This window comes from Petaurus breviceps, unplaced genomic scaffold, assembly GCF_028583685.1.
Source record: "Petaurus breviceps papuanus isolate PSGF00001 unplaced genomic scaffold, PetGlider_PUasm1.0 90696, whole genome shotgun sequence".
NCBI classification, from domain to species: domain Eukaryota; kingdom Metazoa; phylum Chordata; class Mammalia; order Diprotodontia; family Petauridae; genus Petaurus; species Petaurus breviceps.
In genome coordinates, this window is record NW_027187314.1 from 650249 (window position 1) to 722337 (window position 72089).

The window sequence follows — 72089 nt, forward strand, 5'->3', positions numbered from 1 at the left end:
AAAGGTGGTACCCAAGGACCTAGAAGATCACATGTTGCCTTCAGGCCTTGGTTCCCTACCCATAAACTAGACCAATGGGGTTGATTCTATTTTGGAGGACTTCAAAATCATATCACAAAGGACATCTTTCATTCTGCCCAGACCCGCACTAGCCCACTCATATGACAACCCTGTAAAAAAATAATATAAGGTACTTTGTAAATCCTAAAGTTGTAAACCTAGACAATTGAGGGGCTCTTGAAAATTGAAGTATCCATTTTCACAAAGCGCTATGTAAAAGTCAGCCAACATTAATAGTTGGAAAAGCAGATGCCAGGTCACTGCAGACTTGATTATGGGACCAGGAGTACACAGAACTCTTGGATCCACTAGGAAAGAGTAAGGAAAACACTGGGACAGTTTTTTTTCAAAGGAATCTTTTCTATCACATTAGGTGTCTTCTATCGGTGCATGTAAAGTGATTTCTTTCCATGTATTTACGATTTTGTATTATTTGGCATTTGTACTTCTTTTAAAAGCTATCACTGGAAATGAAATATCTCCCTAAAACTAGTCCAAGAACACTGGTTCTTTTATCAGGGAACTGAGTTTGAATAGAGCAGGTAGGTGATATACTGGATAGACCTGGAGTAAGGAAGACCTTAGACACCTCCCAGCAATGTGAGTCACAACCCCTGTCTGACTCAGTTTCCTCATTTGTAAAATGAGGATAACAGCGCCTACCTCCCAGCGTCAAGAATCAAATGAAATGTTTGTAAAGCACTTGCAAACCTTATGGTGCTATAGACATGTCATTAGTAGTAGTATAAATTCCACCTGTCGGGCCTGAGGCTAGTCACTTAAATATCAGTCTGACGTCCTCCGTAAAATAAACAGGTTGGGCGGGATGGCCTCTGATGTGCCTGCCTGCTTTGGTTCTATGCTGTGAGTAAGAAAACAAAGACAAGAAGGATGGCAAAAGACCCGACGCAGTAGGAAGGGCAGAGGAAAAGCCACTGATACAGAGATCTTGTTTAGTACGGAATCGATTCATAGGTATTTATTTCAGCGCCTACTGTGTGCCACGCACTGCACACGTACAAAGGGAGCATGACTGCAGAGCCCTGAAGCTGTCAGTTAGTCACTAGTCAATAATCGATTAAGCGCCTGGTTACTAGTATGCACCAAGTTAGGCTCAGCGCCCCCGGCCAGAGCTTTCTACCTTCTCTGGTCCAGGCCCTAGGCGGCCACGATATGGAGATGTGAAGGGGAAGGAGGGGTTGGGAAGCGGCTCGGAACGCGCCTTCCAGGCTCTGACACGTCGCTCAGACGCGGTGGCCGTGCCGAGCTCCCCGCCCCTTTCCTTTATCCCTTCCCGGGCGGCCCGGCCAACTGCAGCATTCCGGACCAGGAGCCCAGGTCCTGTGCTTGCTTCCCCCAGCTCTCTCTGCACGAGGGCCCGCCTGGCTGCGCGCGCAGCCTGAGCGCGGCGAGCGGGAGGACGTGCGGAGTCGCTTCCCCAGCGAGGCCATGGAGGACTCGGGCCGGCCCCGTGAGCTGCGATGCCGCGGGCGGAGGGAAGCCTCGGGCGCGGCGGCGCTGCTGCTGATGCTGCTGCTGCAGGCCGCGCCAGGGCCGGGCCGGGCGGCCGAGGAGCCCCCAGAGCAGCAGCGGTCCCGGGCCCCCGACGGCGAGTGCCACTTCTACGCCGGAGGCCAAGTGTACCCGGGGGAGGCGGCTCGCGTGCCGGTGTCGGACCACTCCCTGCACCTCAGCAAGGCCAAGAGTAGGTGCTGCCGCGGCGAGGGGCGGGGGGAGGCGGGGGCGGGGGCGGGCGCGCTCCGCTCCCCTAGACCGCCGGCTCTGCATGGGCCCGGCCGCGCTGCAGGGAGGCGCCGAGGATGCTGTGTGCAGGGAAGCTCCGAGCCCCGGGACTTGATTGTCCCCAAATGCCCCATCGCGGGCTCAGACTGAGTCATACAGATGCCGACGTGTCACAGCGCACGGAACTAGGGAGTTTAAAGACTAAGCTGCTTTCTGCCACTTCGGACTTGGGTGGCATTGGTCAAGTCCCTTTGCCCCTTGGGCCTCAGTTTCTCCATCAGCAAAACAAAGTGATTGGATTAGAATCAGGGGTGGGGAACCCCTGGTAATAAAAGGATGTGTTCTCTGAATTTTGGATTCAGTTAAAGGGATGCACATGAGGACCTAGAGGGCCACATGTGGCCTCAAGGCCGCAGGTTCCCCACTCCTGGACTAGATGGCCTCTAAATTCCTCTCCATTTCTAAATCAGTGATGGTGGTAGTAATACAGCAGCAGCAGTAGCAGAAGTAGTAGTAGACTGCTGCTGCTACTGCTACTTCTACTACTACTACTACTGCTACTCTTATTCAGGGTGAAATGAAATGGCATGCTAAAAGCCAACCTCAATTTCCCCAGCGGCAGAATGAGGGGATTGGACTATGGCTTTTAAATTCTCTTCCAGCTCCAAATCTATGGCGCTGTTATTATCCACAATGCAATAAAATGATAATTCCTTTTTAGACCAATAACTTTAATGTCTTACTACTTTTTTTGTTTCCCAGGACTCTATAATACTCGATTGGGCCAGTGGAAAAGGAAATGGAATGAGGGAATTGGAATTAACAAATTTAAGTTCATAAACCTTTGTACTCAGCCAGTTTGAACTTATAACTATTTGCTTTTTCTAACCTACTTAGAGAAGGACACGTCAGTGAAATGGTACCAGATTCAAGCCTGAAAAAAGAGTGCCCATGTGAAGAGTTTAGAATTATAACACTGGGGGGGAGACTTAAGACAATTTTCATTGTTTTTTGATAAAATTAGTTTGACATCAAAGGTATATGTTTGTATCCCCAATACAGGACAATGCTGAAGAAACCTAACAAATGCTTGTGGATTAATTGAAAATCCTCATTAAATCTATTGAAGACTGTTGCTGAGACGCACCCTTTTAGTTTAGAAGAGTGATATGCTTTGTAATTGGAGACAAATGCTTGAGATAATTTGCAAACCTTAAAATCCAGTATAAAAGTGAGCTGTTATTGTTACCACCAAGTGGCTACATTCCCAAATCGTGGAATAAATGTAATGAGAGACAAATCTTCCACAACTGAAACAACTGCAAGAGTTTTAAGTTGATCATTCTATATTTTGCATGCTTCCAGTAAAATCATACTCGGAGTATCATGGTATGGAGGTGACCCTTGATTCTCAAGAGCTATGACTACAGCCTGGTAATTTTTCTAACTTCAGGGAAATTCATCACCAGTTTTGCTGAGTGATCCATTTTTTCAGCCACAGTAAATTTCAAAGATAATATATAATATTATTTAGAGAATGCTATCTGCATTGAAGGGAGTTCCCATATCAACAGAATTGAAGATCTCTGAATACATTTAAACTTTAATAGATTTTTTATAAGCGTGCTATAACAGATCTTAATGTCATTCAGTGAACAAAGTGAACATATAATTAGGGATCTCATATTGAAAAAATTACTCTGTCATTTCTGAAGTATTATAATTTCCAAATCTTAGGGATTTTCTCTAGCATAGCAAGGTACCTTGCAATGTTTATGGTAACTAGGCATTTATTTTAAAAAAATTACACCAACCCATGATTTCTCATGAAAACAAAAAGTTTCCTCTTTGCCTGAAAGCACATTTTTACTTTTACGTGTTTGCTTCATTTCTGTATGACCACTTAGCAAATTTATGCTTCAAAAAACTAGCTGGAATTCAGTTCTTATACTATCAATATGACTTCACCTCTGAATGCCTAGCTGTTTCCAAGTACTGTTATGTCAAGTAATGATAAAATCAGAACTCTGACTTTGCCTAAATCAAAACTTGCTGAACAAAAATTAACAATTTTTTTCTTTTATTACTTAGGTAATTCCCATTAATCATTCATGATCATCCCCATATTTTGATCCCTAATGATTTCTTATTTTGATAATTTACAACAATATTTCATCATTTATTATAATAATCCTTTTGATACTCAGAAATCTTTCTGGGCATAAAACATAAAATTCAATTCAAATCTGCTATTTGATTCTCCTTACCTATCCTTGAAACTGCCGCTTTTGGAAATTTTGTAAATAAATACTGCTTTGGAAAGAAAGAATGGGTTGAAAATTAGCTTTCTAACTAAGCTCACCTTCCTATGAATGGCACCTATTTATGGATATTTGCTGAATACCTGACATGATGGGTGCTGTATTGAAAACAATCTCTGCTTTCCAGAAATTTCAGGGAAGCATCCTTGTCTTATTGATCTTCATAAACCAAATAGCTGTCTAATTTACACTTCATTATCGATTTTAGTGAAATTTTAACTAAGTGGCATCAAGATAAAAAAACAGATTGTACTAGGTAGACAGAAATTTCTCTCCATCTTCCTGTAAAAACAAGCATTTGAAATCTGTCTGGAGGCTTCAGTAATTCTGTGGGCCTTGTTTTGTGTTAAATAGTTCATTAGCATGAAAGATGATTTCCCAAGAAACAGCCTGCTTCTGTTCCTCCAACAATCCAGCAACTTCCTCTATGGGACCTAACCAGTCAGATTAACAATGTGCAATCTCTCACTTTCTCTCTCTTTTTTTTTTTAAGTTTCTAAATCAGCACCTTATTGGGAAGGAACAGCTGTGATAAATGGAGAATTTAAGGAGCTTAAATTAACTGATTATCGAGGAAAATATTTGGTTTTCTTCTTCTATCCACTTGACTTGTAAGTAAGATTCTCCAGAATACTATACACTAAAACCTCAATCAATTAGTATCCAACAAAGAAGAAATCTCAGTTAAGCAGAGATTTTTCTCAGCAGATTCAGTTTCTGGAAATGATGCAAGCCCAAACAAGAAATTTTGTCCAAAAAAAACAGCTTTTAGAATATATGGGGGCGGCTAGGTAGCACAGTGAATAGAGCACCAGCCCTGGAGTCAGGAGGACCTGAGTTCAAATGCAGCCTCAGACACTTAACATACACACACACAAAAAACTAGCCATGTGACCTTGGGCAAGTCACTTAACCCCAATTGCCCTACCTTCCTCTCTCAAAAAAAAAGAGAAAGAGAATATATGCCAGAGTTGGTGCACAGTAATTCCAATCTCATATGCTTTTATTAACTACAGCAATTATATTCACAGTTACTAAAACACTTTGTAATATAGAGGAAAGAGTAAGGCTTAGAATCAGGTGGGAGGTTTGGTTTTGAATGTCCTTTGTGACAAGTCATGGGACCATGAGCAAATCACTTAACTGAGCTTTAATTTTATCCCTGGAATATGCTCAAATGTGACATTTTCAAACTACATGAAAATAAGAGTATGCAAAAATAATCCCAAATTTCCTATTTGAATATAGTAACTTTCTAATCCTCCATTAAAGCCCTTTTAAAGTGCTTCATCATTGCATGGAGATGACTCTAGGTTCTTGGAAGACCTTGCCAGGGTAACATAAACTCTGGCAGATGCCATTAAGTTGAAAACGGTTTGAGTTCAGACCTAGTAATACATTGCAAAGACTAAGCTGAGCTAACTTCTGATAGGATCATCAGCATGGAGGCTTAGGGATGTTGTGTTCTTCAGCCCCAGCAGTTTGAAAAACCATACTGTATCTTATCAACATCCATAGAGGAGGCACTACCCACATTGACAAAATTATAATTCATTGACATTTTTATGATGCCAAAAAAGGAAATAGGAAAATGTTTCCTGGCTTATCTGCCACAAATTAATGTTACTGTTTCATTAGAATTAGCTTGGAACATCTTTAGTATAGTTTAAGCTTACTGGGATACTATTTAAATCCATTTCCATCAGTTCCTTCTTAGATTTCTCTAAACTGAGATGATTTGGTATTTCTTTCCATGAATTATATCAAATCAACTTTATTGAGACAGAGCATGAGTATGTGTAATAATTAAGCTATTTAGCTTTAGATCTGTAAGAAAAATCTTTTTTAATCTTTCTAATATTTGAACAACTGCAATTTGTAACATGACAATCCCTAATAAAAGCCCAAGCTGAAACTACCTATATATAAGGATACATAATAGATATGAGTGTGCTGGTAATGTTTGTTTAGCAAACAGGCTAAACAAACATTAAAAGGCTAAAAAAAAAGATACTTTTGATCAAATGTAGTTTAATAATAGATGATTTCCAGTTGTATTGCAAACTTTTATATACTAGAACTTATCAAAGATCACCAATTGATCCGTTTCTTTCAGGAATCCCAGGATTCATTTTAATATTCTTTACTGTGTGCTGCCCCCCTCTCATTGGTCTATGAGCTAATGAGGACACTGGCCTCCTTACTGTTCTTTGAACAAGACATTCCATATCCTGAATGGGCATTTCCACCAGCTGTCCCCCATGCATGAAATGCTCTCCCTCCTCAACTTTGCTTCCTTCAAGTCCCAGCTAAAATCCCAACTTTGATGGGAAGCCTTTCTCAGTCCCTCTTAACGCCAATCCTTTTCTGTTCATTATTTCCCAGTTTATCTTGTAGGTTCTTCTGGTACTACACATAATTAAACATAATCTGCATTATTAACACTTTTTAAAGCAGCAAAGCAATAAATCAGGCCCTGAATTGTAGCAGTTGCCAGTTTTTGAGGTATAGATGCTCACCCTGAAAATTTAGCAATCAGGATCTTCTGTTAGAGGAAACTCCGGCACACCCTTGCCTATGGATAAAATACGATTGAACTTTTGGAATTCCCTTTAATGATAAAACTAGCCTGCTTTTACTGTAAGAGCAAAAAAAAATGTGGATTGGTAGAACAGATTTTTTAAAAGTAGTCTAATGCAATTGAAAATGTGTTCATGGGATAGCCCTGGAGTCAGGAGGACCTGAGTTCAAATTCGGCCTCAGACACTTAACACTTACTAGCCATGTGACCTTGGGCAAGTCACTTAACCCCAATTACCCTGCCTTCCCCCTCCAAAAAGAAAAAAAAGTGTTTGCAATTCTAATTTGTTTTAAAAAACAAACTCACTAGAAAACAATAAATAAAGAGCATTCTGCAAGTACAAAGAAGTGTTGTTCTCCTGTCCTGGGCACATTATCTAAATAAGATTCCTGAGATTCTGTCCCAACATGCCTTTAAACAAAAGGATGAAACATCAGGGCACCCAGCAATCCACCAGGAACAGAACTGATGTAGGCTTTTTTTTTCTGCTACTATTTTTATTTATCTCCCCTAAGTCAGTTTAGAAAATTTATCTGAGAAATCAAAAGTGTTGGAGAACCTAAATTGGGCAAAGGAAGCAACTACATCATTTCTCCGCTCTCTTCCTACCCCTTAATATACCCAGTATTTCTCTCAGGTTGGGAAGAAATCATTTTTGGGGAAGACACTGACTTGTAAAAACTCTTAATTACCTGGAAGTTGGATAAATTCCTTGCAATAGCTAGTCAATAAACATTAAGTTCTTAGCACCGTTCTAATTACTAGGGATGCGAAGAAAAGTAATAGACAGTTCCTTCTCTCAAGGAGCTCATAATCTAATAGTGGACATAGTTTGCAAATAACCATGCACAAACAAGCTATATACAAGATAAACTGGGAAATAGTGAACAGAAAAGGATTGGCATTAAGAGGGACTGAGAAAGGCTTCCTATCAAAGTTGGGATTTTAGCTGGGACTTGAAGGAAGCAAAGTTGAGGGAAAGCATTCCATGCATGGGGGACAGCTAGTGAAAATGCCCAGTCAGGATATGGAATGTAAAACAGTAAGGAGGTCAGTGTCTTCATTGGCTCATAGACCAATGGGGGGAGGGGGGGCGCACACAGTAAAAGATATTAAAATGAATCCAGGGAGTCTTGAAAGAAATGGATCAATTAGTGATCTTTGGTAAGTTCTAGTATATAACAGTTTGCAATACAACTGGGAATCATCTATTATTAAACTACATTTGATCAAATGTATATTCTAAATTGTTTACTGCTTCATAGTTTCATATATAAAACTGCTATTTTTATGTATATTACACCTACTAGAATCTAAAGAATGTTCTGGAGAAAATGGAAATTCTTTTGCTACTAAACAAATATGAATAACTTCTAAGAAAACTGAATTGCTTTTTCTTTCTTTTTTTCTAACTTTCAGCACTTTTGTGTGTCCTACTGAAATTATCGCTTTCAGTGACAGAATTGAAGAATTCAAAGCTATAAATACTGAAGTGGTTGCATGCTCTGTTGATTCACAGTTTACCCATTTAGCATGGTATGTGACTTATCTTTACGTGTTTTTTGCTACAAAAAAGTACATATTATAGCTTTTTACTTATGACAATAAAAATGTTCTTAAGGTTCTATATCAGAATATTCAATAATAGGTTTATAAAGTAGAAAATGAACTACTAGTCCAGTCAAATTAAAATATGGTGCTTAAGAAGACTGTTAACTTTTTAAATTGAGGCAAAGATGGATTAAATGCAAAAGCTATGAAAAGATGAAATATATTTTTTTGGATGTAGCCAGTGTGGGATGGATCAAACTCCTCCTAAGGGGAGGGGAAGGTCACTGATAAGAGAGCCATTGCCAAGGGAGAAAGCTTAGGAAACAGGAAAAGACAAAAAGCATGATACAAGTACAACAGAAATTAATTTTGTTTTGCTTGACTATGCATGTTTATTACATGTCTTTTTTTTAAGTAGAAGTGGGCACAGATGGTAGGTAAATAAAATTGTTCAATTAAGCTGAATTTTTTAAAAATGAAAAATGTGATATTGACAAGGGTAAAAACACTGAGTTTTTAAGTTGTGGCCTATATTTGATTTGTGACCTTGAGCTGAGAGAAAGTAAAATCCTTGAAATTTATCATTTTAAGGAGGCAGCTAGGTGGCGAAGTGAATAGAGCATGGGCCCTGGATTCAGGAGGACCTGAGTTCTAATCTCATTTCAGACACTTAACACTTACTGGCAGTGTGACCTTGAACAAGTCACTTAACCTCAATTGCCCTGCCTTCCTCCCTCCAAAAAGACAAAAACAAAACAAAAAAGAAATTTATTATTTTATTGGCAAATTTTTTTAGGGAGGCAGCATGGTATGGTTGAAAATGCTGAACTTGAGATCTCATAGAACTTGAGTACCCCAGTTCTTCCATTGTGAGCTTGGCAAATTACTTGACCTCTTGAGACCTCATTTCCCTCATTGCTGAAATGAAAGGGTTGGACTAGAAGACCTCCACATCCTTTTCACCTCTGGATAGAGGGCCCAATGATTATCTAGTAGAGGCAACATGGTGTTGGGCAAAAACATCTTGACCTTTAAAATATTTATTCTTGTTTAAGCCATCATGCTCCCTACTCCCACTTCAGTTTTATATAAAGAAGAGACTAGTGATCTCTTTAGCCCACCTAAACTAATGACTGAAGTGTGAGTGAGGAAGCTTGGACTTAATTGGGCAAGTCATTTCTCTTCTCTGGTCCTGCTCATCTTTAACTGAAAATGATAACTGTACTTGAGTTACCCACCCTACCAGCTGTTTGTTAGAAAAGTGCTTTTATAACTAAAGATGCCACACAAAGGAACTAGGTTTGCTTGAAGACATTAGATAGGACAAGGTACAGGTACACAGCAGTGCTTTTCAGTTAGAGGTAAGCAGAAAGCGTGTTACTCTGCTAAATCTTCAAGGGTCAGGCTTCCATTTTAACAGTAAAGACATAGGAAATTAGGGAGATCAAGTTGAATTAGTCTTTTATTTGTTGTTGCTTTCTACTTTGTTGTTTATAAAATGGAGATGATTCTAAACTCACAAATGCTGTGTAGGTTTAACTGTTTTTAGCTAATAAGAATCACACTCTCTAAGAAATACACACTTGATTTTTTTTTAAAGGATTAATACCCCTCGGAAGCAAGGAGGCCTTGGGCCAATGAAAATTCCACTTCTTTCAGATTTGACACACCAGATTTCAAAGGATTATGGAGTTTATCTGGAGGACTCAGGTCACACTCTTAGGTATCTCCTTCTCTACTTTCCTTAAAATGAATTTTATTTGCTTTAGTAGATAACAAAGTTTGTTCAAAAAATGATTTAGATCTGTAAGGCTGCTGTAAATGCTCTTGGAATGCTAGACGAATGTAATATTGATAAGTCTTTATCATTATAGGTTTATATATTATACCCATGTCAATAAAATATACTAAGAAATTAGCTACTTCAGTACATCATACATGTGTATGTGTACTATACACTGAAATATACTATATGTACACACACATGATATATTGAAAACCAACTCATCATTGGCATTGATGAAAATTCTTAAAAGAGATATTTCATTGAACAATTTTCACTGTAATGTTAAGAGGATTTTATAAAAATTTGGTTGAAACAGCATTAGATGGATAGTGATCTTCAAAAGAACTTAATTTGGATTTGTAGGTAGAACTTATTTTTGAGCTATGCTTTTCTGTTCCAATAATCCCTAGAAGTCAGTAAGTAACTTTGCTAGGAAGGGTTTTGCCAGTTTTAAGAATAGGTTTTCTTTCCAATTAATTTTGTTTAACTTTCTAATCAATTAGCCAGCTACCTGATATAAGCTGCTTTGAGCCAGTGTCCTGCATGTATAGGAAGATGATAATAATTCTATCACATTTTAATAGCATTAGTATTATTAATCATTTTTCCAATAAAACTGATAGATTGTCTTTAGTCTTCGTTGTACCAGTGTTTATCACATGACCTTGTCTTTATTAGTACTATCTTCTGTCCAAACAGTTATTAGCCTGTTATAGACAAAAATAAGGAAGAACGCTGAAGGAGGGAAATGCCAATTTTAATAGGTGTCAATTTAATAAGTCACATAACATGTTTCCATTTCCTCATCCTATTCCCAGAATGGGAATAATAATAGTACCTGCTTGCCAGGGTTGTTATAAGAACAAAATGAGATTGGTATTTGCAGAATTTTAAATGCTATTTAAATTCTAGCTATTATTATTATTATAACTAATGATTCATCTTCATTCCTGTTCTAATGCCTTACCCTGGTGTAGAAGGGACCCTGGGTTCTCCAAAACAGCAGCAGAGACAAGCTTTGGCAGGAAAGGCTTTGAATATAGGGCCCCTGATGGACTTGTGTCTGTTTGAGGATGACCCTAGCTAAGCCAGGCATGTAGTATTGAATATTTTAGCCACAGCAACTCCTAAAACACTCTCCTGAGTTACTGAGGAGTTGAAACTTTGCTTCATTGGAAGAAAAACATTTACTGATAAAATTTCACATCCTTAAAGAATCAAAATTCGTAGAAAACTCAATAGAAAGAAAAATATTAATCAGGCAGATTAAGAAAATGAAGTGATGCCCAGAACTCGTTCTTACTTCACCTGGTACCTTGTCCCACTGCAGTCTCCAAGCCTTTGCGTTGACTGTGTCCCATGGCTGGAATGCACTGCCTTCTTCATATCTCTGACTCCCTTCAAGACTCAGTTCAAATTGAGTCTTTTGCCCTAACTTCTACTCTGTATGTATCTTATATATTATTTAGATCCTATTTTTATGCTTGTTTTGTCCCCTGTTAGACAGCAGTGACTATTGTCTTAGCCTTTCTTTGTATTCCCAGTGCTTAGCACAGGGCCTGACTCATAGTAAGTACTTAATAAATGTTTTGCTGATTAATAATTGATTTGCATAGAGATGATAACTAAATATATGCAAGTTGCTGAGGCCACCGAGAGTGTGAAGAGAAAGGTTGCCCAGGACAAAAGTTTGGGGAACACCCAAAGTTAGACAAAGTGCTATCATTGATGAGCCAGCAAAGGAGATGGAGAGGGACCAGTCAAACAGGTAGGAAGAGAACTAAGAGAGAATATTGTCATAAAATCCTAGAAAGGATAGAGTATCCATGAAGAGAGAGAGCAGTCATCACTGCCCTGTGCTCCAGAAAGATCATGTTAGATGAGGACTAAGAAAAGACTGTATCAGATCTACACATTACAAGATCATTGTGAATTTTAGAGAGAGCAGTTTCAGTTGAGAAATGAAGTTGGAGGCAAGATTGCAAAGTTGATTGGTAAGTGAGGAAAGGAAGTTAGGGGCAATTTTCTAGGAGTTTGGCAGAGAAAAAGAGAGAAATGAGACCATAGCTTGAAGGAACAGGAATGGGAGGGTCTAGTGGAGGTTGGGAAAAATTTGTTTGAAGGGGGTAGAGAGAGACCCAGTAGATAAGGAAAGTTCCTGAAGAAGTAGGAAGAGAGGGAGAGAAGGGCCACCTTTGTCAGAGACTGAGAAGAGAGAGACTACCTGGAGATTATCTTGAGTCACTCCAGAGTAAGTATTGCTTTCAGATTCTTATTGATAAAATTAAGTAAAACAAGTGATAAAAAGTTCTTGGGTAACAGTGTTTATTATCATTTACTTTTATTCCCCCAGTGTATATTTATCTTGTTTATATTTATATAACTATTCCACCCCTCCTATATACATAAACTCCCTAAGGGCAGAAAATGTTTAATTTTTGTCCTTGTACTTGGCAGTGCCAAGCACATAATCAATGCATAACAAAAGCTTGTTGATTAATTGCTTAGCAGAGAGACTAAAAATTGGTAGGATATTTGTATACAGTTAAAGGAAAGTAGGTCCCAAGGGACTGTTTCAGATTTTATGTAAGGGTCATACATCCTGGACATTAGAAAGAATAGAATAACGTTACCCTCACTGGAAAGGAATTTCATTTCTCTTCATCATTCTTCAATTTTCAGAGGCCTTTTCATTATTGATGATAAAGGGATCCTACGACAGATTACAATGAATGACCTTCCTGTTGGTAGATCAGTTGATGAAACACTTCGTTTAGTCCAAGCATTCCAGTACACTGACAAACATGGAGAAGGTACCTTTTTTTTTTTTTTTTTTTGCTGCTTTGAATTACCCGCTATCACAGGCCTTTTGTCTTATTACTCTAAAAAGTAGCAATGCAGCTTCCTTATGTTGAAATAAATTTAGGTACAGGAACTCCAGTCTTCTGATTAAGCTGTAGCTCAAATTGAGAGCTAACTCATTTCTACTATTTGAAGGCAAATTGAATTTGTTTATAAAATTCATTTTAACACATTGTTACTAATATATTCTTATATACCATATCGGGGCAACAATAAACAAAATCAAAAAAAAATATTAGAAAAAGAGAAGAATCCAAGTACTTAAATCCCACATAATTTAAAATTGGATTATTCTCAAGATTTACAGAAAGTAGTCATATATTTGTGACAATGTATTTTTTTTTCAGATTAGGTTTCTGTAATTAAAGTTTGACAGATTCTTACTGTTTTAATGCAGCACTCATTTGTATTTGCCTTTTCCAGTTTTTAAGAATATAGCAATTTTATTGAGTCTCCTTGTTGTGACTTAGTGGATCCCTATTGTTAAGTCCTTTTTCTCTAGGGAGTTTCAATGGTGACCAAACTAAATTTAAATTTCAGGTTGTACAACTTCTGGTATTGATCATAATTTCCATAAAAGTACAACTTGGTGTCTGGGTCAATATGCACTTTGGTTAAAGGGGAAGTTCATATTTGTTTGTCTTTCAAATACTCTTTTTGATGGACTGGCAAGTGAACTATGCCATTGGGTACAAAGTGCTAACTTTTATGTGGTTTGATTTGGTAAGAATATGAATAGCTGATCTCAGGTCCCTTCAGATTTTTATTTAAACAAACTTTCTAACTAGTATTTGAGAAGCACTTAATTCAGTCTGTTTTTTTATTGTTAAATTTAACCAAACATAAATTGGCAATGGTGAAAGTAGGCCAGTTTTCTACTGGCCAATTCAGCATCTTAAATTCCTTGCTAAGGGAGAACAATCTCACATAAAAATAGAATCTCAGTACCCTAAGAAGAATTCTTTTGTAATTGTGTAGCAGTAGCATTTAGTTCTAGTAATTTAAAAAAAACCATTTTTTTTTAAACTTACATTTTTTTGTTTGTTCTTTCCCCCATCAGTCTGCCCTGCTGGTTGGAAACCTGGTAGTGAAACGGTAAGTTTAGCTGATGTGGCTTGGGACTGAAAGCAAGGTAGACTGGGAGGCAATAACCAGCTAAGCTTAGAATGTTGTTTCTCATCACCATCTTGATTTTGTTAATAAAGCAAATAAGCCTCCATTGACGGGCAGAAATGTCAGGGTAAAACTTCTGAGGCCTCTAGGGAGGGTAGTTGGAGCAGGAGGAAACAGAAAGCCAGTTTCAGTATGGTAAATTTGAAAGCCAAGCGTTAGAACAAATGTGCTTTTTAAAAGGGAAGAAAATTATGGAGATAATTGGGATAAGTTAGAGAATCTCTCAGGATTCAGATGTGGACCCTTAACTTCATAAATTTGAACACTTAGTGAAATTATCTTCTGTAGTCCAAAACAAGAAATAGGGATAACAGTTCCAAAAATGAAAAAAAGTGAGTAGAACTGACTTAGGTTACACCAAAGCTAAAGCTTTGTGGCTTTGTTCTTTAGTCAACTTTTAAGAAAGCAGTGAGTGGAACCAGAGGGAGGCCCTTTAGATTACAGCTATGTTGTAAATTTTAGGATTAAATCTTTGACCAAAAGAAAAGAAAAATGTTGAGAATCACTCCTTTGAGCCAGTTCCACCATTTTGTTGTTAAACTTTGACAATATCTTAAGGCCTTTTTACATCCAGTATCATTTCCCTAGAGTGGAATTCCTGCTTGTTTATTATAGAAAATGCCAATTTGCTGAGGTGGCACAGCTAGGTAGTAGCAGAGCTAGAACAGTGTCACCAGTCAAAATTCACATTTATACAATTCTTTACAATGCACAAAGTACTTCTTAACAGAACATAAGAGGCCGGTTTTCATTACACCAAATTCTTCCTTAAATAGTTAAGGCATATGAAGTCAGTAAAAATTCCCAGTGAAATGCAAAAAGCATATTTTAGTGTGTGCTTTAAGGTGCAAAGCTCATGACGTGGACTTGGATTTGACTAACTTAATTGTAGAGAGAGTTACATATACATTATACAATAAGAAAGGCGAAAAGATTTCTTAAATAACATTAGTATTAAGGGAGATTTTATGATGTGTGTGTGTTGCTATCTTTTTCATTACAAGATTTTTAATTTAATTTAATTATTCATTTTGCATGCTACTTGTCAGAAACTGCTATTGTGAGGTGTAACATTGTTTCAGGGGGCAGCTAGGTGGCGCAGTGAATAGAGCACCGGCCCTGGAGTCAGGAGGACCTGAGTTCAAATGTGGCCCCAGACACTTAACACACAAAAAACTAGCTGTGTGACCTTGGGCAAGTCACTTGACCCCAGTTGCCCTGCCTTCCCCCTCCAAAAAGCAAAAAAAAAAAAAATTGTTTCAGAAACCTTTGGGTTTCTAACTACCAAGCCAGGTATTAACGCACTCATAATACTTTCTTTTTCTTGAATATACTGCAACAAGTATTTATTTATAGGACAGCAACTGTGTCCAAGGTATTCTGCCAGGTTTTAGTTTGGGAATAGTTTCAGATTTTAAGAATCACTGACCCTGGGGCAGCTAGGTGGCACAGCAACTAGAGCATCAGCCCTGGACCTGAGTTCAAATCCAGCCTCAGACACTTAACACTGTGTGACCTTGGGCAAGTCACTTAATCCCAATGGCCCTGCCCTTCCCCCTCCAAAAAGCAAGAACAATCACTGACCCTTCTCACCCTCCAAAATTATAAACTAGAAGAATTCTAATGCTCCCATTAAAAATTGAGATAGCTTAGATCACTTAACCAGAAATTTTGTCTGGGAGGAAATTACTTTTAAAATATATTAACATCTGTAGACATGCTCTTTCAATGTGCTTGACTTAATTAGATCAAACCTGAAGAAGCTATGAAAGCCTGGTGGCCAAAAGAAGAGTTGTAAGTATATTGAGGGGATTTGTATGCAGATGTTAATTTATTAATTGAATTCTAAATTGGTCACTGGAACATTTCAAATGGATAGATATAAAGAAATTAGTTGTACTCATCCTATGCTAAATGTACCCATCTGCTGATAGTGTTTCATTAACATATGACAGTCTGTTTCTCAGATCCCTCCCAGCTCTAGGCCTATGAGCCTTTGATCATATATGAAAATATAGTTTAAGTAACAGGAATAAGCATCATTTTCTTCTTTTTTTTTTTTTTAAAGCAATCGGGGTTAAGTAACTTGCTCAAGGTTACACGGCCAGTTATTTCTGGGTGTGGTGCTGAGTATCTGAGCCCGGATTTGATCCCCAGGTTATCCTGACACTGGAGCCGGTGCCCTTACTCGCTGTGCTACCTGGCCGCCCCAGCATCATTTTCTACAGACAAGTAAAGGGCAACTGCTTAGTCAAGTGGTTTTTCAGATGTGAAGACATAAAGTACAGACAATTCTCACTTAACATACATTCACATCATGCAAAAAACCACCTATGTTGACTTTACTGTACTGTGCTCTCTCTCCCCTACCACCTGCCCCTCAGCTCCATACTCCACACCCTCCCCACATCCCACCACCACTCCAACCGAAAAAACAAAAAATCTTGCCAGTGAAAGCAGAAGAGCAGAGAGATTGCCACCACCACCCTCAGATCGGGGCTTGGCTTGAGACCTTGGCTCCACTCTGCCCACCTGCCCCCTTGTGTCTCTCTTCTGTCTACCCACATGTTTGTTATCCAGCCTCCACATATTTGACCCCCATGCATTCTTCCTCTGAGTTCTGGCTATGCCCCAGCATGTCTCTCTCCAGCCTCTCCATGTTTCTTCTTCTGTTCTCACTTCTCTGTCCCTAGCACCCACATGTCTATAAGCCTTGTGCCAGACCCCTCCCTCCGATGGCTCGAGGCCCCCCTTCCTGCCTCGCTCTCTCCTTTTGCCACATGCAAGCAAAATCAAATTATGTAAAAATTGCTTTACATAGGTGTCTGCAGAATGGTCTACTTAGGTAAAGCAAAAATGTGTGTACTTGGGATATAATAATGTACCTTCTGAATAAATTAATGACTTTCTTCTTTCTTATACAGATAATTCCAGATCCAGCTGGAAAACTGAAGTATTTCGATAAACAAAACTGAAATGTTTTCTCAGGTCATGTCTAGTTCAAAAGTTACAAATAAAATTTTAGAGGTTTTGATACTACTTTGTGTTTGTAGTGATTGGGATGCACTTTAGTAGGAGGAAAAAGAAGGGGACATGACATTATAATACTAAGAAACAATGTTCCCCATAGGTATTTGATGAATTATACATGGTACAATAAAAGCTCAATGTAGACAGTAACGTGTCTTGAAGGATTTACAACAAGGAAGGAAAACCTACTCTTCATCTTTCATTTAGAACAAGAAAGGGACAAATAACTCAAGTTTTCAGACCCTACTGAGAAGAGGCAGGCAAAGATACTCTGCTTTAAAAAAAAAATCTTTGTCATCATCAAAAGGCACTGTAATGCTGAAGCTGTGAAAATGTGGTACAGTTGTTTGACAGACAGGAATTCCTGTAGAGTCCATTTGGCATATGCAAATGAAATATTCAAATATGCAGTATAATTCTTTGTTATATCACATGCACATCAAAAAATTACTGACGCACATAATAGCCCTTAAATATTTAATTATCCATCATTTTTTACTATATGTCTATACCCTTAAATTATTTCAGTTCCTATATCTATTCTCAGGGTCACAAGTTATTAAATTTAGTGTCTATTGATCCCCCTTTTACTTGCCCTAAAACATTTATTCATACTTCAAGTATCATGAATCTATCAACAAATATTTATTAAATACTTAACTGTGCCATCCACTATGCTAGGGATACAAAAAATAAGACCAAAATAGTCTGCCTTCAAGGAGTTTGCATTCTAATGAAAAGAACACATACACCTGTATATAGAGAACATATACAAAGTGAATCCAAGGTGTTTAGAAAATGGAAAAGGAGATACAAAAGGCAACTGAATAATTCCTTAAAAATTAGAATTGGACAAGTGGAAGCCAATGACTTTATGAGACCATCAAGAATAAGTCAAACAAAATCAAAACAATGAAAAAATATAAAATAGCTCATTGGAAAAACAACTGACCTGGAAAATAGATTCAGGAAAGATAAATTAAGAATAAATTTGGTTACTTGAAAGCCATGATCAAAAAAAGCCCGGACAGTATCTTACAAGAAATTATTAAGGAAAACTGCCCTGATATCCTAGAACCAGAGAATAAAATAGTCATTGAAAAAGTCCACTGATCACCACTTGAAAGATCCCAAAATGAAAACTCCAAGAAATACTGTAGCAAAATTCCAGAATTATCAGGTCAGAAAGAAACAATGCAACAAAAGTTTAACAAGTGATAAAATGATAGGAGTGAACCTTTAATGTTGGTATGTACTACATGTACAGCAAAATAATGTGTCACAAGTGTTTAGAAAAATCAGCTTGTCCTTTGCTGGCAAAGAAGAAAATGGAAGTAATACAGTACTAAATTGGGTTACAAACAATTTAAATTATGAGTTTAATGTGTTTGTTTTTTATCAAAAATTCCCTTTCTGGCAGTTCTGACAGGTGTGATCATTCTCCATGAAGATGAGAATACTTTTTTAGCCCCCACAAATATTTTCCTACCCTCCTTAAATACCATATGCTCTTTCATCCTCAGTTTCCAAAAGATAGCATTTTTTTAGGGTGTCAATGGATAATAGCTGTTCCATTGGTTTTTTGATGCCTTACATCCATGAAATGTCGATGACCATCTAAATATAACATGGAATCTGAAATAAAAGAAAGATTGCTACTTGAGAAACTTACCACATCTCAGCAAATCAGGACATAAGTAGACAATGGAAACAAGTGAACCAATGACAGTGATATGCCACCAAAATCCTCTAAAAGGTTTCTCTGACAATCATTTGCTATGCAGAAGATCACCTGGGGTATCCCCTAGCTCCATCTGTCACCCGATTCATAAGTGAGAAAATGAAGGGGAAGGTAATCATAACACTAGCTAATAATATAAATATGTTCCATTCCCCTGATCAAATGTAAGCTCCTTGGTCATTTGTTAAATGGAAACTTAGGAGACTCTGAAAAGCAGCATAAGGAGATTCCCACTCTTGTGCTCACAGACTGGAGGTGCTGACTGCAGGGCAGGCTCTGGTTGCTACCACCAATCACTATCAGTAGGAAGGAGTGTCTCCTGTAAGCCACATCTGCTGCAGAGGCTATGCACAAGCAGTAGGCAATATACCTCCTGCCCTTTCTTCGCAGAAATGGGAGACTATATATAAAAGAATGAACAACTACATATACCACCAGACTTGCTTTCATGTGTTGGTTAATTTCAGAAACTACATGTATTTTACTTCTGTTGTTAGAAAAGATGACTCACTGGGAAATGGAGAGGAAAAGGAAAATGAAGATGATGTAAAAACAAAAGTGAAAAGCAATAGTAGGAAAGGGCATGCTAATGAGAATGGCCCACCTATCTTCTTTGGCAGGGGCTCTCAAGCCTAAGCTGGGAGCTGAGAAACAGGGATCCTAAGAATTTACTGTACAAAGTAGTGTGTCCAGGAATCAAAAGAGAGAGAGAGAGAGAGAGCTATGTGGGTGAGTGTATGTGTGTGTGTGTGTGTGTGTGTGTTTACTTAAATATAACAAGTAACACACAAAATTCTGACAATGTTTTCCCCTCCTTGAAAACATCAACCACTGTTGCTTACCTCCATAAGTTTTGGGAATCACCGATGGCACTTCTTTTTCAACAAAAAATGTGAAATGGAAGACATTGGTAGTCTTGTGCTCTTTAGTGCCAGGAAAAGATACTTCACTGTGTACTCTAACTTGAATGTGATTCTTTTCAGTAAAACAAACCTAAGAGTATTTTTAAAAAGAAAGAGAAACAGTCAACCACATTACTAAGAATGAGAAAAATATGGGGCAGCCAGGTAACACAGCAACCAAGAGCACCGGCTCCAGTGTTGAGAAGACCTGGGGATCGAATCCGGGCTCAGACACTTAGCACCCACCCAGAAACAACTGGCCGTGTAACCTTGAGCAAGTTACTTAACCCCAATTGCTTAGGGGCGGCCAGGTGGCTCAGCAAGTAAGAGCACCAGCTCCAGTGTCGGGATGACCTGGATCAAATCCAGGCTCAGATACTCAGTGCCACACCCAGAAATAACTGGCCGTGTAACCTTGAGCAAGTTACTCAACCCTGATTGCTTTAAAAAAAAAAAAAGAATGAGAAAAATAGGTTGTTATAAGAGAAAAAAAAAACCCTAAGATATAGAAACATATCTCCTCTTCCTTCCTTTACTGCAAAACAAAGGGAATACTTAATTTTTCATTTCACACCTACCTGGGAAGAAAAGAATAGCAGTGATCCAATTTCAACAGGCCTCTGAAACATGATGTCATCTACAGCGATTAGAAAAGGTCTGGAACCACTATTGATGGAAGAGAGAATTGTATTTCAAGGGTCTACAAAGAGTAAAGATTATTTCTATTTCTCTTTGGCCCTGGGACCCCACTGTCTTGATGGTGATCTTTCCAGAACCATTATTTCGGGAAAAACCCAATAATGCTTCACTCCATCCCTTAATGCCAAGTCATCTTCCTGACAGTCTCACCAACTAACTTGCATCCTAAAGAATACACCTTCCAACCCAGCCTTCTCTACTCTCCAGTTCTTCAATCGTGACCAAAATCAACTCTTCCATTGTTCTATTCCCATAAGGCCCCACTTACCATCCCCATAACTTTTACTACCAAAGTACCCTGCCTAAGGCCATAACTTTCCTATGTCTGTTGATTCGCCTACTAGAATGTAAGCTCTTTCAAGTCAAAAACTATCTTTGCTTTTGTATTTGTATTTCCAGAGCTTAGCACAATGCCTAGTACACAGTAGGCATTTAATAAAATACTTTTTCATTCATTCTTCCTTATGCCAGGTAGACTCAATATTAAAAATCAATTTTAAAAAGAAAGAAATTATGTTGGAAAGACAAGAGAGGCTGGTCTGACACCAGACCCATGTCAAAAAACACCCTACTCTCAGCAGTTCTAAAATATGAGAATTAAAAGAAATATTTTTCTTAAATGAAAATTCAACGCAAGCATGTAAACTGCTTCATTTTTAGGAAAAGCACATCTAGACCTAACCAAAATATTTGGAATTACTATCAATGTATATATCACAACTTACGCAAAATTACAAGCAGTAGCCCAACCAAGTTCAAATGCTTTTCTCATAAGGAAACCTCCGAAGATTCTATTGAAAATGTTCCGTTCCTGTGTTTAAAATACACAAACTTACATGTAACACATAAATCAAAGAAAGAACTATACTAAGGAAATGGGAGAAATCAAGCCTTAAGAAGGACTCTCAGAACAGTCACAGGTAGATGGGAATAACTCACCAGTAGGCATTCTGGTTGTTTACTATTTTTCTTCCTCTCTAATATACAACTACAGACTAAAACAATTACAATACCTCAGGATGGCACATCTGAAGACTCTTCAATTTTGTATCTTCCATCCACACTGAATCTGGAGGCAAAATTCGACTTTGAAAATTTATAGTCCTGTACAAATTAAGATTTGTTCAATTATTTCAGTATGAGAATTTTATTAATAAGATACAAACATCATCAAGACACTTCTGGCACAATCAAGGAATAAGAAAACTGCCATAATGTTCCAAGTACAGGTTGCATTGGACTTTTGTTTTGTTTCATTTCTTCATAAATTCTGCCTGTACGAAACCTATCTGTGGTGTGTAAAACATAAAATATATGCATTCCTTTTTGATATATGCCTTGACAAGTTTTTTTTTTCCTTTCAAAGAGAACTCACTTTACTGAAGCAGCCTTGGATTAATACAATAAGTCATTTAGTTTTAAGGTAGTTTAACAGGAAAACAGAACAACAACAAAAAACCCCAGGTAACATGTCAAGGGACGAGTGACAAGTGGGGGCCATGTGAGTGGAAAAGGAGTGACATAAACAGCAAATACTGCAGAGGGAAAATCAAAAAGACCAGAGAACCTTTGGATATGGTGGTGCTACGGAAAATGAAGACTGAATGGCCCTGTGAATGACAAGCATTTTATCAACAGGAAATAATAAAGTGACACAGACCATCACAGTATCGTGTACATTTATATGAAAAGCCTTATTTGTAAACATTTGGGCCCTAAATCACACTCACTGAATTTTAGGGCTGGAAGGAACTTCTGCAATCTTGTAGTCTCTTATTTTGTTAAAATAATTTGTTAAATTAAAAAACTGAAACCAGCAGCTAAGTGGCACACTGGCTAAAGCACCAGGCCTGGACTCAAGAAGATGTGAGTTCAAATTTGGCCTCAGACATTTACTAACTGTAAGACCCTGGTCAAGTCACTTAGCCCTGTTTGCCTCAGTTTCTTCATCTGTAAAACGAGCTGGAGAAGGAAATGGCAAACCACTCCAGTATCTTTGCCAAGAAAACCCCCAAAGAACTGGACAGAACTGAATGACTCAATAACAGCAAACAGAACAAAACAAAACAGCAAAAAGAACGACTTCCCCAAAGTCATATAGTTCAGCCACTAATAAGCCCAAAAGCAAGATTCCATCACATCCTGCTGGGTCTTTGTTTTTGCTGTTGTTGCTGCTGTTGTTTTTTGGTGCTACACAAAACACAAAATGTGCTCCCTTGTAATCAAACATATCTTATACTTTTTCATGTCCTCCTATGATTTCCTGCACAATCCTACCTCTTTGCTAGCAATGCAATTAATCTCTGTTGCTTCATTTTCCTCTTCCTCACTATTTACCTTCTCTGAAAAGTTAAGGTAAATTACTAAGTATATCGGCCCTACTGCAAGAATATGTAAGGATTATTACAAGATGTGCAGGTATAAATAGTGAAATATGATATGAAGACAAGGTTGAGTCAAGTCAGAAAAAGAGGGGAATTAGGGTCCTTGGTTGTTGTACGAGTTGGACATCTCTGGAAGTTGTTGGCATTAATCCCACCTTCTCTGCCAGGATTTCTCCCCTTCCTCTGCCTCACAGAATACTGGGCCTCCTTCAAAGTTCAGTTCGGGTACATCTGCTATATGAGGCCTACTAGATAGGAGAACCCAGCTATTTTCCATTAAACCAGACATTAAAGAGATTTGAAAAAAGTATGTAAAACAACACTACTTTTTTCACTAATTTTTTTGTTTTGTAAAAATAGTTATTAATTATAATGTATTATTAAATATGTATTTATGTAGCATGTATTTATTATCTACTAATTATTATTAAAAAGTTGTGTTAACATGTGATTGGCTTATTGTTATTTTTAAATGAATCAATATCTCAAAATGTTATTGGTTTTAATTTTTTTTTTTTTTTGCTTTTTTTGGAAGGGGAAGGCAAGGCAATTGGGGTTAAGTAACTTGTCCAAGGTCACACAGCTAGTAAGTATTAAGTGTCTGAGGCTGGATTTGAACTCAGGTCTTCCTGACTCCAGGGCCAGTGTTCTATTCACTGTGCCACCTAGCCACTCCATTGGTTTTAATTTTTAATGTGGCAAATACATACTAATAGATATAACCCACATAAATAAAAACTCTCTGCGGTCTTCAAAATTTCTTTTTTTTGTTTTTTTGGAGAGCAATTGGGATTAAGTAACTTGCCCAAGGTTACACAGCTAGTTTTTTGTGTGGGTGGTAAGTGTCTGAGGCCAGAACCGAAATCAGGTCCTCCTGGTCCCCCAGCGCTTTATTCACTGCACCATCTAACCACCCCCAAATTTTCTTAAGAGTGTAAAGGGATGGGGCGGCCAGGTGGCTCAGTGAGTAAGAGCACGGGCCCCAGTGTCAGGATGACCTAGGGATCAAATCCGGGCTCAGATACTTAGCACCACACCCAGAAATAACTGGCCGTGTAACCTTGAGCAAGTTACTTAACCCCAATTGCTTTAAAAAAAAATTTTTTTTTAAAGAGTGTAAAGGGCACTTGAGATAAAAAAGTTTTGGGAACCACTGCTTTAGGGCAAGGATTATTTTGGTTTTGTCCCTATATTCTCAGTGCCTAGCACAGTACTGGGCACAGAGCAGATATTTAATAAATATTTGCTGAATAACTATAGGCAGAGCTTCACAACTTGGAACAGCCAAGGAAATGTAGTGACCTCTAAGCCATCTGCTATAATACCCTCCCTACAATGTCCTTTGCTTTGCAGAATGGAAACTAAAGCAGCTACTAACATTAAAACTAATCTCAGATTTACTGAAGAACAATTAAGATCAGAGCTTATGAAATAAATGTGAAAAAAATCACACTCCTTTCCTGGAGGAAGAGAGATGAATTCTTCCAATGCATTAAAGGGTCTGCTTGAGATGACAGTGAGGTAAGGAAACATTATCTATGAACCTAATCTCAGGGTGCTCTTTGATCAAAGCAATTTGAACCAGGTCCAGGGTACCAAAAGAGGTATACACAAGCTGTGGACACATTTCTCACAAATGTATTTTTGCTACACAAAGTGGAAAAATATGTAACTTCCTAGACACTCCAATTCTTCAAGGACCTCAGATTTCATCAGTGAAGGTACCACTTCCAACTAATGCAGACCCAAACAGAAAGTTCCATGAGTAGTTATGGGAAAACTTCATCCCCTGGTAGTCAACCTTCTGATGATGGGATTCTTCAAACCCAGACACAGTGATTCTTGGATCACACATTTACTGACATCCCAATTCCTAGGAAGAAACTGTTCCTGCCAATGTTTGTGTTCCACTGACCTAGTCTAGGATCCCATGTCACCTCCACGACACCATAAGGCTTTAGATAATGACTCAAGGGAAGTAGTCATTTTAAAATTTAATTTAATTTTAAATTTATTTAAATAAAAATTAAAAGTCAATTTAAAATTTAAAAAAAAAGTCTTCCAATTTGAAATGCATTACACTTAGCTCATCAAAAAGTCCATATTCAACAGATACTCTCCCTCTTTTCAAGTTGTCTTCCCCAACTTGCCTTGGGTCCAGCGTGTTAAGGAACATGTTATGAACTGCATTCCTTTCTTCTGCGGTGGGAGCCATTTTCAATAAGGATGCAGTACCGGAGGCAATCCTCCTCACCTTATTATCTAGAAAATGGGAAATTCAAAAAGTACACAATGCACCACAGTGAGAGTAGCAAGCAGTATCTAAGAAGCCTATACTATACTCTTTCAATCAATTGCAACTAATATAATCTTGTCTCTCTAAATGTCTACATCCTTGCAGCATTATATAGTGTTGAGTAATAGCTGGACCCAAATGAAATACAAGTTCAGCAGCATTGATATTTTTGTTATATTCTAGACTGGTAGTTTAAGGAAGCAAAGAAGATAGAGTTTATTTTAAAAGCTGATTTATTCGGTTTTTGTTTTTGTTTTTTAATGGAGGCAATCGAGGTTAGGTGACTTGCCCAGAGTCACATGGCTAGTAAATGTCTGAGGTCAAATTTGAACTCAGATCCTCCTAACTCTGGGCCATTGCTCTATTGCCACCTAAGTGCCCTCAATTTATTCATTCTTCGTAATAAAATCAAATTATCTTCTCCCTACCAAAGTACACTTTCTTTTTTTTTTTTTAAAGCAATTGGGGTTAAGTAACTTGCTCAAGGTTACACAGCCAGTTATTTTGTGTGGGTGCCAAGTATCTGAGGCTGGAACCGATCCCGGGTCTCCCAACGCCAGGGCTGGCACTCTTACTCACTGCTCCACCTGGCCACCCCCAAAGTACACTTTCACATGAGGTACAGTAATGCTTCTTTTTCTAAAAGCACTACGTGGCTAATTTCATGTAAAAGGGGCCCAGTTTAAATAGCACCTCTTCTAAGTAGCCTTCTTAGCTTCTCCCATCCACAAGTGATCTCCCTTACCTCCAATAGCTCCTAGTACCTCTCATATATTGTCATATTCTGTTTTGTGCTGTTTGTATCATTCTTGTTCTTTCCTGTCTCCCAACCTCTGCCCCGCCACCATCCACTAGGTTTCAGTCTCCTAGAAGGCAGGGGTTCTGTGTTAAACTCATATTGTGTTGCCTTTCATGCCTCACAGCTCAGAAGTCAATGAATAAGCTAATGAATTTATTAGAACACATTAAATAGTCCTTGGGGGTAAAGGACTTTGGCTCAGTTCTTAAATCAGTAAAAACATATTAGCATTTGAATTTGGGATTCAGCAAGTTAATAATGTTCATTCGGGTTTAGGGTTTACAGTTTGATCCAAATCCCTGGTCAAAGTGGGTGAGGTTTCTAAAAAGCAAATCTGAAAAATTAGCCATATCCCACATGAAGAGAACATGTGATTAGCACATAATTTCAGTAAACAATCTTAAAATCTCCCCAACAGTCTATTTAGTATGTTTTCTTAGGCTACTATATATAAAGTAGCATACGTTCTCCTTGCTTGAAGAGTTCCTCTTCCTCTGGACCTTCAGGGACTAATGGATTTATAAAAGCTGGCCTGAAGAGGGAAGAAAAAATAAATACATACATATGTATATATGGAGAGAGATACATATATGTAGTATATATATACATACATATATAATAAATATATGTAAGCATTAACTAATATGTGTGTATATATGAATGCATGTCAAGATATGGTATTTAGCCAAAACTGAGGTTGTCCTTTCATTTTTTCAAATCTTCCATCTTTTTCTCTGTGTGGCTGATATAGCACAAACTTTTGAAGGTCTTATGATACAGGTGTTAGTTGTATCGAGGTGTGCTTATTCATATTACAAAAAGATTCTCCATTTTGTCAAAGACACAAGTACCTAGACAATAAAAAGCTAAAAGGTGTTAAAAATTAAATTAAGGTAAGTTCTCTCCCTCAAGGGCATTTTGATGTATTTATCTACACATTTATTTTTAAATATTTGTATATATTTATTATACATTTAGTCAATTATATAAGCAATATTATGTATTTTGACAAACTTACCAAAAAATCCAAATATAAACATTGACTAACAGCAATTTGATGACGTCTGCTAACCCCCAACCCCTCTTCTGATCTAGTACTGTGATTTTAACAGTATGAAGAATTGCTCTGCCGTGGTAATTCCCTCCACTGATCCAGATTTTCAACTTACCTCTTTGTTTAAAGAACTGCCAGTCACATGACTTCCTTGTGACCACCACCCACCCAAAAAAACTAGTCAGAGGCAGAATTCAAATCTAGATCTCCCTCTGCCAAAATAGAAAAGAGGGCTGAAGAAAAGATGAGTTTTTCCCAGAAGGGTTCATTTGGAATTCATCAAATATGGACAAGGACAGGGACTAAACTTGGGATCTCACTAGTACAATGAAATAACAGGTGAAAACACTCCTTCTGCCAATTTTCTACCATTTATACACTGAGAGAGTTGTCTAGAGTACTGAGAGGTTAGCAGTGACTTGCCCATTTACTACACAGGTCAGGGCCAGGGGTTGGCCCTATGTCTCCATGTCTCTGAAACACTCTGTCCATGAAACCAGCACTTCTCAAAGTGTGGTCTTCAGATCTCTGAGGATCACTGAGACCCTTTTAGAGCTGGTCCTTAAGGTCAAAACCATTTTCATAATAGTACTAAAACATCATTTCCTTATTAAAATGCTCTTGTCTTTTCCAACTTATAAATATAGGTGTATACCCAGATTTTCTTCATACTCTTCAACAAAAAAACAACAAATCACAATAGACTGGATACAGAAGCATATAGGAGAACAGAACTGTCTTCTGATAAGTCAAGCATTAAAGCAACTGCAGAAATATGTAAAACAATGCCACTCTTCTCACTAATTTTTGTTTTGGAAAATAAGCATTATTTTTCATAAAACTATGCCATTTGTATTAACATGTAATAGGCTTATTATTGTTATTTTTTATGAATTAATATTTTAATTATTTATCAGCTTTAATTTCTAATATGGCAAATACCAATGTGTATATATATGTATGTATGTATATGTATACACACACACATATATAGATATAGATACACAAATACACAGATATACACATACACATAAATAACAAGCTCTTTGGGGTCCTCAGGGGCAGCTAAGTCATGCATGGGATACAGCACTGGCTCTGGAGTCAGGAAGACCTGAGTTCAAATTTGACCTCAGACACTTACTAGTTATGTGATCCTGGGCAAGTCACTTCATGTGTCTGCCTCAGTTTCCTCATCTATAAAATGGGCTAGAGAAGGAAATGGCAAACCACTTCAGTATCTTTGCCAAGAAAACCCCAAATGGGGTCCTGAAGAGTCAGACATGACTAGAAATGACCGAAGAACTTTGGGGTGTTTGAAAATTTTCAAGTCTTGGAAAGGGAACCTGACCAAAAAGTTTGAGAATTTCTATATTAGACCCCACTGTCTTTGAATTAAATACGATATGCTTTAAAAGTCTACTATGGGTAGCACACATCCTTGAATATATATATGGATTAACTGTCCTAGACCATGTACATAGTTTGACAAAGTGAGGTTTCTATTTTAACTTAGCCACATTAACATATACCACATGGTATTTGGTATATATTTGTCCATTCAACAATAATTTTTTTTAAGAATTTGACTGATTTTGTTCAAAGCTAGTACACAGCTAAAGAATGTGAAGATAGAACTCAAATTTGATTTGTGGTTCACTCTACTGCTGTGAACAAAATATTGGTAACAAATATTCTCAAATGTGAATTTGAGAATAGCCAAAATGTTTAAAGTGAATTTAAGGGAGAAGGAACAGGAAGAATATATAAGTAAGAAGATTATAGAATCTAGCTTTTTCTTAACCAAATAAATTAACTTAGTTAATTCCACTAGAAATAACTAAGTCAATTGACTTAGAAATTCAATTTAGTTCCTGTGGAATAAAAATAATAAAAAATACTAGTGACATATTGTAGAGTTCTATATTAATAATTACCCTTTGTTTTCAGGATCACGGGCCACCATTACAAATGTTGCATCCAAGACAGGATGGTAAACCGTATCATGTAACTAAAATAAAAAAAAGAAAGAGTTCAGATAGAACAGATATTGACTATAAATCATGCCATAATTCTAAACTAGTGCTATGACTTTAAGAAATAGTCATGTGTTGGGCGGCTAGGTGGCGCAATGAGTAAAGCGCCGGCCCAAGAGTCAGGAGGACCCGAGTTCAGTTCCGGCCTCAGACAGTTAACACCCACACAAAAAAAACTAGCCATGTAACCTTGGGCAAGTTACTTAACCCCAATTGCCCTCCAAAAAAAGACAAAAAAAAAAAAAGAAATAGTCATGTGAAAATAACTATGAACATCTACAAGATCATTATTATCTGACTGACATACTGTCAAGTAACATGGGATAGTGGGTGGAGAGCCTTAGAGTCTGAAAGACCTGAATTCAAATCCTGCCTCTGGGGTAAAAGATCCTAGCAAGTCCTTTAACCTTTCAGGGTACCAGGTGATTATACTCTGTGATTATACATGACAGACCAGGTGTTAATTTGCATCCATGAAGGAAGTTTCCTCACTAGGAGTTCTCTATACCAACAAAATCACAGCTTCCATCAAAAAAAAAAAACCTTCTCACATACAATGCTCCAAATTTTTTCACAAATATTAAATTAATCTCACCAATAAACTCCCACAGGCCTATGGCCAGATAAACCTTATGAAGTTGAGTATTTTACTACCTATATTGAGGCCTATCTAAACTAGCTGGTGACACTGAAAAATGGAAAATATAAAAGAACAGATACTGACATAAACTACCACCAATACAGATACCACATAAACTACAATGGATAAAATGCTGGACTTGGAATCAAGAAGAACCAACTTCAAAATCTGTCTCAGATACTTATTAACTACATGACCCTAGACAACTCACTTATATTTTCTAGGCCTAAATTTCTTCATCTATGAAATAAGGGACTTGGACCCAAAATCAGAAATCTCTTCCAACTCTAAATCTCTGATCTTATGCTCCTTTCCCAGATCCTAAGGAAGCTTATCTTATGTAAATCAATTGAAAGAGACAGAGACAACATTCACTGTGCTTTGTAAACCAAAAGTCACTATATAAAAATTGCTAAACTACCACAATCAAGAAACTAAAAAAGCCTAGGAATCCACCTCAGTCACTAAATACTGGAGCACTTTGCCAAGTAGGGAGAAACTGTAGACCAGGGCAACACCAATTTTAAAAAGAACATCTTTTTTTAATCTTAAAAAGGAAGCTAGCAGGCAAGCATGTGCATGTGGTACTGCCTACAAAACAAGTTTGCAGAATGCTTGGTCAGAGACCCAAGTGAATGAGATTATCCCCAGGGACTTAAGGAAGAAACAGGAAAGAATATATAAATACATGAAATGGGGGGCTGTAAAAGTTTTTTTTAATTGTCTGCTCCATCACTGATAAGGGAACACCCATGTGTGGGAGCAACTCTAACACCTGCTGTATCTTAGATCAGGTTCAAGGTTGGGACACAATGAGGCACTTGAAAATCATTGACCATTTAATACAAGGAGGCTGACTTTGCCCTAATATAGAAAGAATGCACACCAAGGATATGGGGGAACTTAGCTTTTTTGGAAACAGTCCTCCTTGTCGCCATATGCAGACCCATGTGGTCTGCAGGGCAGGGCAAGCAGGGCTACTCAAATGGATCTCAGAAATCCACCAAGTCCAAGGGGTCTAGATTCCACATTGCTGAGACTTTTTTATGCCCTTAGATGACCAGGAAGAAGGAAACAAGCATTTATTAAGTGCATAAGCATCTCATCAGAGAATCCAGGGCCAATTATGCAGGACAATCTGGGCAGTTTTATCTTCATTTAGGTAAAGTTTCCCCATGTCGTCAGCAGGAAAAAAGAAGGAAAATGCTGGTCCTATCACAAACCACACCAGTGAGATCACTCTTGTCACCAACTAGTAAGCTGTTAGCAAGATGGCAACTCTGATGTAGGGTGCAGCTTATTCTATTAAAAGGAAGTAACTGAAGGCAGCTAGGTGTCACAATGGATAGAGCACTGGCCCTGGAGTCAGTTCAAATCCAGCCTCAGATACCTCAACACTTACTAGCTGTGTGATCCTGGGCAAATCACTTAACCCCAATTGCCTTGGGGGAAAAAAGAGGAACTAACTGGTCTCTCATAAAGGTAGAGGTACAAATATAGGATCATGGGTTCACAGAGCTAAAGCTGGAAGCAACCTCAGAGTTCATAGAGTCTACCCATCCCCCTTTTATAGGATTTGCCTAAACCAGGAATTCAGAAACAAAGCAGCTACTCACCTGACACATGTGCATCTTGACTTCCATAGATGTCTTTCCAACCCAACTCACATGTCCACTGAATTTAATGTCATTTTCTGGACTTATGACTTTCTTACATAAGTCTGAGGAAAAAAATACAGAGAAATTTGACTGACTAGATTACAGCCCCCTTTTCCATACTCTGAAGTTGGATTGCCAGATATAACATTTAGAGATAAAGATGAAGAAGCCAGTACAGCCAGGTTAAATTTAGATCTAATAAGTGCTTAACAAATACTTGTTAAAAAAGAGAATTGAATAGAGGCTACACAGCTGTCTTCCTATCTGGCTTATCCCTGGAGGAGAAAGGAGCCTAGGCAATGTTTCTAGAGAAAGTATGCTACAGGATATAGTGGGGGGCGGAGTCAAGATGGTGGAGTAGAAACAGGACTTCCTCGGGGCTCCAGCTTCCACCTCCTCCACTTCATGTAAAAGGTGACTGAACAAACTTTGGAGCTACAGAACCCACAAAATGACATAGAGAAGCTAACCTCCCACTGAGGAGAGCCCAGCACGGCAGCCAGAGCACAGCTCTGGGAGCCTACCCCGGCCCCACACTAGCCGGAGGTTTTAGCCTCAGGACAGCCTGACCAGCTACCAGCTGGAGGGACTTCAGATCACTAGCAGCTGTGGCAGTTTCCAGAACTATCAACACATAGATGCTAAGGACAAAGTGAGAGGTCAGTACAGCGTGGACATTGGGATCCAGTAGTTCGAGAATGCAGTTGGCCTTTGCCCCCCGGGGAAGTAGTCACTGAGGCATGGTGGTTGTGCAGCGGCAGCCACGTGGCTGCTTCAGCTCCTTGCCTACACATTGTAGGGGGGCCAAGCAACCAGTCTGAAGGGTAATTGCTCTTCTTTTAACCTGCTTGGATCTGGATTGGGGTCTAGGGTGGAGGTCCTGGGGTGTGTGACCAGCTAGCAAGAGCGTATAGAGGCTTCAGAGAGGGCATCCAACTAATATCTTTAGCAGATGAGAAAACCCCAGCAATTTGGGACAAAGCTCCCCTGTCTGGTAGCAGAGTCCTACTGTGGCAAAAAGCCCAGGGGTCAAGTAATTGAGTGGCGACATAAGAAGGCAAAGGAAGCAAAATAAATAGAGCAACCCCAACTTTACACTCCTATTTTGGTGACAAAAAGTATCAAAGCATGGAACAAGAAGAAGACAGTGAAATCAGATCTCCTGCACTAAAAGCTTCAAAGAAAAATATGAGCTGGTTACAGGCCAGAGGACCTTAAGAAGGATTTTGAAAACCAAATAAGAGAAGTGGAGGAAAAATTAGGAAGAGAAATGAAAACGATGCAAGAAAATTATGAAATGAGAGTCAACAACCTGACTGAAGAAATAACACCTTAAAAAATAGACTAACTCAAATGGCAAAAGAGGCTCAAAAAGGCAATGAGGAGAAGAATGCCTTAAAAAGCCAAATTTGCCAGATGGAAAAAGAATCTCAAAAGCTCAGTGAAGAGAATCATTCCTTCAGAATTAGATTTGAGCAAATGGAAGCTAGTGACTTTATGAGAAATCAAGATACTATTAAACAGATCCAAACAAATGAAAAAATAGAAGGCAATGTGAAATATCTCATCGGAAAAACCACTGACTTGGAAAATAGATCCAGGAGAGATAATTTAAAAATTATTGGACTACCTGAAAACCATAATCAAAAAAAGAACCTAGAAATCATCCTTCAAGTAATTCTCAAGGAAAATTGCCCTGATGTTTTAGAACCAGAGGGCAAATGAAAGCTTGATCCACTGATCACCTCCTGAAAAAGATCCCAAAAAGTAAACTCCTAGAAATATTATAGCCAGGTTCCGGAATTCCCAGATCAAGAAGAAAATATTATAAGCAGTCAGGAAGAAACAATTTGAGTATTGTGGAAACACAATCAGGATATCACAGGATCTGGCAGGGATTGAAGGGCTTGGAATATGATATTCTGGAAGTCAAAGGAGCTGGGATTAAAACCAAGAATCACCTACCCAGAAAAACTGAGTATCATGTTTCAGAGGAAAATATAGTCATTCAGTGGAAGAGAGGACTATCAAGCATTCTTGATGAAAAAACCAGAGTTGAATAAAATTCTGACATTCAGATACAAGAATCAAGAGAAGCATGAGAAGGTAAACAGGGAAAAGAAATCATAAGGAACTTATCAAAGTTGAACTATTTACATCCTTATATGGAAAAACGATAATTGTAACTTATGAAACTTTTCTCAGTATGAGAATAGTTGAAGGGAATAGAAATGTATATATATATATATCTATATCTATAAACAAACATACACACACATATGTCTATATAGGAGGGTATATGGGCATAAGAATACATATGTGAACGTGTGCATATATGTGTACAGGTATACATAGAGAGCACAGGACCATTTGAATAGGAAGGGATTATACTTAAAAGGTGAAATTAGAGGTGAGAGAGGAATATAATGAGAGGAGAAGGGGAAAGACAGAATGGGGTAAACTATCTCATACAGAAGAAGCAAGGGAAAATGGTCGCAATGGAGGGGAAGAACAGGAAGGCAAAAGGGAATGGGTCAACCTTATCCTCATTGAATTTGGCTTAGGGAGGGAATAACATATACACTAAATAGGGTATCTCCCCCTATAGGAGAGTAGGGGGGAAGGGGATGAGAAGGGGGATGATGGAAGGGAGGGCAGGGGTGGGGAGGGAAGTTGGAAGCACCCATTTTTGAAAAGGGATGGGATTAAAGTATAGAACAGAACAAGTGGGAGGTGGGATAGGAGGGAGGGAAATATAGTCAGTCTTTTACATTATGTCCACTATGGAAATGTTTTGCATAGCTACACATGTACAACCTATACTGAATTGCTTATCTTCCCAGTAAGGGTGGGTGATTGAGGGAGGAAGGGAAAGAATCTGGAATTCAAAGTTTTAAAATCAAATGTTTAAATATATATGCACATACACACAGATATAGATATATATATATATATATACTATTATTAATATTATTTTACGTGTAACTGGGAAATAAGATATACAGGCACTGGGGCATATAGATCCACCATGCCCTACTGGAAAGTCAGAGGGGGTATGGGAATAGATATGGGAGAAAGCAGATTGGAGGAGGGGATATCCAATGGGATTGCTATTTTGGGGTGGTGGCTAGGGGAAAAACGGGGAGAAAACTTGTAACTCAAAATCTTGTGGAAATGAATGATGTAAACTAGAAGCTAATAAAGCAATTGATAAAAAAAAAAAAGTATGCTACACACTCAGTCTAGAAACTGGGAAGGATAAGTCATCTTTCTAGCAACAAGGCTTCCCCTACTGCTTTCCCCTCCTAACTCTCTAGTGGGAGAGTTCTTAACCCTTTTTTCATGGGACCCCTTGATGAAGCCCCTTTAAGGAACCCTTCTCAGACTGACGGTTTTAGATGCACAAAATAAAATATATATGATTATGAAACTAAAGGCTAGTGACAATAATCTTTTTTTCCCATACCCAATTCATGGATTTCCCTCAAATCTACCCCTATTTAAAAACATCTACTCTAATAGGCAGAAAAATACAGAGGCACATGTGTTTAAAAGAGTCTATTTCTACTTCTCCTGGTTCACATTTGGTTTCAATTTAAGTTAATTTCCCTCATTTATGTGAGGGGTCTATTTCCTCAAGAGTTCTAAATATTTTATAGGGAATATTATACACCAATGAGAGGAAGCATTTGACTCAGTATAATAATATACTATTTTGTTATTACACAAGACAAGAGTCATCCAAGATGAGAAGGCATGTATGGGTTTTACAATCTGGATCAGCTAAGTACCTATGAAATCACTGATCCTTCACAGTATGAAACAAATCTATAACAACTCACATAATGCCTTAAGGTTTACAGAATGCTTTCATCTTAACAGCCCTAGGAGGGGGGGCAGTTGCAAGTATTATTACAGATAAGAAATTAAGAGGAATTATGTGACTTGCCAAAAGTCACACAGCTAGTAAGTGGCAGGGCCATGATATGAATCTGGGTTTCCTGACACAAGCCCAGAGTTCTTTCCACTACAGCAAGCTGTCTAATGAAAATCTTTTCTTTTTTGTTTTTTTTACAAATAATAATATGAATAATAATAGCCAGCATTTACATCATGCCTTAATATTTGCAAAGTGTTTTACAAATATTATCTCATTTTATCCTCCCAACAACCCTGGAACATAGGTACTATTGTTATCCCTCTTTTACTGATGAGGAACCTGAGGCAGACAGAGGTTAAGTGACTTGCCAAGGGTGACATATCTAGTAAGTGATTGAAACTCAGATCTTCCTGAATCCAGGTCTAGCATAGCTGCCTGCTATGTACAAAGGGAATGGGCTGCCTCATTAGGTAGTAAGTCTACCTTCACTGAGTATGTGCAAGCACAAACTAAGTGGCCATCCATCATAGACACTATAGCAGGGATTCTTGTGTGAAGCAAGAGACTAAATTAGATAACCTCTAAAGTCTTCCAAACCTAAGACTACGCTTTTTTAATCTTCAAGTTTCTCATAAAAAATTTCATTTTTTTATTAATTTGTTTGTTTACTTTGTTTACATGATTCAGTTCCACAATCCCTTGGGTTTCAAATTTTCTCTCCCTCCTCCCCCACCCCAAGGCGGCATGCAATCAAATATAGGATCTGCAAATACCTTCACATTAAACATTAGTCAGGTTGTGAAGAAGAATTATAACCAATGGAATGAACAATGGAAAGAGGAAACAAAACAAAACAAGAAAAAGAAAGAGAGCAGGTAGTTTGCTTCAATCTGCATTCAAACTCTGTAGTTCTTTCTCTGGATGTGCACATCTCTTTCCATTATGACTCTTTTGGAGTTGTCTTATAACCTTGCATTGCTGAGAAGAGCCCAGTCTATCAAAGTTGGTCGTCACACATACATTGTGTCTACAATTGTGTACAAATTTCTCCTGGTTCAGCCCTTCTCATTCAACATCAGTTTGTATATGTCTCTCCAGGTTATTATGAAATCCATCTGCTCCTCATTTCTTATAGCACAATAGTATTCCATTACATTCCTATACCACAACTTGTTTAGTTAGCCATTCTCCAATTGATGGGCATCCCCTTGATTTCCAATTCTTTGCCACCCCAAAAAGAGCTACTATAAATATTTTTGTACATATGGGGCCTCTTCCCACTTCTATGATCTCTTTGAGATACAACCCTAAAAGTGGTATTGCTGGGTCAAAGGGTATGATAGCCCTTTAGGCATAGTTCCAGATTGCTCCCAGAATGGTTGAATCAGTTCACAATTCCACCAACAATGCATTAGTATTCCAATTTTTCCACATCCTCTCCAGCATTTATCATTTTCCTGTTCTGTCATCTTAGCCAATCTGACCAGTGAGATGTGGTACCGCAGAGTTGTTTTGATTTGTATTTCTCTAATCGATAGTGATTTGGAGCATTTTTTCATATGCTTATAGATATCTTTAATTTCTTCCTCTGAAAATTGCCTATTCATATGTTTTGACCATTTATCAATTGGGGAATGACTTGTATTCTTATAGATTTGACTCACTTCTCTGTATATTTTGGAAATGAGGCCTTATCAGAGATACTGGTTGTAAAAATTCTTTCCCAATTTTCTACTTCCCTCTTACTCTTGGTTACATTGGCTTTGTTTATACAGAAACTTTTCAATTTAATGTAATCAAAATTATCCATTTTGCATTTTATAATGTTCTCTAACTCTTGTTTGGTCATAAAATCTTCCCTTCTCCATAAATCTGACAGGTAAACTATTCCTTGCTTTCCCAGACTGCTTACCTTTATACTTTAGCCTTTATACCTAGATCGTGCACCCATTTAGACTTGATTTTGGTATATGGTGCTAGATATTGGTCTATGCCCAGTTTCTGCCATACTATATTCCAGTTTTCCCCAAAGGTTTTGTCAAATAGTGAGTTCTTATCCCAAAAACTGGGGTCTTTGTGTTTATCAAACAGTAGATTACTATAGTCATTGACTGCTGAGTCACGTGTACCAAATCTATTCCATTGATCCACTACTCTATTCCTCAGCCAGTATCAAGTAGTTTTGATGACTGCTGCTCTATAATACAGATTAAAATCTGGTATGGTTAGGCCACCTTCCCCAGCATTTCTTTTCACTAGTTCCCTTGACATTCTGGACCTCTTGTTCTTCCAAATGAATTTTGTTGCTACTTTTTCTAGCTCTATGAAGTAATTTTTTGGTAGATTGATTGGTTTGGCACTAAATATGTAATTTAATTTAGGTAAAATTGTCATATTTATTATATTAGCTCAACCCAGCCATGAGCAACTGATGTTTTACAATTAGATCTGACTTTATTTGTGTGAAAAGTGCTTTGTAGTTGTGTTCATATAGGTCCTGGGTTTGTTTTGGCAGGTAGATTCCCAAATATTTTATAATGCCTACTGTAACTTTATTGGGGTTTTTTTTTTTGGTCTTTATTAATTTGTTCGTTTACTTTGAGTTTACAAGATTCAGTTCCCCAGTTCTTTGAGTTTCAAATTTTCTTCCCCTGGGGCGGCCAGGTGGCTCAGCAAGTAAGAGCACCGGCCCCAGTGTCGGGATGACCTGGAGATCGAATCCTGGGCTCAGATACTTAGCACCACATCCAGAAATAACTGGCCATGTAACCTTGAGCAAGTTACTTAACCCCAATTACTTTAAAAAAAAATTTTTCTTCCCTTCCCCCCCACAGTTGTATACAATCAGGTATAGGATCTGCAGATACTTTCACATTAGATATTGGTCAGGTTATAAAGAAGGATTGTATCAGATGTAATGAACAATGGGAAAGAGGAAACAAAACCAAACAAGAAAAAGAAAGAGAGCAGGTAATTTGCTTCAACATGCATTCAAACTCTGTTCTTTCTAGTTCTTTCTCTGAATGCAGACATCTCTCTCCATCATGAGTCTTTTGGAATTTACTTATATCCCTGCATTTTTTAGAAGAGTCTGGTCTATCAAAGTTGGCTACAGTAACTTTAAAAGGGATTTCTCTTTCTATCTCTTACTGCTGGATTTCATTAGAAATATACAGGAATGCCAAGGATTTATGTGGGTTTATTTTATATGCTGCAACTTTGCCAAATTTATTTATTATCTCAAGTCGTTTTTTACTTGATTCTCTAGAATTCTCTAAGTATATTATCATATCATCTGCAGAGTGATAGCTTAGTCTCTTCTTTGCCAAATTTGATTCCTTCAATTTCTTTTTCTTCTCTTACTGCTAACATTTCTAGCACCAAATGGAATAAGAAGGGTGATAGTGGACATCCTTATTTCATCCCTGATCTTATTGGAAATGCTTCTAGCTTTTCCCCAATACATATAATACTTGCTGATGATTTTAGATAGATGCTACTTATTATTTTAAGGAAGATTACATTTATTCCTATACTTTCTAGTATAGGAATAGTTTCTAGTGTTTTTAATAGGAATGGATGTTATATTTGGTCAAAAGCCTTTTCTGCATCTATTGAGATAATCATATGGTTTCTGCTAGTTTTGTTGCTGATATGATTAATTATACTGATAGTTTTCTTAATATTGAACCATCCTTGCATTCCTGGAATAAATCCTACCTGATCAAAGTGTATTGTTCTTGTGATAAGTTGCTGTAGTTTTTTTGCTGATATTTTATTTAAAATTTTTGCATCTATATTCATGAAGGAGATTGGTCTATAATTTTCTTTCTCCATTTTGTCTCTTCCTGATTTAGGTATCAGTACCATATTTGCGTCATAGAAAGAATTTTGTATAACTCCTTCTTCACCAATTTTCCCAAATAGTTTGTAGAGTATTGGAATCAGTTGTTCTTTAAATGTTTGATAGAATTTACTAGTAAATCCATCTGGTCCTGGAGATTTTTTCCTAGGGAGTTCATTGATGGTTTGTTCAATTTCTTTTTCTGAGATGAAGTTAAGTAATTTACTTCCTCTTCAGTTAATCTGGGAAACTTATATTTTTGTAAATATTCATCCATTTCACTAAGATTGTCAAATTTATGTGCATACGACTGGACAAAATAATTCCTAATTATTGTTTTAACTTCCACTTCATTGGAGGTAGATTCATCCTTTTTTCAAAAAAATATGTCACTTAGGAAAGTTTCTATATAAGTCTGGCAACTAATTGATGAACAAGACAACTAAAGAGCTTTGCTTCGCTATTGCTCTCTTTACCTGGTTTCACTTTGGTGCCAAATCTAGACCAGCTCTGCTCTGGAAAGACAGACTGAGGTGCTAACTTTTAGAAAATTGACACAATAAAAATTTGAAGTCAATTCCAAACAGGCACACAGGAAGAGTTAATCCTATCTTGAAAAGTGTCTGCTAGATGGACTTCATAATAACCTGGAGAGACTTATATAAACTGATGTTGAGTGAGAAGAGCAGAACCAGAACTTTGTACAAAATTACCGACATATCGTACAACTGACTTTGATAGACTGGGCTCTTCTCAGAAATGTAAGGTTAGAAGACAACTCAAAAAGACTCATAATAGAATGGGCTATCCACATCCAGAGAAAGAACTAGAGTCTGAATGCAGATTGAAACAAACTACTTGCTCTATTTTTTTTTGGTTTTGTTTTATTCCTTCTTTCTCGTTGTTCATTCCATTGGTTATAATTCTTCTTTACAACTGACTAATGTTTAATGTGAAGGTATCAGTAGAACCTATATCGGATTGCATGCCAACACTGAGGGGGGAGGGAGAGGCAAAAATTTGGACCTCAAGGGATTGTGGAACTGAATGTTGTAAACTAAAAGTAAATAAATACATTTTTTTTAAAAAGGGTCTGCTAATAAGTTGGGAAGAAATAAACTGAAGTATAATAAAATTCCATATGAAAGGAAATTATTTTTGCTCAAATCAAGCAACACCTATTGAATATTTCGATAATACTTGTAATGCCAAGCAAAGGCAACTTCCCAAGGTTCAAAATACCAGCATAGCTGCTCTCCATTTTATTCAGTGACAAATTAAGAACAGAGAGAATCAACATATAGCATAATTCAAAATACAGCATTTACCAAGTGTGATTTAATCAAGTACTACTCCACCCCTGGACATCACATTCATTTAGTCCATCATAAAGCCCCTGTTCTCAAATGGAGATTAGTTTCCAATCACAAGTAAAGTACATTCATTTGTTCAATCACAGAGCACAAAAAGGTCAAAAGTTCCCCACCCTTGGATCACAATTGAATCTACCCCAGAGTTACAACAAGCTTAAGCACAGCATTTAATACCCAAATGGAGGTCTTTTCTTCATCTTGACAGGAGGCAAGTTCTCAGCAATCTTTGTTCCTGGGGAGACAAAGCTTAGCAAGGCCACAAGATACATTGCCAGTGTCTTCATTAATTCATTCTCTGTCGGCAGAACAGTCCTAGGACCCCTGAAAACATTAGCAAAACCCTCTTCCAGGATTTCTGTAAACATACAACAAGAAAATCCTTCTTCGGGGCTTCTGAACCAATAGCAAGGTTCCAAGACCTCTGCAACAACAAGACTGTCTTTCACCAGTGGACAAATCTGGCAAAACGACATCAAAACAGACAGACAAAGTACCAGCATAACAGCCATGTCTCCTCAGTCCTTGGCAGCTCTCAAAAGTCCTGGGCAATTCAAACTGGCCCTCAGCAATCCTCTCCATCTCTCTCTACCTCCAAGATGCTGCTTCCAAAAAGTTCTTCTGCCTCTCTCTTTTCTTGTGTCTCTCTAAATTTACATCACCAGCTCCTCCCAGTTCAGCCCTCTCCTTTCACGTCAACAAGTCCATCCCACAAGTGGGATTCATAAGCTCTGGGTTTTAACACAATCAATTTGAAAACCAAGCCAATACAGGGAGATCTTTATATTGCATTACTATTACAATACTGAAATTGAATTGAATTCAACTGAAGAACAGATTGACAACATTACTTACCAATTTTGTCAACCAAGGCCGTCACAATAGAGAAAGGGGACATCTTGCCGGAATCTATTTTGGTGTGAGTATAGCTAATAAGAACTAAGGAGAAATGAGAGAGTTTGTCAGTGATAGGGAAGAATAAAAGTATTTCTCAATATTCAGCTCCCTTACTTACAAGGTATAAACACTAGATATTGCCTTATGAAATTGTGGTCCCTCATCTGGCACTACTTTATGGAAGGTGCTGATCTCATCTTAGAATCATAGGATGTTTTGCCTAAACAAAGTCAATTCAACTATCTTGTTTAAGCAACAAGGAAAGAAAGGCTCAAAGTCACATATTTGTGTAGTGGCAAAATCCTTGAACCATGGACCCATGGTTTCTAGTCCAATCTTCTTTCCAACCTATTATGTTGCTGTTATTTTATAATAATAAGTTTCAAAAATTAAAGGAGCTGAAATTTTCAAGCTAAGAATGTCTTTTATTCCTTGTTCTCAGGCACTAGATCATGAAGAAATTCCCTGATCAAGATATATCTCTTGTTCTCTATGACAGAAATCCTTATGCTTATTTTCCCCACCCTAAGCCCTCTCACTCACCCTGGTACAATTCATTCCACTCACTTGGGCAGCCCCCTACCACTACAACCCCATAGCTTGAGTTATCTAATTTGCAACTTCCTTTAAGCAGGAACAGACCTTCTACCTTCTAAAAATCAAACAAAAAACCCTGCTTTTTAAGCAAATATTTTCTTTCCTACCATCCACATCTACAGCCATGTTGTCTATGACTATTTTCTGCAAATCTTTCATCGGCCCCCTCTGATCTGGTTTCCAATTTTGTCTGTTAAATATAGGATGTCAACAGTAGCACTATAAGCCTCTTGAGCACAGGGCATAGTTGTTTTTTTTTAATCTTATCTTCATATACTAATCACCATTCGCTTAAATAAACATCAGACACAAACATTCAAACATTTGGGAGGGAACATATGTAGGAACCTCCTAGGCCTATCAAACCTGACAGTGACAACTCACTTCTGGTTATTCATCTGAGGATGAATGAGACCTCTGGAAGGAATCTAGAAAACTGCTCTAAGAAATATGACATTCTAGATAAGAAAACAAAGACCTCTGGAGCAGAGGGAATGTTTGCATCAATGCTAGCAAAAGAACATAAGGATTTTAGAAGAGAAAGGAAGACATGGCAAGGACACACCGTGAACTCATCTATCAACTCAGATTTTTAAAAGACATGTACAAAAATTCACACCAGGGCAAAAGTGAGGATGAAAACAAAAGAGAAGAAACCTTCTATTAGAATGTCAGGAATGTCAAAGCACAAAATGAGATAAAGCTTCTGAGGAAGGAAGAACCAAAAAATAGAACTTTTAAAAACTCTATTACTAAGGTAAAAGAAAAATATTGAGGACACACTACTAGCCAGTTAAGTCAGGTCCACAACCTCAGCATCATCTTTGACCCTCTTCCCTCTCCCTCATCTCCTACATCCAATTAGCTGCCAAGACTTGTCAGTTCTACTTCCTAACATCTCTTTCCTCTGTCCTCTCCTCTCTACTCACAGCCAACAACTTTTCTGAGACTCTTATCATCACCTCTCACCTAGATTAACCCAACAGTCTCTCACTGGATCTCCCTGCTTCCAATCCTCCCTATCTCCAATCTACCTCCTATATAGTTGCCAAAATAATCTTCCCAAAGCACAGGTCTAACTATTTCACTCCGCCGGTCAAATATCTTCAGTAATTCTCTATCACCTATAGGATAACAAAACACAAGGTACTTTGACATTTAAAGCCCCCCACCAAGTGGCTCTGAGTGACCTTTCCAGATAGATTCACATCAATCTTCACACATCTTCTGATATATATACAATTACAGATACATCATATCTATGATGACTAACATATCTATGTTCCAGACAAACTAGCCTAGGTGCTATTCCACCTCCCATTTACATGCCTCTGCACAGGCTGTTTCCCATATGTGGAATAGACTCTATCAAATTGTGTCAGAGTAAAAGAACCAGCTTCTTATAATCCTTAGGCTTTCTTTAAGGCTCAGATCAGCAACTATCTCCTTTTTTCTTGATTCCCATTCCAACTGTTAGCATTTTTTCTTCCTCAAATTACACACACACACACACACACATGTGCATATACGTATGTGTATGTATATACATATCTACATACATATGTGTGTGCGCATGGAGATAGGCATGTTATGTATGTATATATGCTTCAATACATATATACATATATAGTCAAGACAAATCTATATGTATCTACACACATATGTATGTGTATATGTATGTATGTACATGTTATATTCCCCAGTAGAATATAAGCAAGTGCCTTGAGGTTACAGATTGTTTTTCCTTTTTGTTAGTGCATCCCCAGTTTCTAACACAGTGATCAATAAGTCAGTCAGTTAACTACATGCCAGGGATTGTGCTAAATTCTAGGTATACAAAGAAAGGCAAAAAACAGTTCTTGCTCTCAAGAAGCTCACGATTTAATGGTAGAGATGACATACAAACAATTATGTTACAAACAAGATGTTTACAGGATAGACTGGGAAATCTCAGAGGAAAGCACTAAGGTTAAGATTAATTAAGATTAATAAATGTTTGCATATTTGAGTCAAATTAAAGAAAAGATAAGATCACTGTTGGAAAACTAAGCAGAAAACTAAGGTGAGACAGAACTACTCAATTATGTTTTACTCCTGGTTTTTGTTTTGTTTTTTGTTTTGCCTTTTTAGAGAGCAATTGGGGTTAAATAACTTGCCCAAGGTTACACAGCTCATTTTTGTGTGTGTCTGGGTGTTAAGTGTCTGAGGCCGGAACCAAACTCAGGTCCTCCTGACTCCAGGGCCAGCACTTTACTCATTGCACCACCTAGCCACCCCTACTCCTGTTTTTTCTACCAAAAAGAATGACCTTCAGAAAGAAAAATATAGAACAAAAATGGCCAACAGGGAACTGATAAAGTGAGAAGACGATAAGAGAATTACCTTCAATAAAGTTCTTAGGCCCAGACAATTTCCATAATAGTTAAAGAATTTGCTGATATGACAGCTAGACTATTGTCAGTAAAATCTAAAAAATAATGAAAAATGGGAGAGGCGCCACAGGATCGACAAGAGACACCAATGAGAATAATTTGGTGGACTTCAAACTGGTTGAAGCATGGGGGTCAAAGAGTAGTGACTAATGGATTAATATCATTCGAGATGAAGGGCTCTAATGGAGTAGCAAATGACTCTGTTTGGCCCTGTTCATAGGATTTAGAACTTGTCAGGGGGAGGGATTAGAGCATCTTTCATTGGATACTTGAAGACCATTTGTCAGGGATATTGTTTGGTATGGGTTGGATCAGGTAACTTCTAAGGTGCCTCTCAACTCCGATTCATGACTTTATGAAAAATAAGCTCAAATTTTGCATCTTTTTTAAACTTTTCTTTAATATTTCATATGAATGATACAAATTTTATAGTGCTGTCAAATCTTAACTCTTCTAATACCTTTGTTCTTTTAGCATTTCATTCTTAGTTCATTCAGCAAACATGTCAAGCACCTACCCTATGCAAAATATTAAATGGAGGTGATTAGTTCCCATCCAGCTCTTCAGTCTGCATATAGTCACAACTGCTGATCAGTCACTTGGTAGATTCTGTTAATATTCTATTTTCACCTTAACAAATTGGTTGATATATTCAATTGTTGATATCCTCCTAAGAAGTTTTTACCAAAACTGGTAGTACTAGAATATATATATATGCTTAAATCAGCCTTGGCAACAAAAGGATAAGCGCGCGCACAAAGTATCACTTTGTTAAGGTTCAAATATTCTTTTAGCATATTAAGAGCCCCTAACAAATACAAGCAGATGTCAGTTCAAGAAATATTTGGTTTAAAAACAGAAGCATCAATACATGCAAAGTCTACTAATTTGCTGAAAGCTGATAAGCATTATTAGCCCAGGATGCTCATCTTACATTTTCCCAAAGCACAACAAACAGTATTTTTTAAATCAAATGTATAAAACACAAATTACTGATTTCAAAGAATTCAATTAACCTAAATGAAACTGCCAAGATGCTAATCTCTAGACCAGGGGTGGAGAATCTGCAGCCTTGAGGCCACATGTGGGCTTCTAGATCTTTTAAGTGCCACCTTTTGACTGAATCCAAATTTTACAGAATACCCTTGCTCTAAACCTTTGATAAAATTCAGATGTATGGAGACCATAACACCAATGAAGAAAGACTAAAAAGAACTGGCTAGTTTAAGGAAAGGAAGCCTGGGACTACATCAAAAATGGTCTTCAAATTCTCAAGAGGGTGTCCCTCCAAATCTTGGTGCAGTTTTAAGTTTTAATAGCTTAAAATAATAATTTACTTTTATTATAATTATTACTACTACTACTAATAATAATAGCACCTTTTGGAACACCCTACATATTAGGACTAGACCCTAAGTTTCTTGAAGCTAAGGAATGTATCTTATTTACTTTACTGTATTCCTCTATCAGGACTTAGCACAATGCCCGTACACAGACTTAATAAATATTTGAAGAATTGAAGGCTCAGCTGTGGAAATTGAGAGTAAGGAGGAAGGTTTAAGAACAAACTTTCATCTACACAGACTAAATCATAAGAATGAAGGGAAAAGGATCAGATAACTTCTCGTGGTTCCTTTTATCCATAGGGTTCCCCGATTCTAGGTAAACAGGGGCAATTGTAACTATACACAGAAATGTTGGCGCGCTTTAGTACCTCCTATGCTGTCAAGATCTTCAAGTATCCTGCCAAATCTGCAAAATAAAGGAAAATGGGATTTAACAAGTGGAAACCACAGTGTGTTCATTTCCTTTTAAAATTCAAACCATAGATTTAAAAAAACAACCCAGTTACCTTACACTATTGTATACAGTCAAATATTTCTCCCGTAATGTAGGTTGAGTTCCTAAAGGCAAAATGACTTCGATATAACTGTCCTTCATCCTCCTTGGAAGCAGATCCTTCTGGCTCTTAGGCAACAGGCTATTAAGTAACTTTCTCTCCTCCAGAGCTTTCACATGGTCACTGGGAAGAAAGGAAGCAAGCTGCAGATAACAGAATCAGGACTATTGTCAGCACACCCCTGCAAACCAGGTTCTCCATTCTTCTATCTGTACTAAACTCCCCCATTTCTTGGGTCCCCTCCTTTTCCAGCCCTAACATCCCACCCTGTGAGGAAAAAAATAGAGCTACTTTGGAAAAGTTCCTAGGACAATTGGGTAAAAGTTTAAAGTTAATAATACTTTACCTTAAAGTACTCTAAAATATCTTAAAAGTGCTTTTTTTAAAAAAAGGGAAATAAGGGAGAGTTTCATAAAAATGGGATAAGTAAACGATAGCCATGAATAATATCTGTCATGTTTATAGCACTTGAAGGTTTACAAAGTGATTTACTCAGTTTCTCACCTCTTCTTCTCATGCCCATAAAGAAAGGCATGAAAGGGATTATTATTCCCATTTTACAGGTGAGAAAACTGAGGCTCAGGAAGGCTGAGTGACTTGCCCCGTGGTCATGTATCTAGTATGTAGAGATCACCATCATAACAATAATAATAGCAGCTAGCATTTACATAGCACTTTATGATCTGCAAAGTGCTTTACATGCTAATTCATTTGATCCTTACAACAACCTGGAAGGGTAGGTGGTATTAGCCCTAGTTTATAGATAAGGAAACCCAGAGTATTTTCTCTTGTTAGCCTCAAAGTCAGGAAAGGGCAAGTATAATGACATTGATCTTACATGTAAGAAAATAGGTCAGTGAGAGGGTAAGGGACACAAAAAAGGAATCAATTGGAATGTGAACTAACAAGTGAAGGGGTTAATTAGCAATGAATAAGTGTGTGTACCTAAGGAGGCAGTTTACCAGTAAGAACACAGTGTTTACATAGCACTTTAAGATTTATACAGAATGGAGGCAACTAGGTGGTACAGTGAATAGAGCACCAGACCTAGACTCAGGAGGACCTGAGTTCAAATCCAGCCTCAGACACTTAACTATCCATGTGACCTTGGGCAAGTCATTTAACCCCAATTGCCCTGACTTCCCCCTCCAAAATGAAGCAAAAAAAAAAAATTTACATAGAATCATAAAACTGGAGCTGTAAGGAACTTCAGAGATCATCTAGCTCAACCCCTTCATCTGATAAGTGAGCTGACAACAGACCCAGAGAATCTGTCCAGATCACACAGGTAGTAGGAGGTCAGGTCCTCCAGTGTTCTTTTCACTGCACTAGTCCACAGTCTTGCCACATTTTGTGATGTGGGTAGTAGCAGTATTTTTTTTTTAGTCCTAATCTGATTTCACACACATAGGGAACTGCTGGTATGGAAATTCTCTTCACTAATGCCTATCAGTAACTCATAATCTTGTCTGGGGCACCGAGAGGTGAAGACACTTGCTAGTTTGTCACATGTTAGTTTGGGTCAGAGACAGGACTTAAACCTTGGCCTTCCTGACTCCAATGCCAGCCCTCTAGCCACTAGGCCATGCTAACTCTTTGATAATAATACTATAGTTATTAGCAGTCTCGTTTTACAGGGATGTGACTGCCAGTTGTTAGCCTCCCTGCCTCAAGTCTCTCCTCACTCCAGGCCATCCTCCATTCAGCTACCAAAAGCCTTCCCCAACCCCTCTCAAGTTCAAGACCCTACCTCTGTTAAGTATCTCCTAATTTATCTTGAATATACCTTGCTTTGTAAATATTGGTTTGCATCTTGTCTCCCCCGTTAGATGTAAGCTCCTTAAGGACAAGAGTTGTTTTTTGCCTTTTTTGTGTCCCCAGGGTTTAGCATAGTGTTCTTCACACATGTCCAACTCTTCATGATCCCATGAACCACAGAACACCAATGCTTGGTAAAAGTACTGAAGTGGTTTACCATTTCCTTCTCCAGTAGATTAAAGCAAAAAGAGTGAACAAGTGATTTGTCCAGGGTTATGAAGCCAGTAAGTGCCTTGAGGCCAGATCTGAACTTAGGTCTTCCTGACTCCAGGCCCAGGGCTCTATCCACTGAGCAATCCAACTACCTCAACATAGTAGCTGCTTAATAAATATTTATTGATTATTTCCCTTAATAAATATTTATTGATTAATTGATTGATTAATATTATTTCCCTACTACTTAATAAATTCTAGTGATTCTCATTGTTCACTCCATTGGTTATAACCCTTCTTTACAACTTGATTAATGTTTAATGTGAAGGTATCTGTAGAACCTATATTTGATTGCATGCCGCCATGGGGGGGGGGGGACAGGGGAGGAAGGGGAGGGGAAAAAAATTTGAATCTGTGGAACTGAATGTTGTAAACTAAAAGTAAATGAATACATTTTTTTTAAAAAGAGCCATGAAACAGAAAATAAATAATTTCTAGTGATTTGTTATCAAATCTAAGTTCAAATATAATATACTATATTGGGGCTTTAAGGCCCTTTACAACATGGTCCCTTCCTACATTTCCAGTCTTTTCACACTTTACTCCCTTTTATGATCCAGTGACCTGCCTTCTTGCTGCTCCTCAAACACAACCCTCAATTTCCCAACTTTTCACTGCCTCCCCCCATGCCTGGAATGCTCTTTTTCACCTATACTTACCTCTGTGTTTCTCTGGCTGCTTTCAGGAATCAGGTCAAAGCCTCTGCTCTGCAGAAAGCCTTCCCTTCCTACTGCCTTCCCTCGAAGATCATCTCTTCTTTAACACAATATATAACTTACACGGATGTGGCTATTTGCATGTTGTCCACCCCATTAGAATAGAAGCTCCTGGAGCTATGTTCAGCCTTTGTATCCCCAGTGCTCAGCACTATGCCTGTCACATTGTAAATACTTCATGAATTTTCTGTGACTGACCATCACAGCTAAAAGACGTCAGAGATAGAATTTTAATGTAGACCTCTCCTGACTCTCAGCACAACACACTTTCCACAGCACTGCATGGTGCCTCTCCTGAACCCACTATCTCTTCCTAGAACAAAAAAGCCACAAACACCCTCCTCCTCCTCTTTGAACAAGGTTTACTGATGCTACCAGGAGCCTAACCAAGCAATGCATCAATAATCATCAACGTACCTCCACTGTGTGGATATTCCTAATACCTCCCGAAGTTTATGCCGAACTGAAAGAAATAAAGATCAGTTTATGAAACTTACAAAAACCTATTAGGAGAATATGAAAGGATGAAGCCATTAAGCTCAAGCTCCATGCAAAAAGACTCATGCACTTTGCAGATGGTAAAGCCAGAGATCCAAATTAATAAGAACTAAGATTAACTTTAAGGCTACCATTTAAAGTCAAACAGTAGGTCTAGAATCCTTCATACCCCCCCAAGAACTGAAATACCCAAAAGAATGTGTTGTGTTAGTCATTAAGTCTTATATAAACAAATATGATAGGGCAGAACAGGGAAAGGAAATAAGCATATATGCAGCACCTACTGTATGCTAAGCACCTTACAAATATTATTTCATTTTATCTTTATAACACCCTTGCAAGTCAGATGCCATTATTATCCTCATTTTACAGATAACAAAACTTAGGCAAAGAAAGGTTAAGTCATTTGATGAAGGTCATATAGCTGGGAAGAGTCTACAGCCACATCTGAATCTAGGTCTTCTTGACTCCAAGTCCATGCTCTATCCACTGCATTAATAATGATGATAATAGCTAACATTTATATTGGGCCTACTATGCACCAGGCACTGTGCTAAGCACTTTACATTGTTTCACTTGATCCTCACAACCACCCTGGGAGGTAGGTGGTTTTTAATCCCCATTTTACAGGTAGGAAAACTGAGGAAAACAGAGGTGAAGTGACTTGTCCGAGATCACACATCTAATACGTGTCTGAGATCAGATTTTAACTCTGGTGTTCCTGACTGTGGCCCAGTGCTCCATCTCTACTGCACAACCTAGAGACCTCTAATAATAGTTCAATTTAGATGATTCATCTAGTATATTTCTGTATGATGGGAACCCTTACAACAAAACTACTACGGACAGCACTAACACCAACAGCAAAGGCAAAATTACAGCAGACTTAGTTTTTCCAACTTTAATATTCACCTCCAAGGCACCTCTGTGACAAAGGCTCACCTGGAACTTCTGAAGCCTGTCACACCTGTTTTAACTGGTCCTGACAACCTAGAAAGGCTTCAAACAGCAGCAATTTAATTCTTTTTGTTCTTTTTTTATCCAAGGCCCAGTCTAGCTAAGTTCAGAAAGACCTCATTACCAGGGTCCCTAAAAGGTTAATGGATTCTTCAGTCACATCAATGCATGAAGGCTGTTCATGAAGCTACTGAAGGGTTGTAATCTGTGTTGGTGTAGGCAGTACACACCCCAGGGAAATCATGGATCCTTGAAGTATTGGATTAAAAGTTTTCCTTCAGAGAATATATTTGACCCATAAAAATATACAAATCTGTATAATAACAAGCTGATTTGCAACAAGGCTCAAGTATACTTCTCCCTCAGTTGCTGAACAAGTTCAAGAAAGTCAAAGAATTCAAGCAAGGCAAAGTAATTTTTAAAATTTTATTTTTATTTAAGTATCCCCCCCCTACTTCCATCATCAAAAGCAAGGGAATGTTAATGCTAAAAACTAAAAGTTAAAAAAAAGCACTCACACAGATTATCACATACCATCAGTCATAGGAATGGGCGAACCTGCTATAAGAATGGAGGAAAAGTATGTTAGATAATCAGTACCAGTAGAAGCAGAGAAAAAAAATTACACAATTTCAAATAATGGGTTGATTTGTCATTTCTCTTTCTAATGGTATTTCACATTTTATATGTCAGTACTGTGACCTAGAATGAATCCTTGCTCCCAAAGTTTAATTTGGTTGTGCCCAGATTAACATAAATTTTCACTTTTGTGCAGAACATAGGTGATTATTCTACCCAAAGACCTAACGGACATTTCAGGGGATACCCACCAAGTAATGGTCATAAGGAATTTCAAACAATAATATCTAAATTTTTTTATATTTAATAAATAAATAAAATAACCTAAATAAGTAATGATTTTATTTAATTTAATTTATTTAATTAAATTTTATTTAATTCTAATGACTAAGAGGGAAATGTGAAGAGACAATGGCCCAGAAAGGTAGGCTACTTAAGTAACTATAACATGAGCATGAAATAATAATGATCATGATAACAATAAGCATTTATATCGTACTTCACACTTTATAAAACATTTCTTCCCAAAAGTACAAGGTGACTACCCCCATGGATAGATTATTAAAGTGAGTCATGGAGAAATTAAGTGAGCTGCCTCAAAACACAAGTGATATAGCCAGAATCTGAACCAAGGTCCAAAGTTCTTTCCACATTGTACCACGGGACATCTTGATCTATTACACCACAGGCCCACAAGTAAGGAAGCAAAGAGCCAACAAATGTTCACTACTAAGATGTTACTCAATGGACAAAGTTGGCTTAAAAAACAAGCGCTGTGCAACAGAATTCTAACTAGGACAATTGAAGCATATCAGGGAGAGAAGTGACATTTTAGGCACTTTATCACCAAAGGTCCATCAAGTACCACTCACCTCCTTCCATAACGAGAGTTCCCTTGGTTCTATTAATAATTGTCTCTTGGCCAGGTGACCTGCGAAGAATTGCCTGTCTCTTGTTCAATGCACGAAATCTGCAAGTGAAAATAAACTGAATTCAGTATTAAGCTTAAAATGCAGGGAAGTCCTTTCCCCACAAGAGAACAGGAATCTTTTTTTTTTATCCCAGTACCTGTTAGCATCATGCTAATTATACATCACCTTGTATTGTTCTGTTATCTCAGCTCCCCAGCTAGACCTTAAGTTCCCAAAGTCTGAACTTTAACATTTTGTATGTTATAGACCCTTTTGACAATTTGGTGAAAGCTGTGGATCCCTTCTAAGGATGATGTTTCTACAGCTACAAAATAAAATCTATAAAATTACAAGCTGTTCAATTGTTTTTCAGTCATGTGATTCCCATTTAGGATTTTCTTGGCAAAGATACTGGAGAGGTTTGCCATTTTCTTCTCCAGATTTTTTGACATATGAGGAAACTGAGACAAACAGGATTAAGTGACTTGCCCAGGGTCACACAGCTAGTAAGTGGAAGATGCATTTCCCTGACTTCACACATTTACCCACTTAGCCACTAGCTGCCCCAAAGGATTACAAGAGAAATCAATCACACTGAAATAGTTTTCAAAACTCTTTTTTTAAAGAGCTAGTTCACAAACCTCAGATTAAGAACCCCTGTCTAATGAGGGTAGAAGTTATATCTTCCACAATTAGCACTACTATGTTTGTTAAATGAATGAGAATTGTGAGCTGGCATATAAATGATTGTGTATTTGGTCTTGTCCTTTCCAGTTTCTCAGTTCCATGAGTACTGAATCTATCTGATAAAATTTTGATCACATTAGATGGACGGTCCTAGTGGATAAACTAATTTTTCTTTATTATTGGACCACATCTTCCCAGTATTTAAGTCACTTCCTCAAAAAGTACATCTGCTGCTGAGTAAACAGAACCAGGAGAACATTGTACACAGTAACAACAACACTGGTTGAGTATCAACTTTGATAGACTTAGCTATTCTCAGCAATACAATGATCTAACACAATTCCAAAAGACTCACAATGGAAAATACTATCCACATCTAGAAAAAGAACTATGGAGTCTGAATACATATCAAAGCATACTATTTTCTTTTTCTCATGATTTTTCCTTTTAGTATGATTCTTCTTTCACAACATCACTAATGTGGAAATATGTTTAATATGATTGTACATATTAGCTGATATCAGATTGCTTGCTGTCTTGGGAAGCAGGGAAGTTTTGGAAGTCAAAATCTTATAAAAGTGAATGTTGAAAACTAAAAATAAATTTTTTAAAACGGGAAAAAGGATCAAAAAAAGAAAGCCATATCTGAAAGATGAATTAAGTCAAAGATGATGGATTGAGATGTCTGGAATATAAGGAAGGATGCAGAGTCCTAGTGACAGCTGGCTGAGTGACCTGCCTAGGGTCATACACCTGTAGTATAGCAGAACTTGTATTTGAAGTCAGGTTTTCTGACTTCAAATCCAGTAAGGTATTGGGGGGGAGGGGAGGTGTTTCTACTACACCACCTCTTTCAGGTCAAAAGAATTAAGTAAAGGAAACATTAAGTGAATGGTGTCACAGTTTTCTCCCCCAAAAAGTCAACACAGCTTCAAAAAGATTAACAATTAACTTTTAGGGGTGGCCAGGTAGCACAGCGAGTAAGAGCACCAGCTCCAGTGTCAAGATGACCTGGATATCGAATCCTGGGCTCAGACACTTAGCACCCACCCAGAAACACCTGGCCGTGTAACCTTGAGCAAGTTACTTAAAAACCCAATTGCTTAGGGGTGGCCAGGTGGCTCAGCGAGTAAGAGCACTGACTCCAGCGTTGGGATGACCTGGAGATCGAATCCCAGGCTCGGACACTCAGCACCATACCCAGAAATAACTGGCCGTGTAACCTTGAGCAAGTTACATAACCCTGATTCCTTAAAAAAATAATGATTAACTTTTGGACTAAGTAAACTGGGCTTACTGTTATTTGTTATTATAAAGATCTGTGATTTTTACCAACATGCATACCGTATCACCACCAATATACATCATACAAACCCACCATATCTTAGCAGATGGACTGCAGGAATTAACATGGCCAAAGAAATTCACCACCTGGTGGCCAACATTCTGGTGAAAAACCTGTCTGAATTTGGTTGACTTGGTCTATGGCTAAGTGAGGCAAAATGTTAAGTTTTTTTTTTACAGCAAAGTTTTTTTAAGATAAAAGGTTAAGTGATTTATCAAAAATAGGGATTAAGTGTGAGAGGCAAGATTTGAACCCAGGTTAATTTATTCCAGAACCAGGAATCTTTCCACGGCACCATACTGCCTCATAATTTTAGCCTCCAAAAATCCTAAAAGAAACTGGTATGGAGTCAATGAGGGGGTAATTCAAACTATGTGATACCTTTTAAAAGATCTATATAAATTAAATATCTTATTTAAATGAAGTCTTTCAGTGGGGAACAGTATTCAATCATCCTGTCACCCAAAGCCTTTCCAGCTTGGTATGATCTCTTTAAAGCTCAGGTAGTATAGAACTACCTGGATGACCGTGAGAGAAAAAAAAAAATCACACACCATCCCTGGGCTTCACTTTCCTTGTATGTAAAATACTGGGGTTGTTCTCCTTCTGGCTCTAAATCCTATGAAAATACAGGATCCTCTCTATGACAACATGAGTCATCAGAGTAGCATGTTAGGGGAGATACTATTAATAGCAGTTAAGAAAGGATACTATATTACTTTCCACGATGTTATTATCATAGAATAGGCGGAAAAAAGGTGAATTTTTTCAGAGACCTGGGCTAAGGGATTTGCTCTGACACTAACTAGCTATGTAACCTTGAGCTACTTGGCCCTTAATTTTCTCTTCTATAAAACAAGGGAATTAGACTAGACAACTTCCAAACTTTTCTTATCCCTAAAAATATGTTGTCATGTCTTTAGTACAAACAAATCAGTCACTATAGCAAACAGTGGAACTGGCATCTTGGTACATCATGAAGAATGGTGAATTTAGACTAAGGATATAGGTTCTGATCCCAAATTGGATTACTTAATAACTGTCTAAGCATGGCCAAATCACTTAAACTATCTAAGCTTGTTTTCTGATTTTGTAAAATGGGGATGATAATAACATTCCAGGGTTCTTGTGAGGAAAAATGCTTTTTAAGCCTTAAAGTACTATATACATGTGTTACATTTCTGTAATAAAACTCTTGCTTGAATTATTCAGAAAATGGTGTAAATTCATGCTACAGAATCTCATGTGGTCATAAATCTAGAGCTGAAAGATACCTCAGAGGCCAATTAATCCATCCTCCTTACTTTTACTCATGAGAGAACTAAGGCCCAGGAAGGTTAAGTAATTTATCTAAAACAGGAATTAAGTGTCAGAGGCAAGATCTGAACCCAGGTTAATTTATTCCAGAACCAGGAATCTTTCCAGGTACCACACTGCCTGTAAATTTTAGCCTCCAAAAATTCTAAAAGAAACTGGTATGGAGTCAATGAGGGGATAATTCAAACTGTGATACCTTTTTAAAAATTTTATATAAATTAAATATCTTATTTAAATGAAGTCTTTCAGGGTGAACAGAATATTCAATCATCCTGTCACCAAAAGTTAACTTTTTATTGCAATACTGTAATCTACAGAATGTCAGTCAATAAGCATTTATTAAGTGCTTACTATTCACCAGGTACAGCAACTGAGTAAACTGTATGGCAAAATGTAAAACTGAAGATACAAAGAAAGACAAAAAACAACAGTCCTTGCTCTAGTCTACAGGAATTTAATTCTAAGGATGAGAAAAGTAAAGTAAATATGTATATACAATATATATACAAAGCAGATGTAAAGTAGTCTGAAAGAAAGCAAGGCCATGAGCAGCTGGGGAGACAGGAAAAGGTCTCTTGAAAAAGGTGGGATTTCAGGCCACTATGTGCTTTGGAGGACCTGAGTTCAAATTCAGCTTCAGACATTTAATTAACACTTACCAGCCATCTGACCTTGGGCAAGTCACTTAACCCCAATTGCCCAGCCTTTCCCTCTCCAAAAATAAAATAAAATTTTTGTAAAAAGTGGGTTTGAGTTGAGTCTTGAAAGAAGACAGAAGAACAAGTGAGAGGACATAGGTTTCCAGGCATAAGGACAACCTAGGCATGGAGATAGATGGGAGAGAGCATTTGGAGTGTAGGAAGAAACAGTGTAACAAGACTGGAAAGGTAGGAAGCTTTTTGTGTCTCCTCATAGGATCAAAGAGCTAAAAGGAATTTTACAGCTCACCTAGTCCAATGCTTTCATTCATAAAAGAGGAAACAGATCCAGAAAAGTAAAAGTGAATTGCCCAAATCAGAGGTATTGAGCTAAACAGAAAATACAGAGGAATCAAATCTGGTCTCAGACACTTGACATACTTAGTAGCTTACCTTGGGCAAGTCACAACCCCAATTGCTTGCCTTTCCCCCTCCAAAAAAAAAAATGTACAGAGGTAGTGAGTGAGTGACTGCTGCTGTTTTTGTCTTCCATTCTCAAGAAGGACCAAGGCATCAGGAAGGGGATGCCATGACTTGCAAGTGAATTGGATTTAAGTGAGGGAGGACTGTGCAGTCACCAGCCTCACTTTCTCTTCCTGAGCCATCAGGATGACTGGAGATACCCTTCACCTAGTGAGTGGTAAAATCATAAGAAGAATCCTGATCTTTAATCTTTTCAGAGTTGTGATGTGGTCACACACACTTGCATGTATGTACATACACAAAGCCACAGTTGTCAAATATTAGTCATCAGAGTCACCTCTCCATAAAAAGTGTTCCAATTTCCAGGAGCTGTTTGCTCTCAGCACTTTAGAGACATTTACTAGATTACAGTGCCAAGAATAAGGCTGAGCCCAAATTAGTCTGACACCTGGCAAGTTCCCAAAAGCCCAACAACTGCCCTTTGTTTGCACAACATAAACCCAAACCTTTCTTTACTTTTTGAGAAAGGTTTCCAGAGTTTCCAATCACACCCTGTGCCCAAGGATAAAACTATTCCAAGAAATGCCCCCTTCCCTCCCTTCCAATCGTTGCCCAGTTTTTATCATCAAATTCCCATGCCTCGTGCCACTGCTCTCTTACGGGGCAGAAACCATCAACAAGGCCACACCCATAGCGATACGATCTGCAGTAGGGCAGCTGCTCCCCACCGCTCACGAAAACGCGAGGAAGAGTGGGGGTGCGGCACAAATAGGCAGGGCATTAGTCACCAGCCGCACGCCAGCCAGAGCAGGACAGAGTCCCAGCTCCCCGACGCGAGAAGCCCATTAGCCTTCGCCCAGCTGTCTGTCAATCAGGGCCCGGCTAAATAACAGGAGCAGAAAGCAGAATACAGACGGCTTCGGCGGGCGCTGCCCACCGGCGATAATACCCTCCTCTTCCTCTCCCCCCCCCCCCAGCAGGACAGGGGCAAAGCCCCCCACCCTTCACCTTTACCAACTTAGAGGGGCACAAGTAGAGCATTGGCAAGGAGAGGGTGGGACTGGGGCGGGATTTAGAGCGTCACTGCCTAGAGCAGAGAGCAGGACTGGGGAGAGGTGGATGAGGAAGAGGATGGGGAGGAGAAAGAGGATGGGGGAATGAGGAAGAGGATGGAGAGGAAGAAGAGGATGGGGGAGGAGGAAAAGGATGGGAGAATGAGGAAGAGGATGGAGACGAAGAAGAGGATCGGGGGAGAAGGAAGAGGATGGGGAGGAGGAAGAGGATGGGAGAATGAGGAAGAGGATGGGGGAATGAGGAAGAGGAGAGGATGGGAAGATTGAGAAAGAGGATGGGGAGCATGGGGGAGAAGATGAAGAGGGATGGGGGAGAGAATGGGGAATAAAAACAAGAGGATAGTGGGGGGCGAAGTTGGGGAGGAGAGAGAAGGGTGGGGGAGGAGGAAGTTGGGAGGGACGTGGAGGAGGAGAGGAGGGAGGGGGCAGGAGCCCCGGCCCCCCCTCACCTAGAGCCGGGGGAGAGGCGGGAGCCCCACGCCGGCCGAGCTCCCCAGTGCTCCGAGGGGAGCCTTACCGCATTGCTGCCCGCCACATGGTGCCGCTGGCCCGCAGCCTCCCAACAGCCGCCACAAGAGAAGCGCGATCCCGCGGACACGCAAGCCCAGCCCCGTCCTACCGGGGGGAGGGGAAGCGTCTCCAGCCTCCCAGAGCCAAACTTGTCTAGGCCGAGCGCCCTCTAAGGACCGCCTCTCCCAGAGCCCCGGCCGAGGGGCGGGGGCGGAGCGGGCCTGGGGCCAGGCCGGGGAGGCGGGGCCTAGGCGCGGGGTCTGGGGAAGGCTTGTCCCTGCTGCGGCCGCCCCTGCCCCTGCTTCTGCAGCGGCTGCCTCTGCCCTGGCTCTTCTTGGGCATAGAGATGCTGGCCCTGGTTTAGTAGCCCTTCCGTGTCTGCTGAGGCACGGGGTTCTTAACTTGGGCTCGGTAAACTTGTTCCTTGTGTACTTTGGTAACTCAGTATAATCAATTTCCTTTGTAATCCAGTGCATTTCATTTTATGCATTTAAAAGCTGTAGTCTTGGGGCAGCTAGATGCACCGGCCCTGGAGTCAGGAGGACCTAAGTTCAAATACGACCTCAGACACTTTACACTTACTAGCTGTGTGACCTTGGGCAAGTCACAACCCCAGTTGGCCTGCCTTCCCCCCTTCAAAGAAAAAAAACAAATCTCTAGTCTTGGGAAGGGGTCCATAGGCTCCGTTATAATGGCAAAGGGGTCCCTGCCACAGCAAAGGTTTAAGAAGCCTCGTGATACTGGATGCATTGCTGTGGTCACAGTGATCTTTGTGTGTCTTTGCAGTCACTCAACAAGTAGTTAAGTTACTATGGGTCAGGTAATGTGCAAATCGCTGGGGATGCAAAGAAAAAAGTGTGGGGGGGGGGGGGAAGGAGGAAAGAAGGAAAAAAAGAGACCAGTCCTTGATCTCAACGTGCTCACAGACTAACAGAAGAGCAACAACTAACTGAAAACAAGGATGTTAGAGATAACCAACATTGGGTTTGGGAATTGGTTTTGTTTGGAGTTTGGTTTTGGGCTTTTATTTTTAGCACATTGATTGATTTGCAACTGTTCCCTCCCAACACCACCACCAGCAAATTCAAAATCTGAAACCACCCTGGAGAGAATTAAGTCTTTTCCTTCCCAAACTGCCTTTCTACAATCCAGCTGCCAAACACACAAGAAGAAATTATGCATTAGTTATTATGATATCTGATTCTATTCAGTTTATCACCTTATTGTACTTTATGCTGTGTGATTCTTTAATGTGTGTCCTTGCCCTTCCAAAAGATGGTAAGCATTTAGAGGGCAGAGATCTGATTCTGTGCTTCCCACCACCACCACCATCCCTAGCAGAGGGCTAGTTAAGTGGTAAGCTACTGTATAAATGATGTTGATTTCTTTTGGCCCCTCCTTATTTGGGTTGCTGGAAGAGGAGGAGTAAGACCAAGTCTTCACCTTCCTTTTGCATCCCCACCAGTCCAAATCCTACCCCATCTTTTTTTTTTTAACTTTTTGGAGAGGGGAAGGTAGGACAATTGTGCTTAAGTGACTTGCCCAAGCTCACACTGCTAGTTTTGTGTTAAGAGTCTGAGGACGGATTTGAACTCAGGTCCTCCTCACTCCAGGGCTGGTGCTCTATTCACTAGGCCACCTAGCTTCCCCTACCCCATCTTTTAAAGCCCAACTAAATCCTACATACTTCTTCAAGCCTTAGCTGAGATTACCTTCCATTTACACTATATATATTTTGTGCATACATAGTTATTTGCTCATTATCTCTCCCATTAAAATTTAAGCCCCTGTGATAGTGATGGGGGACGGGATCCCAATAGGTTCAGCAGGAATTCTGATCTCATCCAAGACCAGAAAACCTGCAATATCGTCTGGAAAGAATTCAAGGTCTCAGGCTTAATTAGAGTGAGAGTTGTAGAAGTTTATTGTTACGCTTCTATGAGAAGCTGGCAAGAGTCCTTTAGGGAACCTGCAAGTGAGAGTAGTACATGCTTTTACCTTTAAAGGTAGGGCTGCCATTGTCAGGGCTGACCAGAGAGGGGCCTCAGTGCATAGACAAAGGTTAGAGCTGACCAAGAGGAGCATGTGAATAGATACCGTGTTTCCCCGATAATAAGACACTGTCATTAATTTTTTGGACAGAAAAACACCAGAGGGCTTATTTTAAGGGGAGGGCTTATTTTAATGAACATTGACAGCAATTTTAATAAACAGGTAAATGTGAACAAAAAAATGTACCTTTATTCAATAAGCAAATCACTGGGGTAGAACAGGATGACGCGCTCACTGCTGCAGCTCTGATTGGATGCAGCTCTGATTGGATGCATTTCACGGGGGGGGGGGAGGACGGTGCATACAGAGGGTACTGCAATGTAGCGTGTAGTGCAGGGGATCACCTTCACTACAGTAGCAATCTCAATAGGGCTTATTTTCGGGGGAGGGCTTATTTTAGAGGAATCTTACACAGTAAGGGGAGGGCTTATTTTCAGGATAGGACTTATTATCGGGGAAACACGGTAGTTTAGATAAGATTTGGGCCAGGTTGAAGGAGACAAAAGGCAAGGACAAAGGAGGGTGTGGACCAGGCTTGAGAAGAAATGAAGAGACTAAGTGAGAACAAAAAGGGTCACTAGGTGTTTCTAGGTGGAGTGTGGGATAGGGAGAAGGGGCAGAGCTCAAGGATGGGAAAGGACAAATTGCAGTTACAACTGAACAGACTGGTTTTACAAGTTGGTTTCACAAATTGATCTAGACCCCAGGTACCCCATCAGTAGGAACCCTATTTTTCGCCTTTCTTTATATCCCCATTGAAAGTACAGTCCTGGCGCATAGTAAACATTTAATAAATGTTTAATAAGTGCTTGCTAGCTGACTGGCTAAAATATTCCTCGACAACTCACTCTCACTTAGAGATGTCTCCAAAGCCCACTTGTTTGATGGTTAACAGGGTATCACTTGTTGACACTTATACTTTTATCATTGTATCTCTCTTGGCAGATAATGCAGTGTGTTGCCCTCAAGAAGCATTCAGATGCCTTGTGATTGATTTTGGTTTTCCTTGTGGCTTGAAATTTTTATTGAACCCAAGGAGGTTCTGGGGAGAAGGCATTTGGAAAGGAAAAGGTGGTGTAATGTGAAATCATGTCATGGAGTGAACCTTAGACTTGGAGTCAGAAGTCTTTCTTAGATAATACAATTTGTGTTAGCTCAAGCTATAATAATAATTACTAATGTTAACATAGCACTTTGAAGTTTGTAAAGGATTTGACATGTCTTGTTGGAGTGTCACAATAAGCATGTATTATCCCCATATTATAAATGAGGAAATTGAGTCTCAAGTCACTAAATGACAGATTATCAGTACCAGATATCTTTGTTTCCAAAGGCAGTCTCTCTGCAGTCTCTCCATAGAACCTCTCTGAAACTCAGTTTATTCATCTGTAACTTGGGAATAATACTTGTACCATTTACCTCAGAGTATTGTGAAGATAGCACTTTGTAAATCAAAGTTCTACTTAAATTTGAGCTGTCATTAACTACATAACAATGTGTTGAAACAGTTTGCAATTTTGTGCAATCAAGTAAATGAATTTATAGTCAAATATATTTGGGGGGAATGTGCTAATATATTAGCAGAGTATATAATTGGATGTTAATGCTGATCAAAATATTTTTTGGTAAGCATAGTTGCTGGAGAGTTGATTCTACATGCTCCCATGGTGGAGTTGGGATCTTCCCAGAATTCATCAATCCAAACAGAACATAGCATCAGGTGAGAAAAATACAGTTTGGGTTTTACCTTAAGAAAGAATCAGCAAAGCATTTTACTAGAAAGCAGTACTTCTCCAGAGTATGCTTAGAAAGAGTCATTTTAGCAGTTCCTCAAATGGGCTTCTTAGGGGATCGTATTTTTCTATTCACTAACTAGTTAATTGTACTAAGGGTTTTGGGTATTTAGTCAGAAAACTCTACAAAGCTTCTTGGATCTTGTATAAACTTTCTTTAAATCTAGATTATTCAGATGGAAATCACTACCTTTAATGTCAACTCTGGGTTATCTGATTATACATACCAAGGTTCATGCTTCTTTTTTAACTTCAATGTGGTATAATAAAAGAACACCAGATTTGGAGTCAGAAGACCTGAATTCAAGCCCTGCTTTTGCTATTGTCAGTTGAGTAATCAAGACAACCTTATATAATAACCAATTAAAGCTGCCTGGTTAATCATTCAGCCAGTGACATTAGTAGAAAAAGAGAGGTGAGTAATTTGCTCCCCTAACCTGATATGCCCAGTGCTTAGCACAGTGCCTGGAACATAGTGAGTATTCAATGAATGCTTATTGACTGACACTACCAAACAATTGGTGCTTACTAGCAAATTTGTTAAGAATCCTACATGTGCCAATGCATCCATCATATACTTCAACCCTGAAGCTGTCAATTATTTATTAATTGCCTACTATCTACCAGGCGCTTTGCTAACCAAGAAAAGCAATGAAATTTGAATATCTCAACAAGGTCAGACACACCTTGTATTATCCTCAATCTTGTTGGGAACACATTGGTAGTCATATCTACCAGGGTTAATTCATGATGGATAGCCATGACCAAATTCTCCAGAAATTTACCAGAGCAAGAAAAGTTATTTTATGCTAGGTTTTGACTTGAGGGTCCAGACCTTCAGGTTGACATATTCCTCCATGGTCTACTGCCCTTTCTCGAGTTGAGAAATTTGCTCATTAGCAATCTCAGCCCCAAAGTGAGCACCAAAAGACTCCTTGAGTTTCCAAAAAAAGCTGCATAGTCCAATAGAGGGCTATTTTCAGCGAGGCAGGGAGAACCCCAGCTCCAAGTCTGGCCATCCACTCCAGACACCATGAAACATCACTTTGGTCAAGTCTGTGGAGAATTTCTGAAGCTGGAAATCCAGCAACAACTGGAAATGGTCCAGGAACTCTGGGAAATCCTGTACCCAACTGGCAAAAGAATCTGGCAGGTTTCCATGTATTGTCTGGGGCCAAAGCTACTAAGAGTTTGCTTCCCTCAGAGATCTTAGATGACTGTCATTACAGCTCAAAGGTCTCTGAAGCCCCCTGCTGGATGACTTGCCAATAGCTAGCAACTGGCAATTGATGTGAGCCACCTGCCATCTTGTCTGCTTTAGAAAATCAGTAATACTGTTAAATATCACTAGAGAAAAGCCAAAAGATGCTGGAAATAGGTGTCACCAAGGTAAAAGAAGGGGATTCCCTACTTGGATTTGTAAGGGTGAGGTCTCATATAAGAAATGCACAAGCATAAACCAAAAGACCCAGTTGGGTTGGTGCTAGGATATCTCTCCAGAGTCCCCAAATCTAGGAGACTAGGATGAGTGGGAAAACTGATTATAGGAGCAAAAATTCAGTCCAGGAGGTCAATACCAGATTAAGAAGCAAGATACAGGAAGTTCTAGCATTGTTTGTCTGACTCAATCTGTCTCCTCAAAGTTTCCACCTTTTTATGGTGACTTCTTATCTTTCATACCTTGACGCAGTGATCCACTCAGCTGTATGTACCCATCTGGCTGTGGGAATAGCCTATAAGCATGTCAGGAACACTAAAGCTTAACAATGAACTGAGATCACCAATGAACAAAAACAGTGTTCCATTAAGCCCAAGTCTGAGGGTAGCATAACAATAACATCTGGGAGTTATTAATGTTAAGGAATTAGGGATCCCTTATTAGCTTAATGTTTTTTCTGTTTTTACTGCATATATCTGAAGCTTATCTGCAGTTTGAAAAGGGTGGGGGGGATGTTTAACTGGCTTCTCTTAATTTAGCAATAGTCTCTGGACTTACCCTTAATCAATTTAGAAGTCAGTTTTGGCTAGTACCTTTATTTATTCCCTTTTATACTCTTAGTTCCTATTTCCTATTTATTATTCCTTTATAATGGCTACTGATATACCTATTTACTATACGAACTGGTGCACTATTTGGGGGACCCATAAAAAGATACAATTCCACCACACTGTAATGCCAAGCAAAGGCAACTTCCAAGGTTCAGAATACCAGCATAGTAACTCTCCATTTTATTCAGTGACAAATTAAGGCAAAACATTCACAGAACAGAGAAAATCAAAATACAACATTCACCAAGTCAATAATTTCCCAGTAGTACTCCACCCCTGGAAAGTACACTCATTTAGTCAATCACAAAGTCTCTCTTCTCAAATGGAGATTAAGATTAGTTTCCAATCATAAACAAAGTATATTCATTTGGTCAATCACAGAGCACAAAAAGTTGTTTCCCACCCCTGGATGACAACTGAACTACAATTATCATCAGTTAACGCCAAGCACCTTCTCAAAAGGGGCAATGGAGAGCACAAAGGCCATCTACCCCGGAAGTACATCAAGGTTAAGATATCATCACAGCATTCAATACCCAAGGAGAGGTCTTTTCTTCATCTTGACCTGAGGCAAATTCTTAGCAATCTCTGTTCCTGGGGAGACAAAGCTTAACAAAGCCACAATATGTATTGCCAGTGTCCTCATCAATTCATTCTCTGCCTGAAGAACAGTCTCAGGACCCTTGAATATATAAGCAAGACCCTCTTCCAGGATTTCTGTAAACATACAACAAGAAAAATCCTTCTTGAGGGCTTCTGAACCAACAGCAAGGTTCCAGGACCTCTGCAACAACAGCACTGTCCTTCACTAGCGGACACATCTGGCAAAACAACATCAAAACAGAAAGACAAAATACCAGCATCACAGCCATGTCTCCTCAGTCCTTGGCAGCTCCAGGTAGCAGCTCTCAAAAGTCCTGGGCAGCTCAAACTGGCCCTCAGCAATCCTCTTTCTCTGCCTCCTCAGTGCTACTTCCAAAAGTTCTTCTGCCTGTCTTTGCTTGGGCCTCCTCTCTAAATCCATGGCACCAGCTCCTCCCAGTTCAGCCCTCTCTTTTCACGTCAACAAGTCCATCCCACAAGTGGGATTCACAAGCTTTGGGTTTTAACACTCAACCCAAAAACCAAGCCAATACAGGGGGATCTTTAAATTCCATTACTATTACACACACCAAGAGTAAATAAAGACTTCTCTCTTCACTATGTTTTGGGATTAAGTGAAAGATCAAAGAGGGAAGAGAGCCACTATTCTGGGAACATGGAATAATGAATAATAATTGAAATGGACAAATGAAATGGACATGACAGCCAAGCCAATTATAATTTGATAGAAGTGTTTATTAACCAGCTGGTGACTGCCTCCCCAGTAGGGAAGACAGCATCAAGTCTCCTGAAAGATGCATTTTTATAATGTAATATGTTGCTAACAACAAAATATGGTTCCAAGGGGGGGTACCATTTGTAGCAGCAAGCACCCCAGCATTGCCAGGGTGTCTGCCAATACAGGTTCTTGGATATGCTTTGATAAAGGAAAGCAACTCAAAATGGGTTAACAAGCTTACTTTAATCAGTCAAATATGTATCCTTTACCTAGTTCAGGGGAAAGAGGTCTGCACCCCGAACTTCAGAATATACAGACAGAATTATCAAGACAGAAACAGATCAAGTAGACACATTTCCAAACTGTCCAACCATTACATCCATACCAAACAACATCTGGGTTTCAAAGCTGGGGGGCTCTGGACAATGGCTTCCCAGAATCCAGATCAAATCACAGAACACTTCTCAAAGTGAGCCCCAAAACAAAGCTACACATCAGGGCTTATATAGCCTTCTCCTGGCTCAGAGAATATAACAACCTTATTGACTCACTGGCCAATCAAGAAGTATCTACTGAAAAACAAGCCTCCCACCCCAGGCTCCAGGTGCACTTTAGCCTAGGAGCAGGGAAGATCTTAAAATTTTATATTCCCATTACACCATTTCAAGTAAAGTCTTGGGTACCTAACAAGAACAAACTCATATCTGGGCTAACAAGAACAGACTTGTATCTGGGGTATGTTTCTAGCAACACATGTTGAAACATTCCCTCACTATTATGGCCTGTTAGGTGGTTTCCAGGGACCCTGGTGAGGGTCCCCTTCTAACAGGTTTAGGGGGCTTTGGTGTATAATTTCTTGTGGGCACTTCACTCCCCCCTTTTCTTGTTCATAATTGAAACTCAGACTCAACTGAGTCCAGGGAACTGTTCTCTTGCACTACGGCTGTGGTACCCACTGCTGCCAATCCTGCCATACCAAGGCCAATTAGGATAGGGACTAAAATGGGGGCTGCCAGCACAAAGGTGTTCTTGCATACAAACAGTCAGAAGTTAAGCTTGGGTCTGAGGAACTTGGGGTCTACCAGAGTGCTGCCCAAGTCTGCAGGGGTGATGGTAATGGGTAGAACAGGGGGGCCATCCAGGGTTCTATCGCCACCAGGAGGTGGGTTGAGGACTGGGTTGGGACCAGTGGGAGTAAGATCCCTTGGCACCGTAGTGCATTGAACAAGACCCCAGGGACCCTTCCTATCACATAAAACCTGATTCCCCAAGGTGTCCCAGTTTTCCAATCCTGTTTGGTCCAATCAAAAACCCTGATGACAACTGGTTTGCATGACTTAAGGGTATTATAATGAAATGAAATGTGGTGGTCACGGCTGCCACTGGAGACCCAGTAAGCAATGGTTACACAATCCCAATTGGCACAGTGATATTTCCCTGTCCCCCACAATCAGGAGACCCATCCTCAGGGCAGACATACTACTGGGTTGAATAAAGGCTGCTTTTCTGAGCATGTCTCCACAAGCAGCAGCATCAGTCCCCACAGAATACATGCCTGTATAGGGAAACAACATGAATCTGGGGCACAGTGATCAAAGAAAAAGGGTGGGCTGGCCATGAGTCACATTTTTGAAATTAGAGTCCCATCAATTGTCTTAGTAGGAGTCCAAGAGCACAAGGTGGGAGCACAGGAGTTGGAACCAGCCAAAGGCAGGAATGCCAGGAACAGGAGCATCAGGACAGTCTCTTAATCTTCACTTTTAAGTCACCAGTCTGGTGGGTCAGAAGGAGCCATCACCTTGATGTGTGAGGGGTAGATCCAGGCTTTTCTTCCAGCCACCTTAACAGCGTAGTGGTCTGGTACACCACTTGGAGTGAGTCCTGGATGTTTCAGAGACCTTGGAGGAACTTGAAAAGTAAATCATTAACAGCATTTGTCACCCAAAATACAATAGAAGGTGGGGTACCAAACAGAATCTCAAAAAGGGGAATGAATTTTACACATATGCATTCAATTACAAATATCAACACGTTTAAAGTTCTCTTCTGCTTTACAACTTGTTACATCAATTTTGCAAGTGGAGATTTTAGTGGGTCTCTTCGAATCACACCAGATATTTTAAAAATTTCTTCTAAAAATATTTTCCTTTTTCAAAACAGTTTCGATGATCACTAAACCTTTATGAAGGAAGTTAATTGAAAACTTGTAAATGATCTTAAGCAGTTTGCATAACTTTCTGTACATGTTTTAATTCTAGATGAAAAATAATATTAGGTTTTCCAATGAGCTAACATGAAAGAGCTCATATCTTTTACTGATTACTTGCTCTGAGCATAGAGACCTGTTATAAAGGGGGAAAAGCAGGGACATGTGATTTAGTTATGGTCCCAAGAGCTATTTACCCTAAACAAGCTTCACCAATCACAGCTCAGAGACAGTAATAATTATTTCTATTCTCATGGGGCTGCAATAAGCAATAAAAATGTATAAGATCTTATAATGTAAGGAATTCCTTTTACCATCCTTCTAAAATATAAAAGCCAATTTATAAAAATCTTTTTTGATCTTTGCAACTTCTTAGCAAGTTAGGTTCATTTAAAAACTACATGTCCTTTCTCAGGCTGAATGGCCTTGCCTGGAGATAGTTTCTAGGGGATTTAACAGTTTTACAACATAAGGAAAATTTATATGAATTGTAAGCAGAAGAGATTGCTCTGAATGGGCAGAACTAGTCACACAAGTTTTCATCCAGTTAGTTTACTCCTTTTTACATACAATAATCAATTAACAATTTTAGGATTTACCATTAAAACATTAGCCCAAAATAGTTTAATTAATAGTTTTATAAGTTTTTTTTTTAGTAGCAGATATACACATTACAAGTCAGGGTCAGCAGAATCGATAAAGTAACAGTACTGGTCTTACACAATTTTTCTTCACTCAGGTTTTACAATATACAGTGTAGAAATACAACAATAATATAAACTGCGAGATGATACTAATTGCATTTCCAAATTACATATAAGAATAATTGATCTTACCAAGTGAAGAGGCTAGTTGACTTCTGACTTTACTTTCTCCTGTTTTTTTCATCTCCCCACTTTACAAATAAATCAAGACTCAGGGTTAAATTCTAGCTCACACAACCAGTCAGTGCAGAGTTTGGAACACACTGTTTCTCACTGACAAGCTTTTTCTCACTTTTCTGATTTTCTCTCATCTTTCTCTTAGCTGTACCTCTCTGGTTTTTCTCTTTTTGCACTATATTCTTGGGTGTTTTCTCCCTGCTGCATTGTTTTCCAGGAGTCCTTAGAAATCTTCTTTAATTCCTTGGCACTGGAACAAGCAAAGGAATCATTTGCAGCAAGGGAGAAACCTCTTAGATGGTACTGAAGTTGGGGCTTCATGGTACAGAGTTAACTCTATATTTCAGGGGAAAACCCTCCATTTTTCCAAATTCATCACACTCAAAGCACATTATCAACTTATACTCTATCAAATAAACCTCTATGAATGCTTAGCTGTAGCAGACCCTGGTTATGGGATGGTTGATTTGGGAGAAAAAGAGCAGTGCTCATCTGGAGAGTGCCAGGAGATTTTTAGTCTGGAGCACTGAGCAGAGGGTTTGGGAAACTTGAAGTAAAAACTTCAGGCTCTGCTTACTTAGAGGGATGGGCTTCAGGGTACCTGGGGATCTAAGGTTGTTGCTAGTGGAAGCTAGGCCAAGTACCTTTTTACTAAACTATTTAGGCTATGGAAAGAATATAATTTTAGGCTAAATAGCTCAGATGTAACATACACTTTAGTAGCTCAGATGTATCCCAGGCTTAGTATATGAGATAATGATTAACTTGTATTTGTACCTTTGTTTCACAAGCTTCTTTTCCCTTGTCTAACTGTTCCCATGCCATTCAGAAAAAAAAATATTCTATTCCAGGGATTTAACCTTTCAGGTAGGCAGATGACAAGCCCATGTAGCTACGACATAGCTACTGTACCTTCCCCCCTTTTTCTTTTTGGAGGAGGTTAACTCAAATTAACTTCACTGCAGCCCTAGCTCAGTTATAGCCAGGACAACAGGGAGAAAAAAATCTTAATGGTTCAAACTTCTTACTATATCCTCAGCTCTGTCAGAGCTGTATGACAGGGGGAGGGCTCTGTAGCCTTAGCTAAGAAGAACTAGGACCACAGGGAAGAGAATCTTAGCAGTTGTAACTTGTCACTGTGGCACTGGTCTGGTCAGAGTTGGATCACAGTGAGAAGGCACCATAGTTTAGCTTTGTCAGAGGTAGGACTACAGGGTGGATAATCTTAGTGGATTTTTCTTTTTGAACTTTTTTTCAAGTAAACTTTTCTTAGGTGTTCATTCCTTTAAAATTTCAGATCTACTTCAAGACTTTAAAAGAAGCTGCTTCTCATATAACATAGATAATACAACTGTTTACCAGTAACAGTCATGGTCTTAATTTTGAACTTTGAAATGAAACAATTGAATAACCAAGCTGGTGACCTTAAACTTCAGTTGTTGTAGTTACACAGAACTAAAATTTTTCTTGGTGCTAAATAATAACCAGAAAAAATTCGATTACCTGGATCTATATTCCCAATGATGTTGCACAGTTCTCTTTCTATGACCCAGGAAAGGGTTAAGTGTTAGTCCTATTTCAAAGTGCAGCTTGAAATCTTACTTCACTTTGATCATTGAAGTGACCCTTTTTCTCTTAGATGGGTTTTTGGCTGGAATAAGAGACTATCAATCTTTCTAGCACAGGTCTTGGCTGCTTTTTTTTAATCTTACAGGGTGGCAGATTTAGAAATTTCTTTACATAATCACACAGAAAAATGCAGCAGGGCAAAAGAAAGAAGGCTTCATCCTTTCTACCTGCCCAGAGCTTTGGGGGCCGGTAGGCACAATGAAGGTGTCACCGGTATCCCAGAGACAAGATATACACAAAACAACACACAAAATACATGCTTTGTCTCTCTGGTGGCTCCTCTCACTGAAAGTTTGTATTTCGAAAGGGGGCCCAGGGGAACCTCTCAAGAAGTGGACAAAGTGCACTCCCTCCCCCTGGGGACTCCAGGTGGAGCAACCGAGATTCCTCAGGAAGAGAACAGGTCAGAATCAGCTGTGGATAGGATGTTGGGAGCCGGGCTCCCCCCCATTTGATTTTTCAAGGGGAGGACTGGATTAGGGTTATGGGATGTACAGGCATTTTTCTAGTGGCCCCTCTGTTTCCAGTAGGCACACTGATCTTGTTCCAATGGTTGCCAATGGGATGATTCACCACCACCCTCCTCCCTCCCACAGGGGATGTATTTCCGCGGATGGCAGGATATTTGTTCTGGGAGGGGAAAGTGCCTATTTCAGTCAAAACCACTGCCACTGCCTTGGCCATGCATTCATTCAGCTTTTGGTCTTTGGCAGTGGCTCCCTGGGCTGAGACTTGGGGCCAAATAGTACTGGGGCCCTCTTTGGCTAAGGGGGTTTGCCCCCGTGGGGCACAGATATTTGTTGGCCCATAAATGCAAGTAGAGACAAAATGAGACAAAAAATTAAGATTAGAAAGACAATTAAGATCACAGATGATGGTTGGTCTATAAAATAGTCAGAAATAGGATGAGACAAAAGTTAAAGTCACAGAAACACAGACAGAAATAATTAAGGTTACATAGAAACAAAAAGTTAAAAAATAATACAGGACAAACTGACAAGAGGTATAGACAAACCGAGAAATTTACAGCACAATTAAAGTTACAGAGACACCTAGTGACAAAGACACAAAAACGCAAACGGACAAAAATTAAGGTTACTAAGGTTACAGGACAGGAACACAGGCAGAAATACATGTAGCAGCGACATCTAGTGACAGATACACAGAAAACATAAACCTAAAGAAAAGCAGGTAAAGTTACAGAGACAATTAAGATTACCAGACAGGAACACAGAGAACAGAAACAGAAAACAGGGTACTCTGGCAGCCTCCCTCAGAGACCAGTAAGGGCATCAACACCGCGTCCAACTCAGATACTTATTATACAGGAGCACTCGACAGAAACAGAATTAGGAAACAGGACACTCGCGGACAGAATCGAAAGAATTTGGGAGAGACTCAGGTTCCTGGTTCACTCAGGAAAGCGATACAAGCTTGGGGCTGAGGAATGTCATTCGATGGCCTCCCCTAGGTCAGACTGCTCTCCTGGCCCTCCAGGGAGCCTGGTCCAGCTGTCAATACAGAGCCAAAGGCTATCTCAGTGGGACCTCCAAAATGACATGGACAAATGAAATGGACATGACAGCCAAGCCAATTATAATTTGATAGGAGTGTTTATTAACCAGCTGGTGACTGCCTCCCCAGTAGGGAAAACAGCATCAAGTCTCCTGAAAGATGCATTTTTATAATGTAATATGTTGCTAACAACAAAATATGGTTCCAAGGCGGGGTACCATTTCAAGTAAAGTCTTGGGTACCTAACAAGAACAGAGTCGTATCTGGGCTAACAAGAACAGAATTGTATCTGGGGTATGTTTCTAGCAACACATGTGAAACATTCCCTCACTATTATGGCTTATTAGGTGGTTTCCAGGGACCTTGGTAGGGGTCCCCTTCTAGCAGGTTTAAGGGGCTTTGGTGTATAATTTCTGGTGGGCACTTCACCATCAATGAGAGATAGGAGGCAGAAATCCTTAATTCTTATTTTGCTTTCAATTTCTTTGCCAAAAAAAACTATTTGGGGACTGAGAAAAAGAAAGCAAAAATGATTAATAATTCATTGAATCCCAAGGTAACTCGGGAGATAAGAGAGTACCTTATTGTCCTCAGTGAGTTCAAGGTAACCAGCCTGAATGAAAAAATATACCAAGAGCTATGCCTAAAATATGAAATTGTCCATG

General features: G+C 38.9%; 2 protein-coding genes across 3 annotated transcripts; one reads left to right on the forward strand and one right to left on the reverse strand.

Moving 5' to 3' along the window:
• Positions 1-1366: 1366 nt before the first annotated feature.
• PRDX4 (peroxiredoxin 4) lies at positions 1367-17116 on the forward strand. The gene is made up of 7 exons (XM_069065627.1): positions 1367-1765; positions 4618-4735; positions 8125-8241; positions 9857-9979; positions 12725-12855; positions 13965-13999; positions 17002-17116. The coding sequence occupies exons 1-7, from the start codon at positions 1510-1512 to the stop codon at positions 17050-17052; spliced, it is 831 nt and encodes a 276-aa protein (XP_068921728.1). The 5' UTR covers positions 1367-1509; the 3' UTR covers positions 17053-17116.
• A 1197-nt stretch (positions 17117-18313) lies between these two features.
• On the reverse strand, positions 18314-58182 carry LOC138144304 (acyl-coenzyme A thioesterase 9, mitochondrial-like). 2 transcript variants are annotated; one of them, XM_069065625.1, is made up of 16 exons: positions 57986-58182; positions 51887-51984; positions 50970-50996; positions 49398-49443; positions 46186-46356; positions 46048-46085; positions 41263-41346; positions 31272-31375; positions 28917-28990; positions 26393-26460; positions 24984-25095; positions 21463-21553; positions 21175-21260; positions 20329-20416; positions 19691-19841; positions 18314-18742 (listed from the first exon to the last, which is right to left on the reverse strand). In XM_069065625.1, exons 1-16 carry the CDS (start codon positions 58003-58005, stop codon positions 18660-18662), a joined length of 1341 nt encoding a protein of 446 aa, XP_068921726.1. In that variant the 5' UTR covers positions 58006-58182; the 3' UTR covers positions 18314-18659. The 2 variants fall into 2 exon arrangements, with proteins under 2 accessions (XP_068921726.1, XP_068921727.1); XM_069065626.1 differs by lacking the exon at positions 41263-41346.
• Positions 58183-72089: the final 13907 nt, after the last annotated feature.

Coding starts and splice junctions, on each gene's coding strand:
- PRDX4 (XM_069065627.1), top strand. CDS start 1,510: ATGGAGGACTCGGGCCGGCCCCGTGAGCTGCGATGCCGCGGGCGGAGG. Junction 1,766..4,617: donor GCACCTCAGCAAGGCCAAGA/GTAGGTGCTGCC, acceptor TTTTTTTTTAAG/TTTCTAAATCAGCACCTTAT. Junction 12,856..13,964: donor CACTGACAAACATGGAGAAG/GTACCTTTTTTT, acceptor TTCCCCCATCAG/TCTGCCCTGCTGGTTGGAAA.
- LOC138144304 (XM_069065625.1), bottom strand. CDS start 58,005: ATGTGGCGGGCAGCAATGCG. Junction 46,357..49,397: donor GGAATATCCACACAGTGGAG/GTACGTTGATGA, acceptor CTTTCTTCCCAG/TGACCATGTGAAAGCTCTGG. Junction 25,096..26,392: donor ACTCTTCAAGCAAGGAGAAC/GTATGCTACTTT, acceptor CCCATTTTCTAG/ATAATAAGGTGAGGAGGATT.